The sequence below is a fragment of the Cyphomyrmex costatus genome, unplaced genomic scaffold, assembly GCF_001594065.2.
Source record: "Cyphomyrmex costatus isolate MS0001 unplaced genomic scaffold, Ccosl1.0 scaffold330, whole genome shotgun sequence".
Classification (NCBI taxonomy): Eukaryota; Metazoa; Arthropoda; class Insecta; order Hymenoptera; family Formicidae; genus Cyphomyrmex; species Cyphomyrmex costatus.
In genome coordinates this window covers 562,893-634,981 of record NW_017277451.1, presented here as the reverse complement: position 1 = coordinate 634,981, position 72,089 = coordinate 562,893, and the positions used below count along the sequence as shown (strand labels likewise).

Sequence of the window (72,089 nt, the reverse complement as noted above, 5' to 3'; positions counted from 1 at the left end):
GACCACTCACGTACGCACGTGAGCTCGCACGTACGTATTCACGCACGTGTACACGCGCGAGAGAGAGCAAGAGAAAAAGAGAAAGAGTGAGAAAAAAGAGAGAGAGAAAGAGAGAGAGAGAGAGAGAGAGAAAGAGAGCGAGCGAAGAGCCAGAAACAGCAGCTGATGCCGCAATGAGGCTGGGCCCGATTATCCTGTCGTGGGCCACGGCCACGGCCGGCTGGCTGGGTCCATCGAGCGGAATCACGGCGACGGCGATGATGACGTCACGGGCCCCGCGCTCTCGGGACTACGAGCTTTCGACGGAGTTTTTCCTGGTGCCGTCCGAGATCGGGCACGGGCTGGCGAGCGTGGCGAGCGTTATCAGCGTGCCGGCACCGAACCGGACGATCACCGTCTTCAGGACGCCGCCGGGTGTCAGGAAGAGCCAGGAGGTGGAGATGCGGCCGACTCCGAAGTCTCTGTTGAAGCAACGGCCCTGGGCGCTGCCGCTCGCCGCGCTCAGCGCCGCGGCGATGCTCCTCATGGCCGGTTTCGAGGTCTTCGTATTGTTCAAGGTAGCTCTCTGCTGTTATTTAATAATTAATATAACGTATTATCTCTTTGTTCGCTCGTTATACGCTTTTATTTCTCGCTGGAAGGAAAGTGGATTACGTCCCAGAACGGACAATGAATAATGAGCTTTTGTCTTTGCTTTTCTCTCGCTATCATGAAATATTTCCTGAAATATTTCATGATAGGTTATATGAGTGTATGGAAATTTCATGCGCTAAAATGATCTTTAATTCTATGTATCTTCATAGTCTGCTTTGCAAATTATATCTCTTGGTTTATTAATCGTTTGAAAATCTGATGTTAATCTCTTTTTACTTGCTTTTGAACCATCAAATTATGTCCGTTTTAAACACGCAAATCTATCTTTCGAAACATTCCGCTCATTTATTTCAGTTTATACTCCATGTACTTACCATATAATTATGCTACCAGTCTATTGCATGACTACTTACTATACATTTTTTATAATCACTATGGAAATTTATTCTTAGTTTTATTCTAGAGATGGTAATATTGACACCCGTTCACTCTCTCGATGTCTTAATTTTATTTTTGCTGTATTGATTGTATGAGAAATGTGCGTGTCAAAGTGGTATCGAGGAACAAACTAGTCCCGCGGGTGAAATGGAATCTGTAAATATCAGCATGACTTGTCACTAGTCGACCGCGCGACTGCGGGATTAATAGAGCTCGGAAAGGAACTATCGTGCGTCGGCCTCTCCCCGTCGCGCCGATCCACTAATCGTTTTCGTTTTGACAAGCTCCAGTAACTGGCATCGAGGGAATTTCGCCGAGACCTAGGCCCAGTTTACGCTCACGTTAGATCGGCCCCGGTTTTCTCTCGGTCGCACCCTCCGACACGCTCCATTGGGCACTCTCGACGAGAGAGACCAAGCCAACCATTGCCGGCGGATTAATTGGTATCGGAAATTCGAGATTTAAGAGAAAGTAAATCGAAAAATGAATGAATAAATAAAATTCGAGTTTTATTAATACGATCATGTACAGCAATTTATGAAATCCATCAGGAATTTGGGAAATTTTGAAAAAATTTATTCAAAAGTTTAGCGTTTTATTTTACAAGTTATATTCTAAAAGCACGTTTAAAATCGGGACAGAAAACATATCTTATGTTCCAATTTTTGGACATGCGTGCTGTCTGTATTATTTTCTCTCCTTCTCTTTCTCTACAATTATGAAGATTTATTTAGAAATACATGATTCTCAGTTTTTTATTACCCATTTAGTAATACAAAGTAGTAAAAGGTATGAAAAATAATCTATTAATTTGTAAATAAAAAGTAAGTTAGTGAGAAAAAAAGAATCGATTATTTTAATTAGAGAAATTAATATCCATCCTTTGTGAGCTTCGAGTTTAATCCATGCATAATTATGACGCGCAAACGGTTACGGTCCAATCCACGCGATTCATATTTTGCGTCTCGATCCTCTTTACAGAATTAATAGCGTGAGAGCGATTTAGAGATCGGTACTTCCAGGGCTTTTTAAATGCACTCTTGTATCTTACGGAGAGTACTACGCGTCAAAACATCCGAGCGTATCCAATTTGATGAAAGTGCATTTTGTACTTTTAATGTAAACATTAGTATGATAAAAGTGCATTTTAGGACAGCAGTTATTAGGTTTAAAAATCAATTAATTATAAATAAATTATTCTTTTGTATCAATTAATTATAATATACGATAGCAAAATGAGAAATGTTAGTTTCTTATTCAAATATCTCAATTTAAATATCTTGATTTTAGTATTAATAAGATCAGTCAACATCTAACTTTGATCATAATTGCACTTTTCGTATTTAATTGAAAGTTTTTAAAAAAAATCTTTCTTTGTTTCTTAAAACTTAAATTGTAGAAACTTATTTTTTTAAATATTTAGATGTTTACAAAATTAACGAATTTATAAGCGTGCTCTGACAATTAATTGGTTTGTACTGAAATTGTTCTAGATTGAGAGAAGATCAGAATTAGAAGAAACAAAATTAAAAAAAATTTTTCAAATATAAAAAGATGTTTGATATAAATATTTGAACAGCTAAAATAATGCAGAATATATGGTACACGCAGCTATATAGTATAATTATATACGATCAATGAGATTTTCTTCGCATTGTGTCACTGATATCATTTCGAAACATTATTAAAGAACTGACACACATATAATAAACACAAAAAGCTATAGTTATAATGATTATTTTTGTTTAAATCACAAAATATGTAATTATTTTTACTCTGAAAGAACACTTTTAATATCACTGTTCCAGGCTAGAGCAACGGCACCGAACAGACGACACTTGTTCCTGGGCCAGGCATTGCTTCTGGGCCTCTTCCTCTTGGCGGGTCTCTCAGCTGCGGCCTCTCTCAGCCAAAATCCGCTGTCCTGTGCTGCTTTCCGGTTGGTGGGTCTCCCCGCCGCCCTCGTGTTCGCCGCTCTGCTGGTCAAATGTGTTTTCCTGCTCTCGTTGAACAGCGGGGTGTACTTGCCAGCGCCCTATCAGGTGAGCAATCATATATGTATACGAAGTATTCACCCAAAAAAAAATATTCTGCCGATAAGCGGGGAATTCCTTTTAACATTTTTTCTAAGCAGAAAATCTTAAATGAATCAGGCGCGTGTATTTATAACGCGTATTCGTCTATAAAAATGAGGATACATGAGCTACGATCAAAAATAAATTCCTCTGTAGAAAATTATATTATAATAACCCGAATAGTCTTTTTAAATAAGAGGATATACAAGATACTTCTTGTATTTCCTCTTTATTTCAAAGTTATCATAATAGTTAGGAGGAGATTCTTCTAATATTAAGAGGAATATATTATTAATCCAATTTTAAATCCAATCCGTAATGATTAAACGAAATTCCTCTACTTTGAAGAGTATCCTCTCGAGGTCATATATAAATGGAAAATCCGCTGATATTAACACGGAACCGCTAAATGGCAGAATATCTTTTTCCTGATTCACGAACGATTTATTAATTAATTTAGCAGTTTGCATTTTACAAATTCAGATTATCTATATGATCTCTTTCTCAAAGAATATTAATAACATAAGCCCGATGATACCTTGGCTTTATTTCTCGTGTCAATAATTATTTTGATAGATTATCGTATGGATGCTTATCGAAATAATCAGCATAGAGAATCGAAAGTTAAAAAGATATCGAGGAATTTATATCGGTCAAAAAAGTAGCGAAATCATTTCAAAACTCGTGAGGAAAAGACAAGTATCGATAAGACATGTCACGCGACTAATCAAAGTAGGCGAGATGCACAAAAATCTAATAAATTATAACGTCACTTATTTATTCGTCTCCTTTCATGGAGAAAACTTGGCGCGGACGATTTCCGCCGTATCCGCAACGATCCGGATATTCATCTCGCACAGCCATTAGTATGTCGCAAACGGGTCCGGGATCCTTTCCATCACCCTTCTCCCTTCGACTTCCCTTTTTCATAGCGTTGCGTCATCGTACCGTACGCGCGACGATTAATTACAGACGCGCGCGCGCGAAAAACCACGGAGGCAATTATCGCGGCGGTGTGTTGGTGCGTACGCTGAATGACAGGCGTGGCAGGACGTGCACTTCTCGCCCTGCGGAGGCCTCCTCCCCACAGGATAAACATCCATTTTTCATGTTCGACATGCTCCCGCCTACCCCGGCGCCTCGATCGGTGGATCTGGAGATCCTCGAGTAAGAGATTGCCGGACGCGATACGTTTGGTCCGCCATATTTTTCAGGATCTGCTTTAGACGGAATAAGATAGATTATCCGCATAAGATAGAATGAGACATCCACGCCAATCCATGCGTCTTATTCTATCTTAAACGTTGAAAAAAAATATTACGGACTAATCAGAAGTTGTTTAAACTGTACGTTTAATCGCTTACTTAGAGGATTTCTAAGTGGATCGTTTTTATAAGGAAAACTCATCTAAAAATGCGAGCGAGAACGAAATCAGGACGGTATGTCCGCGCTGCTGACACGATGCGCCGCTCGGTGAAATGTAATTGCATTCGCGTAATTAAGAACGTTGCCGTTGAAATGTTTGATTAGAGGAAAGTGGTAGCTGGCCGATACGCGCGAGTGACATTAATAGGATTTTAACGACGTAATTAAAACCCTTGTACAATTTTCTCGTATCCGTAAGAGGGAGAATATATATGAGAGCAGAGATGAAATTTTAAAGACTGAAGAATACATGCTTAGAAACTTGTAAGTTTTCCAAGTATACGTCCCTCGAGTAGACCGTTCTATTTCTAATATGTCACGAGCGTTTGACGTCACGAGTTAAAAGAATGCACGCCGGCGGTGCCGATGTCACCTTAGGCCGTTCACCTTTAATTAAAGGCGATCGACCAGGGGTAGACGGCCGCGTGAATCTTATAGAGGGGAAGTGTAATCGTGCGAGGGCCTTTCTTGTCTCGGTTCTCGATGCTGCAGGCGCTGGTGCTGGTGTTCGCGGTGTTGGTGCAGGTGGTCATTGTCGGGCAATGGTTTTACGGCGAACCACCTGCGGTGATCCAGGTGCAGCAGCAACAGCAGCAGCAGCAACAAGCGACGGGCCAAAGCTCACCGGCGTCCACCACCTCCTGCAGGACTCCGCTCGGACAGATAGTGGCTTCCCTCGGGTAAACTTTTGCTGTTATAAAACTCTTTTCCTTCTCCGCGAGAAGCGAAGTCGATCATGTTCATCTATATCCTCGCAAAGCTACAATAAAGCGCGTTAATTCACATTATTTAACCTTCCGAAGCCGACACCAAAATCTGTAATATATATACTACATAATATGCAGTTACTGCAGCTTTAGGAAAAATGTTTCGTTTTATAAAACAAAATTTTGCAAATAAAAATTTTATTAAAATATACTATACAAGACTATAATTTTATGCGAACTAAATTATTCAATTGGTATCTATAAATAAATATTTTTATTACTTTCAAAGCAAAAAATGTATTTCGCAGAAACAATTAATTTATTTGTTATAGAAAACATTTATATAAACAAAATATTTGATTAATGTTAAAAATTGTTTTAATTAAATAAAACTTCTGTTGAAAACACTAAATCTTTTTATGATGCTAAATGTGTAAGATCTATTTAATTTATGTTAATTAAAAATGAAAAGACACTAATTAAGTTTAAGGAATCAAAATGATATAATTTGTACAAAAAAGAATGAATACAAGTATACAAGGTAGGGACAACCTGTAGAAATCCTAATATAACTGGACATAGTGTCCTTAGAATACAGAGTCGGGCAATCGGCCTCTAAAAATGGTGGACATATCTGTGCGTTAAAACGAGAGAGAGGAGAGAGGGAATAAACGATTCATAAGTTCTTTCCGACACAGAGGTTATAAAAAGCATAAGTAAGTAATGTGATTGGTGCCGCCATTTTTAGGGGCTATTCCTGATCCAATAAAAAGAGATCTATATTCTAGGAACACTAACCGGACAGAGGATTTTTTGTACAAAGTCGAAAGTATAGAATAAACATTTATCGTCCAAGGCTTTGTTTCTGAGAAAATCAAGTTTGAAAATCGCGTCGAGCGCACTTAATAAAGATACGGTTTGTGGAAAGATATTGTAAAGTCAGAGTCCATAATTCCGTAATTCAACGAGCACAGGTTTGCTTACAGAGAGAGAGCAGTAGGAACGTTTTTTTTTATTAATAATACAATTTCTTTCTTAGATACAAATTAAAATGTAACATTTTCTTTAATATCTTACTACTCAGTGAAGTCAAGTGCACGTTACATAAACACGATAACATTTCCAGTGTAAACCCCAGCCTGTATTTTAATAAAAACAATCCGCGAATGTAATATAAAGAAAATGAAATTTTTTCGCATTTTTTTTTTACAAAGAATTTAATACACTTTCGCTATTATTTTACAACTTTTATGCCTGTTTCCACTAATGCAGATTAACTTTAATCTCGGTTTAACTTACTGTTAATCTTTTTCTAATTTTTAGAATTAGAAAAAGACGAAGAGCAAATTGAACCGAGATCGAGACCGAGATTAAAGTTAATCTGCATTGGTGAAAATGAGCATAAGTCTTTAATATTAAGTGAGTAGTTGAACTTTCCACAATAAAATTATAGAAATTACAAAATAATTTTTAATATGTCATTTATACATAATTATTATATTTGATGCAGTATTAGTACATTGGACTTTCTTTTTTATAGTAACAACTTTTATAATTTTTTTAACCAAATGTAATAAATAAAAACAAAAACACCGTAGGTTCCTACGCGACATGATAGCAAATCATTAAAAATTTTCCTGCCATAGAACATGATGTTATAATGTCTTTCATATCTTGATTAAATTTTTTAAATTATTACTCTGAAGACGCGCGACTTAACGTGATGATTTTTATAACTACTTTCGTAACATCAGATGAACAAAATTCATCCTTTCTATGATCTTCTCCACGTTGCAGGTATCCCGGAGCACTATTAGTAGCAGTAGCATGTTTAGCGATCCGTGCGCGGGGCGTCCGGGACAATAATCGGGAAGCGGCCTTCATCGGCTTGGCAGTCGGCCTCTCGTTGCCGATTTGGATCTCCAGCGGGATCGGTACACTCGCGACCGGCAGCGAGGGTGATCGAGAGGCCTGGCTGGCCTATGGTCTGCTCGCCACGTCGCTCTTCGTCTTCCTCACGATGTTTCTACCGAAGGGACGCCAACTGGCTGCCTTAGGTCGCGAAGGGCCTGCCGCAGTCATTCGCGATCACGATGACGCCCTTAGCTCCCTCCCCGGCAGCGGTTACTCGCCTTCTTTCTTCCACTTCAAACCCGCGGAGGCATCGCTCAAAAGAAAGATGCATTATCATAGTGGCGGTATGTCCTTTTCAAATGAGTCTATTTTTTATTCCAGCATTAGACCGTACTAAAACCCTCTTCCTCGCCTTCACCAAATGTCAAACAAATTATTTCCTAAGTAGAACACAAAAGTCGTAAAATATCAAAAGAATATTTCATTATAAGTTTTTTTTTTAAATAACAAATGACGCCATCGCGACTTAATTATGATTGTTCTATTCTCTTTTCTGAGCTATTTATACTAAATTCCAAAAGTTTATACATATAGCTATACACTGAGAAAAAATATCTTAATTTCATAGAAATTTTTATTAAAAGAAATCTCTCTTTTTTTAAATAGGGGCAAAGAAATATATCTTTGAAATTAAAATATTTTTCTCAGTATGTAAAAAAACAAACCTATAACGGATAACGAGAATAAGTTAGATAAATTTACAATGATATATTGAACAAGAGATGTACAACAATATTATTGCGGCGATCTCTCTCTGTCTTTGCTCATCCGAATATCCAAGTTTCTCTCACCGCGCACACACGTTTCACGATTACACTTCTCTTGCAACGTGTTCCGATTCGTTTGCTCGATGCTTGCAAGATAGATCTTCAGGTCATTGCGCGGTAGCCGCTAAAAGTGCGGACAACGTAATCGCGCGCCAAATAACGGAAATGCGGTCACGACCGGCGGAATCGGCGGCGCGTGAAACGTGAATAATTGGGTAAACGAGAAAGTAAATAAACGGAACGCGTATTTTCATCGTTTAAAAAAATAGAGCGGCAATTCTCGCGATCGATGACGCGAAAACTTTCGCGATTGCGATAATTGCGCGAAAATTGTGGGAATGCATATCGCATGCAAATGTATGCGTGCGCTACTTAAGAATCGCCTCTAGCAATATAATTCATTGGCGATACGTTGGTTAAACATTGGTTATGTTGACATGTATCGAGAATATACTGGATCAATGTTGTTCAATATAAAACCAATTATACATACTAATTTGTTTCATGTCATTTAAACTTTAAATTAAAAATGCGTTGTTAATACAAAGCGCAAAACATTTGTTTTATAAGGTCGAGTAAATATTGGGGGCTAGTCATTAATATTACGCCAATAATCTGTGCGAATAGAGAAGTCGCAAACAGATATGTAATCGAGAATTTGATTTAAAGCCTTTAAACCGTAATGTCAACCCAAGAAATGATGAGCTTAAATCAAGCGTGATTAACTGGCGATTGACTAAGATGGCTGTATCTAGAGTAGACGGTAATGGCATCGCGTAATTCGCGTAATCATTTCCTCCCTTATCTCCCCTCTCTCCTTCTTTCGAAATTATCATAACGTGGAAACTTCTAATTGCAGATCGAGTTGCACTGGTTTCGTCCGGGATACCCGGATGCAGCGCCTGCAGGCACGGAGGAAGTCCCATATACTCGGACGGTAAGCCGTCATTATTTATTTTCAGAATCAGTCGACCGATTATTATTACGTGCCGTATGCAAAACTGCCTCATTGCGTATCGTAACGTATCGCGCAAAGGCTTCGTCGTATGATGCCCTGGGACGTACATTTTTACTAATTACATTGTCGGTGTCCTTCACGTCACGCAACGACACACAGGAATTAAGACCTATCACAGGACATTGACATCAATCCGAATATAATACGTTATAATTAACGTAACAATCTTGGTCCTTTCATGTTTAAAAAAAAAAATGCATGTCCTAGTATATTTAAAAAAATCATATTTCTATATATTAAATACCGAATCGCTAAGATTAAATACAGTGATATTTATAAGGAATTGTTTTTAATTGTAATTAAAAGATTTGTGGTGAAGTTATTACAAAGTACCAACAATTATTTGCTAAAATTGGAGATTTCTCAGATCAATCACAAGTTTTAAAATAGTACACGGTGTTACTTTCGCATAAAAATATAATTATGATAACAGGAATTTCTAACGATACTTATATATTATGTAAAGTATAGTTTATATATCATAGTTTATTAATGCAAATACATGATGAAAACTTTTACACCTTATTACGTAATTCTTATTAATATACATTTTATTATTTTTATTTTTCACTTGATAAATTAAATATATTATACATCTTACAATTCTAAAAATACCTCAACAGAGAAACTTTTATGACAATTTAAAGATATTTTATATTTTGCATTTGCTGTATTATAATATTCATAATTTTGAAATTATACGTTTTCGTATTCAACGACCACAGACTTAAAAAATAATTAAACCAGATATGCTCTCTCTTTTTTTTGTCGAAAAAATTAAATGTAAAAGGGTCAAGCCTTATTATTATCTTGAAGATTAGAATTTCGAAAAAAAAACATTAAAACGAGACAATTTCTTTACGTACGAAAAATATCTGCAAATTTTTCTAATCCATTTTTTTATCTTCGGCTAACAATGAGAGAGATATATATAATTTGCTTGAAATTCTTAAAGATACATATCTTTATTTTCCTTCAACGAGAGTATTCGCTGTACTCGCCGGTCTCGCGTGTATCGTCCGCAGAATCTCGGCACTTCCTGTCCTGCCCGCGTATTTCCTGGCCCGAAACTTTTCCTTCGTCACGCTAACGCCCTCGACGACCTTCACCTCGAGTGGGGGAGACGTCGCGCGGAGAAAAGAGAGGGAGAAAGTCCGAGGCGGAGGTCAATCGCTTCTTGCTTCACGACGTTGGAGACGCGGGGGAGGCAGGATAAATCCCGTTAGATTGGACCATGCCCTCGTGAAACGACGACGCCAATCGCGCGGTGACAAAAATCCGACGCTAAAGTGAAATAGAATGGCCGCGATGGATCTTGTTGTTCGCTCGCGATCGATACTTCACGGAGACGCAGCAGTTATTCCTCATCTTTCAGATCGTCCAAGAAAATCCGAGTTTCCAGATATATTTCCCTTTAGAGAGAATAACAACATTAAGCGGGAGTTTCACACTTTCTAGAGACACATAATGGAAAAGCGCGCGCGCGCGCGCGCGTACGAGTTTCTAGATCCTATTCAACTCTATTCGAAGGGAACGCGCTATTGTAATCAGGTCGTGCCGTTACTCAACGTGTTATATAGATGCGAATCAAGTATAAATGAACAATTAAAAGAACAAATGAAAAGGTAGACGAGAAAGAAAAAGTCTCCCGTCGATGCGAATCGCAATCATTTTCTCAAAATCGCACGAACGTTTGTACAACACGACGACGTAGATCATATATAGCTGGATCATAAATCACAGCTGGATGACTTTCACCTACGCGCGATACGCATTTACGTTAAAGACCCCGAGACGCGTGTCCATTCAGCGAGGAGCGACGTATAGCGCTTTGTAACGAGTGTACTCCGACGGTCGCGGCCGTTAAGCCGATCTTCGCGTCGAATCTACGAGAAATCGAGAAACATGCCACTTTCGCCCGAGGATTCGATAACGGCCCTGCTCTCGTAAAGAGCTAGCGAGCAATTTCTCACGGACGTTATTCCGTCGATAAGCTGCACACACGCATCTCCCGACGCGATACGATTTTTTTTTTTTTTTCTGCGTTTCTTATTGCGAGACTCGTTATTACGAGCAAGGCGTGAAATGTGCAAGAGATTACGAGAGAGGCGAAGGTCGCTAGCCTCTTCAGACTAGGTACACCGAGCTGGTTCACGACCCTCATTACGCGAGAAGCACGACATCTCTCTGACAGAAACTTCCTTTATCATTAGTCCATAGTGCGTAACATAACACACGTAGACGTACGAAGAAAGTATCTTAATAAAAAGAGCAATAAAATTTTCGTCTTTTTGTGGAATAAATCGCGAACATTACTATTAACGACAATTGGAATATTTTTATTTAATATGTCACATTTCGTATTGTGCGGAAAGATTATCGCAATTATTCGAGCTATCGTACAATTTCGAATAATCAGGTTTCACTAAAGCGAGAAAGAGATTTTACAATCTGAGAACATGAAAGTTACGATAGTAATTTTAACAAAAAAAGTTGTCTGATTACAACGTTGTTTATGTATAATATGTTGTAATATATGTTCGCAATTTTTACATGCAGCATAGTTTAAAATACATATCTGATATTTTACAATGCACATCGTAATCTTTTCTAATGTAATAACAAAATTTAGATATATAATTTATTTCAACACTATTATTATATTAATATTAATATAACAGTAATATATGTATATTAATCGCATAGTAAAATGAATAATTATTCTTATATATTCAACAAAGAGAGTATTATAAAAAGAATATATTTATTATACAATTTATAAGTATGTATTTATATTTCTATTACACTTTCTCTCTTCTCTCTGTAATATTTTCTCCATATAGAAAACAATACAAAAGAATGTAACATTAAAAGGTGAGGAAAAAGAAACATGAATTCTCATGAAAGAAACATTGTATCTGCATTTACATTTCTTTTTGTAAAGATAATTTTGTTTAATTGTTTAAGAAATTGTGTTAAGTGCATACCTATTGATAGTAGAATCTAATTACGGACTACACGAGTCAAGGACAAAGACAAACTCGTGTAATCTTGTAACGACAGCTGCGAACGACGAGACCTACTTAAAGCCGACGATTTTAAATTACAGTCGCACTTAACGCGTGCGGCGTAACGGGGGCTTCGTCCCGGTTATGCACAACGTGATTTCGATTCCTGTGTGTATCTCGATATTATAATTCATTTATTATTCGCAAGGCGAAAATGATAGCCACTAGATACACGGCATGGAAAGTTACGACCGGATATTCGCTTCTCCGATTGATACTGAATAATGTTTCCGATGGACATAAACGCGAGGCGATGCCGTAAGGTGATTCGCTCCAATTTCCATCAGTCTTGGATTCTCTCTCTGTTACACTAAATTAATTATTCATATAGCAAAAATTGTCAGAAGAAGGCACTTTTAGGGTAGAGCGAGGATTATCAGAAATTTTCAAATTTTGTATAAAATACTTAGGTCGCAATGCATTTAGTCAAACGAATATTATTGGTGTATGTTTTTTGCTGAATAGAGGATGTTTCAGGAAGGGTCAATATCTTGGGAGATGATAGTATTATATTAAGCAAAAATATTCATATATGAATATATATGTCCTATTTCGAACGGTTTCCGATATAGAGCGAATTTGACATGCAATATTACCACTTCTCTTTTAATTCACTTACGTGTTTTGGCGTCGATGTTTATTTTCACTGTGATCTGTTAAGTGTTTACAATGTTACAATCAACACAACAGTGAGTGTTGATTGTATTGTTGTAGAAGTGAGAACGTCACGTTCTCACGAGAGTTGAAAAATGCATTGATGTTAACGGTGGAATTGAGCGATAAATTATTAAAAAAAAGTATGTAGTCTTTCTTTTTTGCTAACAATTTTGCGCAGCAGGCACATCTCGGAAACCGTTCGAAATAGGACACGTGTTCATATGAACATTTTCGCTTAAAATAATCTATCACTTCCCAAGGCATTGACCCTTTCTCGTGAAACACCCTCATGTATACTAACCTCAATTTTTTATACAATTTGAAAATTTTGTTAACCTACTTAAATTATCCCGCTTTACCTTTGTACTCTTATTTAATTTAATTTAATTATATCTTTTATATACTACATTTTCAGATGTACATGGACCGATGGAGACATTCGTTTTGCCACCCGGTATGTACTTGAGGCCGGAAGATGCCGGGAATCTCTACACGACCTTATCGGCCAATCCCAACGTGTTCTTCCAAAGGGCTGCCCATCCCGGAATGATGTACTGACAGGCGAATTTTATCGTCGATGACAAGACTCATATATGCCTGTCGTGTCTCAAGATTAGATCACGGACAAGCGCGCGATTGTTGATCTCTCGTTATTGTAAATAATCGTCGTTATCAGAATCTTAGTGAACGATTCTACATATAGTACTTCTTTGTAACTCGGACGATCATCACGGCAGTGTTATCCCGCCAGAGACGCGTACGCGATCAATTGCAGATCGCCGCGAGCAATAAATGCGTGCTGCGAATCATCGATGCGAGAGACTCGAATTGGAAGTGTACGTGCCTCCAGAATAACGCAATAAATGTTACGACACACTTTTTTAAATAACGAGAAACATCATTTTCCACTTACCTTTGATGCCTGCGGAATTTTAATCTCTCTGATAACATATTATATGCTTTGAGAACATTCACCCCAACCCCATATCCTTTCAATTAATTGAGAAACAAAGCTCGTTATAAAGTAGTACTTATCGCGAGCGTTAGAATTTTGAACTTTCCGGGGAAAATCGACTCTTCGAGGGTAGCTTTGGCCAAACTTTGATTAATTTAAGCGACGATTAATTCAACCGACAAATGTCTCAATTTCTATCAAGATTTCTATCGATATAAATTGACTGTAATCTCGATTTAATTTCTACCTGCAACCATATTTTTACTCCAATCATTTGCAATCAAAGTTTTTTGTCCAGCTCAAATTTTTCTTATTATTCTAGATTTGAAAAAATTCAGCATTGTACTTTTCAACGACTCTATTATATTATCACATAGCTTTTTAATTCAAAAATGTGAAATCCTTTATTTAATTAATAAAAAATTGAAATTGCGCTTATATTACTTATATTACTTTCAACTTGTTAAGCAACAAGTTAATAACTCTATAAATATATCGACAAAAACAGGTATTGATTAAGTTGATATTAATATTACATTTATAATATGACAAATTTTTCAAGCGTGTTAATTGATTGCAAGACAAGACTGCAAGAAAAAAGGAAGCCATTCTCAAATTTCTCTACTTTATTCAAGTCAGTTAATAGACTTGAAAAATTTGTCATACGATAGAAATATAATACCAGTTTTATTCCGGTCCCACCACTTTAATATCTCGGTTCAACTTTTATTCTTTTCTAATTCCAGGAACTAAATAGAAAAAAATAAATAAACAGTATAATTAATGCCTATTTCTACGAATGTAAATTAACTTTAATCTCGGTTCGACTTGTTCCTTATTTTTTCTCAGTTCTCAGAATTAGAAAAAGATGAAGAAGCGTATGTCGAACCGAGATTAAAGTCAATCTTACATTGCCATTGGTGTGGAATCGGACCTAAATGAAACCGAGATGAAAGTTAATTTTATATTGGTGTAATCGGGCATTCTATACTTGACAAGTTAATCGCCGATTGAATTAATCGAACTTTGGGTATACTTTCCAGCAAGAGACACAGATGACGTACAGTAACACAGTGATCAAGCGATCGTTACATCCTTATTTTTTTTTGTCAATGTTAAACAGAGATGAAATTATCGCGTTAAGGATTATTTATGCATGCCGTAAGGCACGAACTGTTAACTTGTGCCGTAAGCTGTAATAAGCAATTGGCTATTTACAGTCGAATGTTAGGAGAATAATCGACTTTACTCTCCTCGGCATTAAACTATGATTGGTGAATTTCTTACAAATTGACCAATTTCCTATAAATGATTTCTTATACTGTGTTACACTGCGTGTCTCTTTACTGGAAAGCACCGTTTGATTGATGAACAATCATCCCGGATCCGCGAAAGGATTATTATTATTAATTGACACGGTGCCAGCCGGATTTCCTATCTCTTCGCGGCAACAAGGGGGTCAGAGATCGCGATGATGACGAAGGAAAATCGTAGACCACGTAAACCAACTGTATCGGTCAAGGCAGCGCGCGTCAGGCAAAGCTGCAGCTGCAGTGCAGTCGCATAATGACAGATGTCACGTGGAACACGATTAGAGTGGGGGAAAGTAAAGGAGAGCGGGAGGGGGAGCTATCTTCCTTCCCTTCGCACTTGTCAACAATATGGTTGCGTGAACGACGCATCGTCGTGCCGAATCGCGTGACCAGATGTTGCTCGAGACAGCAAACGCAACAAACACGACGAGCCTCGCTGGCGGTATCCTCGCGGCCGACATAGCCGCGGGTGAAAGTATACGAGGAATAGGAGCGCGATGCGCGTGAGTTCCTAACCTGGCGATGAGGTCCCCAGCGTTCTGCGGAGTTACCGCGACGTGAATCCATTTCGGCATCTACGCGAATTACGTAAATTCCTCGTATAATTCCCTTCCCCCCCTCCCTCCCCCCCCTCTGCCGTAGAGAACCTCAGAAATGGCATGTCTAGTGGAACGGCTGAGGTAAGGAATAACCGGATCTGCGTACGTTTCAGTTACCGTAGGTTTTATATATCTCGCAGAGAGTAGGTACAATCTGTACTTTAATACGTTCCTTTTAATGCCGCATAGAATTTACTTCGTCACGTACAATGTGGCTACGAAGTTCCCGGATCCCAGAGAGGATCTTCATCGACTTCTGGGTATTACGCCTTGCGACAAATCGAAGTTCGTGTGGCCGGATCTATATTTCGTCGGGTACGTTCAGAACGCTTCTCCGCATTAGATTCAGTGATAAAGTGTGTGTTCTTTTAGTTTACAGGAAGTTAAATCACAGCCACAAAATTTAGTATTGGACTACATACTATTTGAGGATCCGTGGACTAAGGCTTTTAGGTAAGTCTGTTACGATGATGTAACTTATATCAGGAATATGTAATTATTCACTGTACATATTCATTTAGGATGTGAAAATTAAATGCACTGACATGTTTGCAGAGATGTGCTGAAGGAGTATGATTATGTAAAAGTACGTTCGCAACGGTTACAGGGTCTTGTTCTAAATGCTTTCTGCCTAAGGAAACACTTGACGCATTTAAGATTGATAGAAACTCAGTATACCAAGACAGGATTCGGTGGCATATGGGTAAGAAGGCAATGTAACATATGCAATTACTGTTCCGCTAACAATCTGCTCATCTCGCTTGCTTTCAGGGAAACAAGGGTGCAGTGAGCATAAGAATGAATACTTACGGGGTTAGCATTTGTGTGGTAAACACACATTTGACTCCTCATGATCATTTGCTAGCTGATAGAGTATCAGATTATAATACTATTGTGACAGATCATACTTTCACTGCTCCATTTACATCGAGAATATTATATCATGAGTATGAATATTTTTTTATATCGAAATAGAATTATCTTATTCAAGTAAAAGTAACTACGTCCTCAATAATAATTATGTATTTCCTATTAGCTATATATTTTGGATTGGTGACTTAAATTTTCGGCTCAATGGAGAGGAATTAACTGCCGCTGATATAGAGTTATTGGTGAAAAAGAAGCAATTGGAGGAACTTCTCGAAAGAGATCAATTGACGATGGTAATGAAGGAACAACAGGCTTTTGCTGAACTAAATGAAAGTAGCATCACATTCCCGCCTACCTACAAATACGAGTTTGAGTCTCAAGAATTTGATCTCAAGTAAATTATATTGATTAAATATGAGAAAAATTTATAAATATCTTTTTTAAATGCAAGTAACGTTTGATATGTTCTGTAATTATTTCTCACATAGGCGTAGACCATCTTGGACCGATAGGATTTTGTATAAAGTAAATGCAGCAGATATATACGACGACATAGAAATTCATACTGAACAACATACTTACAAGAGTCATCCAGATTACAGTGTCTCGGATCATAAACCTGTCACTGGAGAATTCGATATTGTGGTAAAAATATAGTCTTGCTATATATTTTTCCTTGTCAAGCTATATGTGAATAATAAAACTGTTTTTTTTAGGTCAGACCTAATGTAGAAGAAAACATTGTGGAATTCCAAGACTGTATAGTGGAGGAAAACTTTATATCTTACAAATTGCAAAGAGATTTTATTCCAAGCAATGGGGACTGGATAGGTCTCTTTCCTAACGAATTCTCCAGTTTAGATGATTACATCATTTACGAATATGTTAGTCGCGGTAAGTTTTTTTTATTCTATTACACATCTTGTTATTTTATGTCACTGTTGGTATTTAGTGTCGCTATTCATTCTGCTAATAATTACCTAATATCCAGGTAAACCGACGTCAGTTTCTGACGAACCTCACGCAAACACGGAACGAATATCGTACAATGATTCGGCGCTTCGTCTGTCGGAAATGTACTGTTTGGTGTATGTAGCTCAACGAGGATACCTTATGGAAGTTTTGGGAGTAAGTCCGGAATTTTCGGGTCCTCATAGATCAGTCGAACAATCATCTACATAAATTTTATAGCGAAGAATCAATTTACTTAAAAAAATTTATGATAAGAATCTTAAAAAAAATTCACTTAAAAAAGATTTATAATCAGTATCGTTTTGCCAAGAGGTTAAATATCAAGCTTTGTGCAATTTTGTAGATGGACGGAAATATTTTTTTATTTGATTGTTATTATCATATTACCAGTTTTTTTTTTTTTTTGAAATTAACATTTTAAGGGTAAAATAGGTTCACTACTCTAAGTTGTGTGATTAGAAAAATTAAATGTATCAAGAGAAATATGGCCTTTTATCAAAGGGTGCTTTTGGTGTGATGTGATAAGTTTACAAATTAAACGCATCACGAAACGATGTTTCGTATAGGAGTTAGTTGTTACTTTTGGTACCTGGTTTTTGCGCTCTCAGGGTGTGTCGCGGCAGTGCCGCTTAGCATGCGTCGCGGCGTATTTAATCGTCCGCTTTAGAGCTTTCAGTGAGTGCACCGTCACGTTTTTCTGCACGCAGATCTTCCGCAATCCATTAACTTGTTGTTAGAGAATAGGATAGATATACAATTATTTTTTCCTGCTTCCCGAGCGTTAATGGGTTACGTGGTACGCGTGCGCTCACGTTGTATATCATGACTATTCCTTGGCATAATTTAGCAGAAAACTTTAATTGTGGCAAGGTACGTTTGTACTATACAAATTCACACGTATTTTTTGTTTTATATACATATATATATATATATAAATATATAGTGCGTCATCAGAACAAATTAAACGAACAAATGTACACTATGGTTTCAAAGGGAACGCAAGAATAAAGAATATTAATATTTGTTATTTATTTTGACTCATTTGCCTCGTCGCTCTATTCTATGCACAATTTCTTCAATAAATTATAATACCTACTACGATAATAAATAATGTGCTAGCTACATACGGAACAACAATACGATACGATAACAATATTATGCAAAACTTGTTTTTCCACCCACAACCTCCTCTTCTCTGAATATACTACGATACGTGTTTAATGAATTTATAATGTATTGAAATTATGTGTATAAACACGTTTTGACGTATTCTATTTAATATTCAATATACTGCGCTTTTGTTTAGATTTAATTTATTTGTAATGTATTAACATAACATGTCATACTGGATTCATGAATTGAAGGCTTCGCACAATAGTGTTATCGTATCGTATTGTTGTTCCGTTTAACAATAAGCAATGTATAAGTACACTAAGTATGATACGTTATCGATGTGAACATCGACTTGCGGCGTGAATTGAAGACCTACAAATACCATCGTTAATACTGCGATGTATAATTATTTAGACGCATTTAATGAACATCAATTTATGATTACAGCCGGTTCTCACACTTATTTAATTGTGCAGATTTCATTCTTATCATTTGAGATCCTTGAGTGAGGTCTATCCGTTGTCTGTTTTCCACAATTATGTAATTAGTGCAATAACATCGCAATATGTACTATGTTTCGCGAAGGTGGGCGAATGCGTTATGTAACATATTACCTTGCAGAAAAAAATTTGTTCACATAACGTCGCGAAATCGACTGCAATTCAACGCGCAAAGTCACGTCGTATATTTCCTTTATTGATATATTTTACTCGAGATTAAAACGCATCGTGCGCGCCTCGATATGCGCCTTGATATTTACAATTAGATTATTGCAAAAAAAGACTAGAACTATTACTTATAAAAATTGTGATTCAATTAAATATTTATAAATAATCTCCTTTAAGGGCGAAAGTTCCGCGTGCGTCGAATCTCGCAGGTTAATTAATTAACTTGAGTAGGTTTCTCAAGTGGTTTGCAACGAAATCACACTAATAAGATTTTATATCTCTTCATAAGCGACATCGTTCGAGAAGGTGACTCTGTTTCGCTGTTGCACACAGCGAAAATAAAATAACTTTCATCACATCGTCATGAGACCACATATCCCGGCTCCTTCCTCGGTCTATCGGTTTATCGATCACTTTAAGTTTACGGCCGATGTCACTTCGGCCTGTATTAAATGCATCTTGTCACGTTAAGAAAAAGATTAGTCTTTTTCTAAGAATTTTTCTAAGAATCATTAAACGATCTCTCTGGAATATCGCCGTTTATCACAGGTAGTAGCGCCAGGTCCATACTTCCGACGTATAGTTCCGTGGTGTTTATTCCCCGTATCTTCTGTATTCTATGCCAAACAAAGTCCCTGATAGGCCTTCTCAGAACGAACAGGCCGAAGATGAGGACACCCTGAAGTGCGTTCACTAAGTCAAACGCTGTCCAGTCGAAAGGATCGCCGCCAACCCCCCAAGAAATTAATTCCATCATCCAATTGAGACCCATCAGAAAGAAAAGTACGAGGCAAACGATAAAGACTCGCTTGAGTCTACGGAAGAGCCTTTGATCTTCCCGATCGGAATGGTGATTCCTCGCTAAACGTCTCAGCGCGATCACTTGCTGGTACCGACTGATTTTGACAGCAGTGATTATAAAGAGAATCGTGTTCGCTAACAGAAGGATACCGACCGGTACGTAGAAATACGGCATGGCTTCTGCATCGGCTATAAAAAGAGCGATAATAATTAACATTTCTTCTAATACTAAACGAAAATGATAAGCAAGGCGAACAAGTTTGATAATTTTATATTACGATGATAAGAGTTGTTGGGACTATAACGATTAGATCGAATCACAAGTATTTATTTTATCTAACTGTGGGAAAATATATTTAACATTCAGTCTTCAATTTAGCTGATCTTTTTTGAAAAAAGTTAAATTTCACTTTTTGAAGAAGAACTCTGAGAGCGATTCCTTTAAGGAATCTGGCTGCTGAGTTATACGTACATTTTTAAACACATTTCCATTTTTCCTCATTTTTACTAAAATTTCAATTTTTATTAAACAAAATTTTTAATATTTTTAGTTAAACATCTATTTGGAATGTAACAGAAATGTTGAAAAGTAATTCTGAATTTTCTCACATTTTTTTGAAAGTTCAGAACAGTAAAAAAACTTGGGCTAGACAAAAAAGACCTAGATTGTAGACGAAGGGAATAAAAATATAATTACAGACAGGAGGACAAAGAAGCTTCTTTGACATGCGTATTCGTGATGGCGATAAGATATGTAATTACAAGTCCTGTAATGGATCGAGGCTTACATTTGAACCAGCAGCTCTCGCTACCAAAAGCGGGCTTGACGTAGGTCATGGGTATTGTAGGACTGAGATCCATCGACATCGAGACGAGAATGAGACCCGCCGGGAAGCCCCAGGCCCATATCGAGTAATAGAAGAACAGCGTTTTAGGCTGGATTCTCCTATACGAGCGCTGGTTTACATGGTGGCGTACCAGTGCCCAAGTTTCGATGCACATCACGTTCAGCCAGAAGAAGCAGGCCACGAACGAGAATTGGATGACGAATGCTGAAAACGCCGATCGCAGTCTCTCAATTAATCTGCTTGTCATTCGTGTGTTGTCATATATACATCCTAAAGTGAACCAGCCGCTCTACTATACACGGCATCGCCGAAATTATATCACTCACTCATTGTCAGTAAAAATGACAATCTATAAAGTCCAATATTCAAATTGTACAAACTTTAAAATTATTAATTACAACTTATTACTGTCTATCTTTAAATTTCTATTATTTAACGATATTCTTGTAATAGATTCTCAATTGAGAAGTGAAATTCGATTAAACGCTCAGGCAGTAGCGCGTAATTAAAAAAGAAAATTATTTAGGTTGAACATTTCTTAGTCGATTTTCACTTATTTAAAAAAAAAAAATCGAAATTTTTTCTATTGGTCATAAATCATAATTTTTTTAAATTATACATTATATGGACGTCTTACAATGTATTTCTCGTCGATAATTAATTATCTTACCTATACTAACGCAGACTTGAGATGATAATTGCGCGCTCGCGAGTTGCGTAATGGCCAAGGTGGTAAAGGCCAGTACCAAGCAGCCGCAATAGTGGCAAAGGGCTTTTCCGTGGACGTCCCTCAACCTTGGCGTTATCGTATATGCCGCAATAGTAAGTATCAGAAAAGGAACTGAGATCAGGAGGCCGCAGGCATAAATGATGACCCGCGTATCCGTGGTCGAAACGACAACATCTGCAATCGTTGCATTCCATTAAAAGACTTGAAGGAGATATAAAAGAAATTACAAGTCAATAAATTATCGATTTGTGATATGATAAATACGTATTTTTTTTGCATAAATAAATAGTTCGTTGTACGAACAAATAATAATTATTTTCTTGGATTGAGAAACAGTCAGAGGGTTCACAGATATACAAGAGAATTATTAATGAAGATTGAATATCTTTTAACACGAAATTGTATATATAGATGTAAATAAGTGATACAGCTAAAAGATAGTAGAAGAATACGAAAATGATCTTTCTGATATATTTCAGTTCCTTTGAAAAAAAAAATCTTACCAAAATTTGTCTATTTTTCATCTAATAAGTATATCACTTGTTTATAACATAATAATTCTTCTGAATTTCTTTATAAATTCTCTGAATGTTTCAACTTAAGAAAATAATAATTAAGTAAAATGTTCAAGAGTACAAACCTTGAAAACAGACAAATGCTCGAAGTCCCAGCTCGGGTACAATCTCCATGCAATAATTCTTACCGGGCATCAACATAATCGGTACATGATCGAGTCGTGGCGCGAAGATAGAACCATTCACCAATAAATAATATTCGTCATCGTTGTTCTCCTCCGGTTGTAGCATATACCTGAAAATTTCTTCGTCAAATATGTGCGCCTATGTATATGCAAACTCGGAGCGCCGACTTAAGAAAGATGCTCGAGACGAGTATTCAAAGTAAATCGGGGTTTAATTTACTTTGAATACTCGCACCAGGATACACACACCGCGACGGAAGATCTTTCCGAGAAACGCGTTTCTGTAATCAATCGCTCATGAGAAACAAGTTTTACTGTAGGGAAATAATTCCTATTTAATTACTACGGAAATCGCAATAATACTGAATTTTACAAACGAATAAAGCATTATATTTATCACAAGGCATCAAATGTCGTTGCTTCTCAATGGCGCATCTGTATATTCAGTGTGCCTAATATTTAAACAAGAAATTAAATTGAATCAATATCCGCTCAAATAAATTTCAAAAATTAAAAAATAATGAACCTTCCAAGTCAAGACAAATTGAGCTATACTGGTTGTTAGATATATATACATATAAATTTATTAATGTAACATTAACACTGATATACGGAACGTTTCGACTTCACAGAGTCCTAATCAGCCGTAAATATTAATTCGAAGTTGATTGGTTTGTTTAATTTATATGGGGTTATTTACGGCTAATGAGGACTGTGAAATCGAAACGTTCCGTATATCAGTGTTAATATTATAATAAATTTATATATGTATCTAACAACCAGTATAGTTCAATTTGTCTTGATCTGGGAGGTTTATTATTTTTTAAACAAGGAATTCGTGAACAAAGAGTCATTTGAAATCTAATACAAAATTAATGTTAGCTGTAAAAAATCCAGTATAAGTTATACAAAGTTGTCTGGAAAAAATCGTGCTGCAGATTATGAAAAATTTCAAAAGCAACTCTTTTTATATACATATATTATTATTTTGCATATTATGGTTTTATTTTGCATTTTTTTACTATTTTATATTTGAAGATTTTATTTTTTCGAATCTTCTCTTATATTTCTCGACGAGGAATAAGGCTTTTCAAGATCCGAATCACCTTATGTTCTTATAAATCAATTTAGATTTGTGTTGCAATCTATTCTTTATTTATGCAAATGTAATTCACGAACTGTTACATTTTATCCATACGTATTTGATTTATCCATTCTTTATGAATAAATCATGTACACTTATGAGCTAAGAGATTGTAGTACTTTTTTCGGTAGGTTTCGAAACTTAGTTTTGCTCATAGAGCAGTTAAACGTAAATGAATAGATTCATAAGTAAGAATCAACCATTGAAAAAGAAGAAACCATTGAAAAAAAGTGTTGCAATCTTTTAGCTAATGAGTGTACAACAACGCGGCGATGTCACACTGTCGTCTATCGTATTACATATCCGGCGAGATTACATGTTCCTTTATAGTGTCATCTTCGCCGATTATCACACGATATCATTTTTTATTTTTATTAAAAAAGGAAAAATACATTGCTGTACACGTTATCTACCTCATGCAGGCAATGAGTGCGCGCGTGGATTCTAACAGCTTGTAAATTATTTTCAATAAGATACCTTTTAAGATACACAATTGTTCCTTCGATATATCATAAGTATCTGAAGAATGTAATGTCGAGAGTGCAGTTATCACCATGGTTATCTACAGGGAGGGAATGGAAAGTTACTTTTTAGAAGTAACAAGTTACAGTTACTCGTTACCTAGTAAAAGAAATAACGAGTTATCGTTATTATTATCGCTTTTTAAAAGTAACTCGTTACAGTCACCGTTACTCGAAAAAGTAACTTTTCGTTACTTTTCCGTAATTTTTTTAAAATTAATCTGAAAATATATTTTTGCAATATTTTTTTTTTTAAACGTTAATGAAAGCAATATATATGTAATACTGACACTGTATATAGTTTTATTTTTTAGTTCTTTTTTAAAACACAATTTTGTAATTCTAAAGTCCAATCTACAATTGCATAAACGTAGTTGTAGTTGTAAGAATTGACCAATCACAGTTGAATATGAGGAGAATATCCAACTGTGATTGGAGGATTCTTACAATTATGATCACTTACAACTACGTTTACGCAATTGTAGATCAGGCTTAAAACCTGTAAAGTATGGTATACAACAAACTGAGATATACATATGTATGTCCGATGTATCGCATAGAAGATAAAAGTGCAAAATAATTTCTGGTACTGTATATATTTTTCAGCTGTCAAAGATCACTTCAGGATCGCTACAGCAGTTGATAGCTAAAATATTTGAAGAATTTTTTTATACTTTGTAGAAAACTAGAAGATTATATAGGATTATACAGGATTATCTGAATATATAAGTTAGAGATTAACAGGAAAATTAAGAAATACACATAATCTCTTTATTATAATACAGCTATATTTTTACTTAATCTATACTTTTAGCTGTAAATTAAATATTTTAATAGAAAGAAAATTATAACGCTATTCAAAATATATATATATAACAGAAGCTTTGCAAAAAGAGGTGTTTTCTAATTGCTCAACATAAATGTACACAGAAATGTATAGAGAAAAGCTTTGTACACAGCTCAATTAAAACAAAATATGTACGATGTTCAGAATAAGTTAAATGCAGCTCATAGGTCTGTATTAAATAAAAATATTCAATGTCCTTCAACCACATTTATAGCTATCGTAATTAATAACATGTAATTGTTATATAACGAAATAACATGTCTAATCGTGCGCAAAGTAACGATAAAAGTAATTGTAAATTTCGTTACAGTTATCCAAAAAATGTGACTACGTTACCGTTACAGTTACCAAAAAAATATAATAACGCAGTTATCAGTAAAGTTACCAAAAAAGTAACTTGTAACTGTAACTTCGTTACAAGTAACGAGTTACCTCCATTCCCTGGTTATCCATATACATATATACAAGGTGTCCCTAAATTTGCAAATCGAAATACCACAACAGATTCTAAAAACGAATTATTGCAAAAATATTTGCCATTTGTCATTTCGAATAGTAGTTTCGAATAGCTTCTAAAATACAAAGATAAAACTGGCTAATTATAAATTATGATTAAACGGTCGTCTATTCCGCATCAGTCGCGTGTTGATAGTGTTAATGATTGCGTACATCACGCGCTCATTAGACAAAAAATTATGTGTGTAGCGTCCGGGTAATACCGCGCGCATACTTTAATAATATTGATAGTGTTGTATAAATTAATAATTTATTAGCAATATAATTTCAATAAGTTATATTTATCTTATTCATTATGTTTATCAACAGCATCAATTAATTTGCAACAATGTTACACGCAATACACGGTATTACGCGGACGTTATACACAATCTATTATCTAATGCCTATGAGCGCATGAAGTTGCGCGACTCACGGACAGTCTACTTAGTCTATAATTAGCCAGTGTTTAACCAGTACATCTCAAAAAACTAACTGCTCGAAACGATAGTAAATATATTTTTACAACATATATTTGTGAAAACTTCCTTGTTGTAGTATTCACAAGCTTTAGATATTCCGTATAATATCAATTGCTATTTTCCTTGATTAAAGATATAAGTAAATTCATCTTATGTGATTTCCAAGTACAATATTTAACTTGCAATTATGTAAAGCCTGCAGTATATGTATTTTCGCGTGAATATTCTTCGTTAAATTTTGCAATCTGCGAGTTTGACTAGAGTCGACAGGTCATTTCGTTACAATACGAAAACAGAGTCTTATCGTAAAGTATGGCCAACCGGTGTGGCATTCCGATCGATAAGAATATCGACAGTATACGAACTGATTTTGTATTATGTAATGAATGACCTTCGGTAAGATGATTTGTAACGTGACTTTCTCAAAAGCAGCTGATTCAATCATTTAAATTTCACAGATTCTTTTTCGTGTTACACGCACCTCTGATTGCAGGGATTTCCGATGAGAGCGGTGAATGTTTTATATTCGTCGCCAGGTACCAGCGCGCCGGTGCGATTGAAGTCGCTGAAGAGAGGCGAAAAATACATCGACGAGTCATTCGAAGAAGCACAAATGGTATTCCCCTGTGCATCTTTTATGAGGACCTCGTCTATGGAGCAACATTTTCCCACTAAAGGTAAGTGCCTGTATTCCTCCGGCATTACGGTCTCATTTTGCTGAAACCAAAATGTTGAATGTATTTTGTGTTTGTTGTCGGAATGACGCTGTCGATATATCTCGGCATTCTCAGAAAACGCAGCTTAAGACGTGTCGTGAGCGTAAATAAGAGAATAATCGCGTGAATAATGATCGAAATTGTTGGCGTTATAGAGCTTGTCACTTATGAAAATTGATTTCAGATCTTTTAAGACAGATTCGAAGTCGGCGGCAAACAGTTTCATGTTTTCTTACAACTTCGGAAGTTCTGTGAAACAATCTTTACAGGTTTACACGAGCATAAATCGATGAAACAACAAACGCGTAATATCGCAATTTGTAAACTAATAAATTAACTGCACATTTTCGAAGAATTTATAGTTTTCATGTCAATTCACATGGCACATCGGCAAGAGTTGCCGATTTGCAGCACGAGGCTCGTTCGCATATCTTCTTTTAGAGATACCTTGTTTTTCTCAACTTCTCGATTTCTTATGCAACCTCGCAATTCAGAAAAGATCAAGTATTTGCGTAAGAGCTTTTACAACCGACGTTATCTGGACAATATCAAGAAACTGGTATCGATATATCAGTTACTCCATCTAAATATACTCCGCGAGAGATGCAAAATACGTGAAACTCAGACAAATAAATACGAAAGCCAAGTTTTGGTAAATCATAAATGTCGAAGATGTACTTACCAATGGGACAGGATATATGGTGGGTATCGCGTCACTCGTGCACTCAATTGGCGCCAATAAATACACGAAAAGGACGTAGACGCAAATGAGTCGCATCCTGGACAGATAGTTGAGGCTTATCAAAGTCTATCGAGTCGATTATATCGAGAACGCACTCGAAATTTATATTGCGTCAACCTTTGAATCAACGCGCGTCAAGTGCTTTGCATTGATCATAATCGAACTTGGAATTTGTCAGTTACTAGACTTCGAAAATGGAAATGGTAATTCGACCTTGCTCCGAATTACACCTACGATTGCAACGTGCGATATTCGTCGCGACATTTAGGCGAGACAGGCGCTTCCGTTCCTCTTTCGTCACTCGATATCATACTAGATCGTGCGCATTTATCTCGTCACACCCTGGTTGCACTCGTCGATAAAGTCTTCCATGTAACGCGAGTGTATTCGCTCGATCGATGCCGGTTTTAATTGAAGATTTCAGTCAGCTTTTTCTCTATTTTCTTCTCTTGTGTTTGGTTATAGCCGGCTTTTGTGGCTTAGTCAGACAGAGAAATCTGAAGCTCTTCAGAATTGTAAAATCAGGACTATTAGCGATGTATTATCGGTTGTTTCTCCGATCACCTATTGTATCATTATCTCGCACTCTCACCATCGCACCGATTTTTTTGAACGACGTCTACGCACCGCGAGTACCTGTGTCATCAATCACATTCAATGTCCGTGAAAGCATTAAGTCATCCGGAAATTCCTACCAGAATCCGTGGTCCGAAACACCTACGGCGTAAACAGTGAAGATAAGGAAAGTTTTTTAATTCATCGATTGATCGATCATTACGCGCAAATGCAACTTTGTACCATAAAAATTGCTTTTGTGCTTGTAATGTAATTGAATTGATTAAAAAAACTCGCCTACGTTATCATACATTTAAAATAATGGATTTCGTCGTGAAACAACGTTGGCTCGTTCGAAATTTAAATCAGTAATGACCTCGAAACACGAAATCCTCGTTCAAATGCTTAATTATTTCGCACAAGATTGAGACAATCTCATCGGCACGACGGAGACGTCACTTTCAAGAATTATAGGAATGTCGTATCAAGATAACGAGCAACCGCCGAATGCGGTCATTCACCTATAATTCCCGCTATTTTATTATTCAAGAAACTCGTAAAGAATGATGAGAAGCGAACCTTAACGTAGTCCTGCGGTAAGAGTTTCCGCTTATTAACTCAACTTCTGTGTATTATTATATTTCCCCTCCGGTACCAAGCCGGTCCTCGAAATTAACGTCTCCACGTGTATACATTGAAAATAAGGTGAACTTACGTAAGACTGTATCAAAAATTCGTAGATCCTCGCTGTTATACAGTGCGCGATCGATTGTTTTTCGCGAATTGGTGAATTATTAAACACAGAGTACTGCGATTAATTGATCATGAAAGATCTATGCACGCACACACACACACACACACACACACACACACACACACACACACACGCTCGCTTGTATTTAATCTTCGTGTCGTTTAATCTTCAAAAAGTACCATTTTCTTCAGTCGCGAAGTGTGATAAGAAGTCTCGGCACTTGGTATCGATTTTTCTACAAGATTTCTCACTCTCTCATCAAACAGATTTCCTCATATATTTCCGCGAGATTATTTTCATTTTTAAGCGAGATTCTTTCGGTTGCTACAATCAGAGATCGGTAAGATCTATACGCGAAACGCGGCTTTACTGCGATCGAAGTCTGAGAACTGACTGGCCGGACACCTCGATCCGCTGGTGCCTTTATCGAGGAAGCCAGAGAAAGAGAAAGAGCGCGATGCACGCACTCTGACGAACGTGCCGATGGCTAAGCTCATACGTATGAACGTGATATATACGAAAAGTATTTCACGGGGTGGGCGTTATCGATCGTTCAGGACAGATATTTGTTCAACCTGGTCAATTCGCTAAATAATGGCGTAACCGGCCATTCTAAGAAAAACTCATCCCTTAAGATGATTATCATCAAACTCTGATTAATTTAATCGCCATTTATTCGTCAAGTAATATAGACGATAATTTGTCAGCATGTAATTTGTTAAAATAATTATAAGTAGAAATTTTAGACCGAAAAAAATTAATCAAATAGAAAAAAAAATTTCTTTTATCAAAGTGAATCTTTTATTTAGATTTATAAATGTATTTTTCAATTTCTTGAACTGTATCGATTCAATTTGTCGGACTTGAAACGCAATTATAAGATGAAGCTAAACATAACATTATAAGTTACAATATTATTTAATTTAATAACGATGTTAATAAGTAAAGAACTTATTGTAAAAAATAAGTATTATAATTTATTAGAATTGTTAAGTTTTGTGTAGGAGAAAAAATAAGATTTCTTCTTTGAGAAATAGATATAAAATCGGGAATATGACGAAGTATATAGAAACTGCATTCGTAAGCAATTCTACCGGTTGAATTAATAGGAATTTAGTTAAAGTTATCTCCTTAAGAGGGCTTAACTAACTTTATCTCTTAAAGCCATTGTGCAATGCTAGCAAATAAATTCGTTGTATATCGTAAATTTTACTTGCTATAAATCATATAATTAATCTACTTTTACGCTAAATACGTAGATTCTCGTTACATCTGAAATATAAATACACTTTAATGTTTACAGAAAGTGTCACGTGTGACTTACATGAGTCATACACGTGCGTCGCGCATTCTATTAAAAGTTTTTTCAATGAAAAATAGCAAGGAATGCTTAAAGGGACGGCTCATTGACATTGCAAAATTGTCTGTTCTTATAATAAGTTAAAACGAACGCAAATCGTCTGTATCCTGGAAAATCTCGACTTATCGTTGGAAAATCTGACGCAACGTATACATTTTTTTAGAGATAACACGAGTACTTATACTCGAGTAATATAACGACAAAATCGCATTAGATCATTACCGAGATTATAAGTACGTAAATATACATACAGACAAAACAATTTTAAGAATTTTTATCATCTCTAGCAATGTAACCGTTTTTCACTCTGCGCAGCAAAGACAAAGTGTTTTTTGCTGGAGCTACTTTTATTTAATTTTTGGTAAGAGAGGAACCACAGGTATTATCCGCCGGTAGACATTCGAGCTATCTTATAGGGAATCGCCACGTCATTTGCCGGTTCGAGCCTCCAGTGTAAACTTATTAATATTTCACAAGTAATTCAATTGGCGCTTCCTCGAACATCTTAATCAATCAAGTCTTCTGCCGCGGGGTGTGTCTGTTCCACATGTTTTAGCTTTATGTACAAAACGCAGCGGGGTGCAACGAACGGAGTGCAAACGAAGGCTGAGTTGGCGTGAGACTCGCAAGGGTGTTACAGCAAGGCATAGAATTAGACTGTGTCTCTATTTTGGTCGATAGGATGCAAACAACTCACGTCTATTCCGAACGTTCTTCAAAGAATCATTATTACTGCTGTATTGTATTATTTAAATTTATTTTATATTTGAACGTTGTTTGCATTCAACGCTTTGCGCTTTTCTCTGTCATTGGGTTGAAGTGACGGGACGCGATAAGGAAATAAATTCGTTCAGAATTTCCAGACGAGAAAACGAGTATCTAAAAATTACGTAAAAACGTAATTTTCTGCAAATAGAACAATTTTTTGTTAATAACGGAAAAATAACATATTGATATTTACACATGCAATCATTATCAAGATACAATCTGACATTATTAATAATGTGAGAAGTAGATTCAAATTATATGATTTGCGTTACCGTCTCTGTTTCTGAACGAAAGAATTTTGCTCTGAATTCGAAGGAAAACTTTTTTAAACCAAAAATTGTTTACACGATCCGAATCCGAATGGACGTACTCATCGTTCGTAAAGTAAATTCGACTTACGGGGCGTGGGTGACTTCTTTATTTTACTTTAGCCGGCCTAAGCCCAGGTTACAGTCCAAAGTTCAAAATACAGAGATATGCCGCGGTGCCGTGACGTCATGTAGATTGTAACTTTGAGTTTAATAGTCTTATCGGTTTTGCGCCACACACGTTTGAATGTGATATCAGGAAGTTTCATACATAGTCGAATATGTCATTATGATGATTGATAAAATCTCTGACTCTGGGACGAGACTATAAATATAACGCTTGACGTAGAATGCACAATCTCGTCTCATGATGTGAGCGTAGGCTCGTCTGGCAAAATGAGAGAGACGAAGGAGCGATGACGTGTTCAGAAAGAGAGAGAGAGTGAGATGCGTTGGTAAAGAAATTTATGTTGTGACGTCTGAGACATCCTACACACATGATAGAAGTGCCGAGTAGACGTCACACGTTAAAAGACCCTATTACACTAATAAAAATTCTCGAAAGAGGATCTCTATATATAGGAAAAAAATGACGATATTCGATTTGAATCTGACGTAAATCATTTGCAGCAATAGTAAATTACCTCTTTTGAAATTTCCAGAAGAGGTTTCTTTTCCTTATACCTATGCCTCTTTTTATGCTAAAGTAAAGCTTATACGAATTTCCTATCGAGAAATCAAAATAACGAGATGAGAATCTTAATATTTAAAAAACGGAAAAACGTCGGCCATTTTTAATTAAGATTTTAGAAGAAAAGTTTTATGTGGATATTTTAACAATGTAAATAAAAATTTAATGATGGATTCAATTTGCCGATTCGATTTGAAATAACTCTTCCTTTTTTAGAATTTTATGATCCTTCCCATTGAGGAATAAAAAGGAAGCAAAATAAAGACTGGGAAAAATTATGTGGACAAAGCGGATAAAATTGATGTTTGCGTGGAGAGCTCAATGCCTCTCTGTCTAATATATATCCGCTTCAAGCTCGCCTCGCGAACTATACTGCTCTCTGTTAAAATATCCCACAGACTCTGAAGTTCACAAGCGGTCGGTAACGCAGCGTATTCACGTGGCACTTAGAATTAATGAGTTTTTCATTAGCAAAATTTGTCATAAGAATCACGCGACCGTAAACGACAATAAGTAAAAACCGTCGTAAGTAACGCGTCGTGGAAGTTGCTCGCTTTAAAAGAACAATGCTTTTTAAGTGCTGAAAAAATTACCAGAAAGATGTTCAAGTAGCCGATCGAAGGCACTCGTTGAACAACAATCTCGTAAAATATTGAACTTTCGATAAAACTTTCAATATACGTAAAACCACCCCGGAATTATTTATGTCGTAAATGTACGTCGCGCGGTCGCAACAGCCCAAGTTTTTCTTGCAAGGCTCGCCAAGTCACACACATACATATACACACGCAGAGGGTCTAGTTCTCGGCGAGTGAAATCTCTCTGGCTTCGGAAACTTCGGAACATAAAACTTCACCATGCCTTTTCCTTCATATATGCACTTCGCATGAATTATTAAAGCGCAGAGTCAGCAGGTTGTCCGCATTTGTATATTTGTGCATTAAGTATACTTCGCTCGGTTTACATTACCTTCGCATTACCAATACCTTTCTTCTCACTATTTCGCTCCGAGGCTGTCTTTCTCGCGTTTTCATTTTTGCCTATAAATCAACTCGCGCCGTCCGTCCCACGTGACCAGCCTGCTCTTTGATCCTATCGAGAACCGATGTGTACGGTGTGCAAATAATTATCTAAATCACTCGATACGCAGAAGTAATTTACATGCATAATAAAATTAAGCGTCAGAGTCGTAAGAGCTAAACAGATCCATGCGGTTTCCGCGAACGTTTATCGCCAGCATTTTCTCTTTTACTTACCTTCAAAGATCAATTTCTAAAGATGATGATGATGATAATTTAATACTTATATCTACGATCGATAGGTATAAAGAATATTTTATTACGAAATAATAATCTCTCTCTTTTTTTTTTTTCTTCTCTAGGATGACTTCGCGCGGGAAATTCGTCGTTTTATCGAGGATTATTCGATGGTGTTCGTGCCGCGATCGCAGACACAATCGCAAGATTTCAAGAACCGGATTCAAGGCAATGCGGGCTTCTTTTCGAGCCGAAGGGCCGAAATGCGACGTCACGCGCGAAATTGTCGCGAGTCTCGCGTGCATCCACGGTCAGTGACGTCGTCGGTTCCTCTGCCTGCGCACTCATCGTGAGCTTCTCGCACGCATCGACATGGTCCACCTGACCTTGGCGAACATATTTCGCCTCGTCTTTTCTTGAAATGCGCAAATAAACGAAACATCAGAAGCTGTTATCAGGCTGGGGACTCAGAATAAGCTCTGATTACGATAAATGAGAAATTATAAAAATACACATTATACAAAGAGGAGGAGGAGGCGATTAATTTTCACAGCAAAATTCATTCTAAACAGAAAATGAAATAATTTTTAAAAAGGTGATTAAAAAGGAGATCCAACGCTATCCTTTGCGACTTTTTTTTCTCGTGTATAAACCATCTTTCCTGAAAGTCACGTAACAATTCTTTTTCGATAAAAGTCCAGTAATTAAATATCAATGAGACTTACCGTTGTGCCTCCTATGAATCTTCTTTTTCATACGTCTTCTCCGAAAAATCTAGTAATTCTTTTTCGATAAAATCTATCCGCAGTAATTAAATAAATACATCCCAAGCGATTCTGGACAGCCTTTGTTTCCTTCTGTCACGAAATTGCATTTCTCACAATCCCTCTATATACGAGATAATGCAATTAATTTTCAGTTCGCGTGCGTCGATTGCAGGTACGGAAATATGGCTTAATGCGGCCTCGTCGGGGGCCGCCATGATCTTTCTCCCTCCTCTCCCTTCCCGCTCCACGCGCCCTTTTTAATAAAAATATTTCCCCCTTCGGCCCCATATCGCGGCCCTTTCCCCTACTCGAGAGAACCCGACTTCATCTCTCTCTCTCTCTCTCTCTCTCTTTCTCATTCTCTCGTTTGCTCTCGCTCGATCGCTCGCGTATCGTGGTGTTGGGGTGAACACGATTCGGGGTCCCCCTTCACTGAAGGCACTTAGCGTGAAGGTATTTGTCTATCGAAAACTATACCCTCGCGCCGAGAAGTCCCCTTTGTATATACGCCCTTTTAGATTCCCTCGCGTTACGCACGAGAATTGTGCCGGTTACTCAGATTTGGAGTGTGCAATAGTTGGCGACACGTGTGCGCGATTTGCGGACAGGATGGAGAGGCCGAGAGAAATCAACTCTGAATTTATCCGAGATCGCGCCTTTTCCCGCCGACATATATAATATATATTATCGCGTTCGCGACGCGCGAATTGCGCCGCGAAAAACGCATGACTGTAAGAATTTACTATATATCAAAAAAACACGGAGATAATTCGCAAACTGCATCTCTGACGAAAATATCCGTGGAAGCCTTAAAGTAATATCATAATTTGTGATAAAAAGATAAATAAAAAAAGGATGATACATTTTTATAAGTTACTTAATCCTCTCTTAGCCTAACATATATTATTATATTACGTTCAAAGGTTAAAATTGCATACTCTCTTATTATCGTCGTATTATCGGTATGCGAACACCATTAATTATCGGCTGAAAATATACGTTTCTTCGGCGTTCGCAATAAATAAAACAAATTTATGTTATTTAAAAAAGAATAAGATAACAAAGGAGTCGACGTCGACGTGTATTATCGCCCGATTTAAATTTTATACACACATTTCCGTGAAATTTCGAGTTCCCATGCAAGCGGATTTTCCACCATAACGCGTTGCCCCCCGCAACCATTCTAGATATCTTCGATCCACACTGCGTAGGCGTGTGCATACACACACGCGTTATGCGTGTCGAGGGTTCGCGGAGCGAGAGGGTAGCGGGAGAGCGAGGGTGGGTTTTGTTTCGCGGAGTGCAACATAATGTCGTCGGGGCGATTAGACGATCGTAAAGCTTGACTTAACTTTTTTCCAATGACCGACCTTCAGCAATCAATCGGCGCTATTGTGACCGGTGTTACCTTCGGTACACTCTGTATACACATGCATATACAGTGCAGACGCTCTCTCCTTCTTTCTCCCTCTCTTTCTCTTTCTCTCTCAATCTATCTCTCGCTGGAACCTTATCTGTCTCCGCCACTCTCTCTGTGTCTGTCTCTCTTCCTCTCTTCGCGGTCGGTACTCGCGAGCCGCTGCCTCGGGGCGAGGGATAAGAGCGTATCAGTGCCGTTACCACTTATAATCGTACCCTGTTCCAAAGTGTAGAAAATTATCATTTCTTACAATTTTACTCTGCATCACGTTTAGGATATAATGAAATTATAACGCATGTTTCATATCGCCGGACAGAGATTTGGAATCATAAATTTTATATGCAGATTGACGTCATAAAAAACTTTATTTAGAAAACAAATGTTTCACAAAAACTTTCAGAATCATTGATTAAAAAGATATCATTGGTTAAATAGAAGCTAATACTCTTGTAAGATATTTTTCTAACATCAGAGGATACGTCACATTTACTACAAAATATACATTTGATCTTCAATATGTGCGCGTATAAAAAATTCAAAGAATATTTTACGATTTTATTAAATATACTTATTTTCATTTTATTAAACCAACCAATGAATGGATGCAAACATTTTACCTCTTAAAAAAGTTCAGATACGATATTTACTGACAAAAGGTATAATTATTCGTTAAGAAAAATGTTTACAATCAAAAGTATCACTTCAAAGAGCGAACGACCGCAATCTCTTCTCGAGTTACACGAAGAACGCGCGTTCGCTCGAGCCGCACCTGCGTTGCGATTCCGCGGAGCGGGGGCGGCGAGGACGACGGCGGTGGCGGCAGCGGTGGCGGCGGCGGCCGCGGCCGCGGCGGCGTAGAGGAAGACAACGAGGAGGCACCACCGCCTGGCCAGTAGCTCCCAGACAGTGACTCCGCGTGTAGCGTGTAACCGGTGGGCGACCTGCAACGCCCGCCACCGTGTGTTATGTCATCAATGACAATCCCAGGACGCGGTGCTCCAAATTCGGCGTGGGTGAACGCGAGTGATCGATAAAGATTAAGTGGATGCATGCTCGGTATATTTCTACCTACAAACGAAACTCACGCTTGCAAACTTGAGCGTTTACCAAAAGGTGCATCCCCCAATTGAATTTCCGTGACTCCCCGAACGTCGTCGCCGCGTCGCGTCGCCCGGCACACGTTTATCTTCCCTCGTGGTATCAGTCCTTCGCGCTAGATAGTAACTAGATAATTAGGCTATATTAGCGAGAGACTGACTCGCGTTGGCCGCCCGATGGGTCAAACTCGGTGCCCAGCAATTGCGAGCTTATGCGAGTAGACGCGCCCGTCGTATTCCCATTTGGCGGCGCGACATCAGCGGTGTCACGGTTCGATAGCCGGACGAACGCCGGCGAGCCCGTCCGCTTCAGCGGCGTCAACGGTGCGATCGAATTCGGGATCGGGAGTGTATGAGCGAATGCCGACGAGCAGCTCTCGCGCAGTCACGGCAAAACGATAGCGACGAAGCGTGGTGGCAGTCACGACATCCGCATGCGACAGGATTTGGTCCCGCGGATCAGCGGCGGAAGCTTCGTTCCGGGTCGACAATGGCGCGGTGGCCTTGAGGATCGATCGCGCGGGAGCGAGTCGGGTGAACGGTCGGGGTTTCGGTCTGGCGCGATTGAATCCGCGCGATCCACACGCCGCGCGATCGTTTCGCCTACCGGGTGTCTACGATGCGCGGAACGGTAATCGAACGAACGCGTCGTCATCGTGTCGAAAAGATACGCCATCGAGACGTGCGGAAACGCGAACGAAAGTATGTGAACTACGAGACATACACGTAGACAGGTTGCGCGCGCGTGCCGAGAAAATCGCGTGTCGCATTACGCGGTGGTTGCAATAATTCGATAACGGTCGCCGGTTGTCGCCCGAGTCATCATCGATCGATCATCGGCAGTCGGAAGAGACCGGAAGCAATCCCGTCGGACGAGAGAGACAGAATAATCACCGTTCGTTGAATGGAGTAATGAGCGGGGCCCCTGCGTGGGGCACAGTGCCCCGTCGTCAAAGACGTCACCATCACCATCACCACCATCACCACCATAATCATCAGAAAGCACATCAGAAGCGCGTCCGCGACGAAGAGTCACGAAACGAGACGCTGGATGAACCCGAGGAGAAACGACCGAAGGTCAATCCGATTTTCCTGTGGGCGTCGCAGCGTGAACAGAAGATCATCGAGGTGAGATGCGAGGACTACGATAAACGTAATCGCATCAAACTCACCAAGACCGCGCAAGGATGGCGTTCGATACCGCGCACTACGTCCAACATGTACGCGGTTGCTTGCAAGAAGACGGGCATGGCCGACACGTCGCTGGCATCCTCGGTCTCGTCCAACGACGAGAAGGAGAACGGCAAACGATGCCTTCAAGAACCGGCGAACACGACGGCGAGCTCTCTTCGATGCTCCCATCCGCTAATATATTCGCCGAACGGCACGACGAACGGTTTGCTTACTGGCGACGGCGTAGGCAAAAAGAGGCAAGGGTACGATGAAGAGACGAATCGTCGAGGATATTCATCTCCCTTGGGAGCTAGCGACAAGGTAATTAACGATAACGAGGACAGAGAAGAAAACGGCGAGGAGGATAAGAATTGCGAGCAGAACAAGCCAAAGGATCTATCTATTCTGAACAGTGTGGATAGTCAAGGCTGGATCAACCTGCAGAGATTGCAGATGGACAAGCTGTTTCAGCCGCGCGTCGTGCTGGAACTGCTGCAACTATCGCAACTTCCCGAGAGCGCGCATCAAAATGTCGTTCACCACGCGAAAAATAAGGACGCGATGGCGAATGAGACGAAGCGGACAGAGGAAAGTAACGAACGGAATGAGAAGAACGCTGTGACAGAAGAGGATGAAGAGAAAAGGGAACAAGAGATGGACAGTGAAGAGACGGTGGAGGAGGAGAGCAGCGAGAAATCGAACAAGGCGGGTATTCAGGACATATTGAACATGATAGATGCTACAGCTTCGCCCGTTCTCGCCACTGATACCCCCAGTGCCGACTTGCCGGTAGACTCCACTAAGACTTACGAGGTCCTCGACGAGAAGCCGTCCGTTGAACAGGTCAAGGACGCCGAGCTCGACGTGAAGGATCGAACGAGTAGCGTATCTAGTTACGAGACTGAAATCGTCGATCAAGACGGCGAGTTTGACGATAAGCTGGAGGTGCACGAAGAGAAAATCTTGAAAGATTGTTGCTTGCAAGAGATGGAAGACACGAAGATCCAAATGGAGAACAATCTCGGGCTTCTTTCAACAGAGAGTAATGCCAAGACGACTCCGAATTCCTGCAAAATCGCCGAGGCCGACGGCGGTTTCATCGTCGGTCAAACGTCGAAATGTAGATCGGAATCTGTCATCACGTGGCAGCCGAGCATACCGGCCGAGGAAGAGGAAGCGCCAGACGAGCCCGGCGATCCGTCGAAGCTCGATTACGACAGCTCGAGAATCCTCAAAGCCCTAAGGAATACGCCAGGGATCTCGGTGTCCATAATGAGAAATGAGGCGAGCACACCCGAGGTCGGCAAGAATCCGATCGTGCCGCCAGCGAGGCCACCTTCAAAGGCATCTTCGTCGAGCAGGTCGCCCGATTCTCAGGCGGAATGCGTCGAGAAGCTATTGAAGAATGCAAACTTGGACGGTTCGCCTCGTAATCTGCCAGGTCTATCGATCATTATACCGAACTACCGCTACAAAAGTGTCTCCGGTCAACTAACAACCTCACCGAGCATAAAGCAGCGTGTCGAATCGCCCGAAAGCACCGTTAGCTTCAACAAGGTCGACGTATATCCGGAAATGAAAATTGACGAGTTTCCTCACGAAGAGGACCGAGACGAGGAAGAAGACGACGACGACGACGATTGCGACTCGCAAGTTATGGAAGACCTTAGACAGCAGAAAGCGGATTCGCTGGCGTACGACGGTATTGACGCGGATTACTACAACGGGCACAGTACCAAGAACAATCAGGAGGATCGCAAAATTCTGCCGGAGAACGTTAAAAGCGATTCTGCCTGGACTGGCTCTGGTAAAAACAGCGAGGCGCAAGCCAAAGGCAAAGGATCAGGATATCGAGATCTCGAGCACTTCGACGAGCAGGTCCTGGAGGAGCTGCGATCCCGTGGCACTGTAGTAGTCTCGCCGCAACCCAGCGGAATTCCTTGTTCTCCTGCGTCCAGAAGACCATCGTCGGCTTATCTCGAGAGATTACTCCCTAGTCCGCCGTGTTCGGTGTCCTGCTCGGAGGATGCCAAGAGCGAAATAACGCTCAAGAACATCCTGGCCTCGTCTAACTGTGCGGATCCGCGAGACTATGAAAGGACAAAGGAGGGAATGATAATCCGATCCGATCAAAGCGCCGATCAGCCCATTTCTCGACCCGTGCACTCGTCGAATGTCGATAGAAATACGAGAAGGACTAATCAGCACAGCTTCCAGGAACGTCTGAACGTTCACAATCAAGAAGTGAGGAATTCTGGCAGGCCAATGTCCAGCGGCGACATTCACAGTACCTTTTTCGCGATGACGGAGCGTGCTGCGCCCAAGAGACCGATGTCTGCCGAGTGGCAGACCGGGCAACGGCAAAGGAACCAAGCCGTTTATTATCAAAAGACCGTCGACAGAACGAGAGGCCGCTCGACCGATCATCAGGAGCAAGATCAAATCATTTGCGCCACCTCCAGCAGCACTGACAAATTTCTGGATCCGGCGAGACAGCTTCGCGAACTGATCGAGACTGTCGGCCATCTGATCCCCGATCCTCTCCTAGTTCCTCGCGACTATTTGCCAGGTCTGGCTGCCGCCCCGGCGACGGAGATACCGAAGTTACTTGCCAGCAGACCCGAACTCAGGCTACCCGAGGCACTCACCAGACCCGACCTCCTTCGGGATCCTGATCTGCTCGTGATATCGCTGGCACACTTACAGCACGTATTGGACCACGGCGAGGGCCCGGTCTCCAGATCGCAACAATCGCGGTCGCAACTACCTAGCGCCGTCGTCAACGGCACCACCGTTATTAAAGGACTGTCTCCTTCGGCGAACGGTAATGGCGCCGTGAGAGACGGCGGGTTCAACGTTTTCGCTAACAGACCCAAACTCAGTTGCAAGCCGATTTGTACGTTGATGCCGTCGTCGCAGCCCATGGACTTATCGAACGGCGGCAGATCGCGCATCAATCACTATTCGCCCTTGCTCAGAGTACGCAGCGGACTGCTTAAGCAGGAGCCGGAAGTGAGCTCTACTGCAAGCTCGCCGGACGAGTCGCAACTATGGCATCCGTTATTTGGCAGGTAAACATTAATCTTTACGTTTGCTTTTCGCTCTTCCACCTCGCACTGCCGTCTCAAATTTCCTTTGTGCTGACCCGAGCTCTGCCGAGCAAGTGAAAAAGGACGAACTGATCGTGCACTGCGCTCGCGCACGCGTCAAATACAATAACATAAAAAATACCTAACTTTCTTAACAGAGACATGGAAATATTGATTGGCATCTAATAGATTTCGGTGTGAAGACTAAAGCTTGCTTGATCGCTTTCGAGAAAGCGTGTTTTATTTAGATATTTTCTTAGAATTAAAATAATAATATAATAAATCTCGAATATATATAAATTTTTCTGTAGAAACACAATTTATTTCGATAAAATACTGAATTAATGAGTTTTAAATCGAATTACATTTCTTTTCCGTCGAAGTAAACAATTCCATTAATGCTGGGACAATTACGAGCGAATGATGAATTCGAGGCTGCTCGAGAATAATCGGAATAAAGTCAATTTTGATAACAGTTACATATATTTCTCCCGCTGGGTTATCTAATCATATAAATTACACTGTAATATTTGATATAATCAAACGTTCATTCAGAGCGCGATACATATCCGATAAAACGCACGGAGGATGCTAGCGAGTGGCCGGCACTTCGGATATATTTAGAGCGAAAGAGGTGAACGGAGAGGAAACATAATAAAAAAAATGAACAAAGTGGCATCGATGCTCCGCGTACTCTCGCGCGCAAATAGGTCGGCCTTAATAACGATCGTGACGATCCGGGTGCACGAAAACAATACTGTTGACTCTATCGAGCGACCACGAAGGCGACAGATGAGCAAAGAAACGATAAAGCACGACGACGTTGGAAGAAAATCGACGTACAGCGCGATCGCGGAAAATACACGTCGACCTCTTCCGTGGCTGTTATTAACACACACACACGCATGCAAACATATCCCTGGTCCGTAAAACGATGAAATTTGTGTCATTTTATATCGACCGTCTAACCCGAGAGATTCGTCACATCTGTATGAATATGAATCGAGGGACGAGAGAGACTGCTGCATGCTCCACGATTCCGTTTGATTCGCCGAACCCAGGTGAAATCGACGATTCGCGACGATGACGGGATTCTCATATATTTGCATCTTAATGACTGACGAACTCTATACCGCGACGTGACTAACAAACTCACCACACCGGGTCTGCCACTCGGGCTTATAACGAGCCGATCGTGCACGTCGTACGTACATCGACACTGTTAAATATTTAAATTAGATCGAACGCCCGTGCGCGACAAGGCGCCCTCGCGCCTCCTACGTCGACAGGTCGAGCATGCATGATCTACTACACCTTTTCCCGCGAAGGCGTCGCGTCGCGGGAAGGATTGATGACCGTCGTTAAACGTAATTAGCAACAGAAATAGCGCTTTGTGGGAAAAAAAAAAAAAAATAAAATAAAATAAGTCGAAACGCGATAGCAAAAGTTTCCACATGAAGCTATATATTTCAGTAAATTTCCACTTGCCTCTCATTTCCGAAGAGAAACGGCCGGTTCTTCGAGTTCCTTTATTCTCACCGTCTACAAAATTTTACGAAGCTTTCGACGTTCTACACGTCGTCTACTTAAAGCTTAGAATAGAATCCTCGAAATTGTGGTATATCGAAGTTTTTGGCAACGCTCGCACGAAATGCGCAGTTTATCTCACGAAGGAAATCTTGTGATCAGGAAGTCGCCAGCTTCTCGATCCTGCGACAAATACTCGCCAGCTAATTGACGATCGAGGCATCTCTAATTAGGATCGCCTCGATCGGCTGTATTGGCACAACGCGAAATTGGGTCGTGGCAACGCTTCTCGTCCTACGTTCGTTTGCCCATGTCCAATTTGCTAGCTCGACGTCGACGACGACGGCGACGACGGAAAAGCGTCGGTATTGCGCAAGTCCGCATATTTAGGATTCATAGGCGCGAGTATAGATTCGAAGGACCGATAAGTATACGTGGGTAGAAAGGATAAGGTTATCCAGTGACTGTATGCTAATTCTTTTCGACGGTCACGTCAGGAAGGACACGTCTGCGACGTCGTTATTCGTGTGAAGGATCGCTTCATTTATTATGTTTAGATCGCTTGGAAGCTGCTTCGATTAATCAGCCTTGGATTAATTTTATTAGTGTAAGACTGCCACTTTCTCGTTTGTCCTTCGAATCACGTTTTATTCTATGTATCAGAGTGACAAGTTTGTTTATCCTTTTCCTTATTCAGGGCAAATATAAGTATACGTCACGCTGTGATAAAATTAATCGTTTTACGTATTCATATTATATATATATTCGTATAACATAAAAACATATTTTTCGACGTGAAAAAAAACAATTTTAATTTATAGAAATTTCTTTCAAAATCTTCCTAATAACCAAATCTGTTTTAACTGAATACAAAATAATTTAAGTCGTGAAATTCATTGATTTTTACCTCGTTAGGTGACCAACGAAAATTTCTTGTTTTTGTCGCGTTTATGGAAATTGTTATTTGTCGATTATCGATTCGCCATACCATCAGAGAAAAGTAGTTTGCATTAACTCTCTTCGTATCTCGTTAATGAAACTCGAGAGACAAGAGGAAACGCAAGAAACTTCGTCGGCAATTAATAGTCGCGGGTCGCTCGAAGGAGACAAAGAAAGACCGACCGGAAAGTCCCGGTCTCTCTCGCGTTTGGGATTACACGGTGCTTGATCGCGCGATCTGCCCGACGTAAACACGAGCACCAGCCAGAGCGCTATACGTGTGCGGTACATGCACGGCCTCGAAAGGCGCGGGTGCCGAACGAACGCCCTTTCGCCACGGCAGAGCACTTGTGTAAATAGCATTAGGATGCTACTCTCCGCCAGCAAGCGGACACGGACGGCTTTAATGAGAGGGAGAGGCATTAGAGGAGGGCCCTCGTCGTCGTCGTCATCGTCGTCGTCGTCGTCGTTGTGTGTGACGTCGACACGAACATTCATCGATCGGGCACGGGGAATTCGAAAGCGCGAAGGGTCCCGGAGAGAGGGAGGGAAATGCTCTGGACAGGAAGCAAAAATTTCACCGGGGTTTAACCCTCTCGCGAGCCGAACATTCGAGGCAGAGAGATGAAATCAATTCGTTATTCCGGTGTCAGCTATCTCGCCGAGAGGATTGTTCCGGGTATTCTTATTATTTTTGAATATTCAGACGTAAATTGCAATTAAATTTTAATTTGCAGTTCGAATATCAAATGTCCGCAGCAGTTCGGTTTGAGCAAATATACGTGTTTTAGTATAAATTATGTGTACACAGAAGGTACGGTTTTGTTGAAATAACTTAATATTTAGCTAGATACATATACATATATATATGTGGAAATAATTTTGTTAAAATATCAAAATAATTATGTAGAAAGTTCAAGCATGTTAACAATAATGCTGGAAAGTTCTCACATTCTAGCAACTTATAGTTCGAGCATTATATATAATTATTTTGATGGTCAAATAAAATTATTTTCAGATCTGTGTATCTAGCGAAATTTTTAAATACTTCAGCAAAATAATGTTTCCTATTTACATAAAAAGTAAAATATGATTTTATATTACAATAAAATAGAGAAAGAGCATACGCGTGTGAGAAATGCCGCTTGAGAAGAACCGCCGCTTTATCTATGTAAGCAAAAGGCGATATCATATGTCTTCGATATGAAGTTACATTAAGCGCATCGTGTAACGACAATATTTTTTCTATTATTTGCCCATACGGCAGCACTTCTTGCATAATTCTCTTGCATAATCCCGTTCATTCTTCACATGGCAACCGTCGCAGAAAGAGTTCAGCTGAAAATATGTCTCGGAGTATCGCTTCGATTAGTATTCGTCGTGCAACTTTGTAAATCAACAGGATGTACATCACCCGTTGATAAGATTTTCTGCGCGTGTTGCAGAAAGCGCGCGGCATCGTGCTACGTCAACTAATCGAGCGATAATTAAAAAAACAGACAGCTCTAGTGTTGTTTTCAATGATGTAACGAATGAATCAATACCGCAGGAAACAGCAGGAAGGGTCGCACATCATCATCCCTGTCCTCGTAATTAATTCACATGCCGGTAGATGCAACAAACCATAAAGCGATCTTGATAAGTGTAACAGCGTATTATATCGACAAGCAAAATTATATAGTAATGGTGAAGTAAGAAGTCTGCGCTGAAATTATGCGAAAAGATGCAATCAAGTATACTTTTACATGCGATAAATCTTAAATTATTGAACGAATATTCCAAATATTTATCTCAAACCCGAATACCATATAATAGCATTATTAAATTTCAAACGATCGATGGTAACCTAATCCCTTGAGTTAAATAACGTTTTGTTAATTTTATATTTCTCATGTGTGTTATAATGTAAATAAATTAATTTATTTCTATGTGGATAGCTTCGAAGTGAACAAGTCCATATCAATGTATGCACTTACAATTAATAAAGTTATTCGGATTTGGATTTAATCGAGATGTATCAAATTTAATCTATTACTCAGTAAACTAAACTTGATTTATTATTTAACAAATCGAATTTATACATTTTCTCAATTTAAGTTGTTTAACTTCATTATGCCAATTAAATTAATGATATATTAAAGAGAAAAACAGTGTGGCGACCTTTAGAAAGTAAAAAGTAACTCAAATTAGGTTATAATTCGACATTGCAAATTTAACAGCTAAAAATTTGCAATTTGAAATTTCTCCGGTTGATTTTTTCATAAATTCACACAGTGTGTTCGATCGTGATCGAATAAATCAAATTCACACGCATCCGCCTGTCCAACTACGATAATAGCCGGCGATATTTTCTCGTGGAATATTGCACACTCCCGTGCCCGATTCTGTCCTACTCTACGATGGAATCCGAGATCTCCCGCCATAGAATTGGATCGGCAGGGACGTAGCTGTCGACGAAAAGTTTCGAGAGCCGGCACGATTTACGAGACGTGCGATCCGGGATCGGCCGACGCTTGCCGGCCCTGAAGATTCACCTCGCCCACGTCCACGCCCACGTTCCCGCCGCAAGGAGAGAAAGAAACTACACGAGAAAGGGAGACAGGATCGGGAAACGAATGGGGAGGGAGAGAGAGAGAGAGAGAGAGAGAGAGGGATCAAGAAGCGCGAGTGAAACCGAAAGAGAGATGAGGAGGACGACTTAAAGTCAAAGGAAGAAAAAGTCGCTGGACGGAGAGTAGCTCATTGCCGTTCTCTTCTTCCCTTTTCTTTCTATTCATCTCTATCCTCCACTCTTTTTCTTTATACCCTTCTCAGTTTCTCGATACGTTTCCATCCTCTTCTCATTCGGCGTTCTTCCTTCCGCCTCTCCTATTTCTGTCCAGTCTCGTCGTTACCTCACTTTCTCCAGCTCGTTTCCTCTATCCACTTCTCTCGTTGCCTTTTGCTCATCGTTTCTCGTGCCTATAGCTTTATATAATTTCGCTTCGAACATTCGCGATCCGGAGCTGTCGAGTTTACGGTATCGCTTATAAAGTCGGCTGTGTCAATGACGAGAGCATCGCGACACAGTGATCAAGCCCGGGGGTCATTGGTCCCCTGGGACTGCCACGGGGAGACCCCTTCTCTATACTGTCTCTTTCCCATCCTGCACTTCCCCGCCAACGTCAGCCGTAAGGTATATCACCAATGTGAACGCCCCTTTAAAAGCGGATCGATGATCAGTAGGAAGTGCGCATACGTCGTTAATTCGCTCCGCGTCCGTACGAAAGGGTGATAACACTAAATTTTCAAACCTATTTTAGGATAGTTCGGGAGAGAAAAATTCAGTTTGCAATAAAAACACAAAATTGTTTTTTCAATTGCATAAAGAGACAAATATGAGAGAAGGTTTAATAACTTGTGCCTATTTCTACTCCAATGTAAATTAAGTTTTAATCTCGGTGTTTAATTTACACTGTTTGAAAAACCTTTTCTAATTCCTTGAAAAAGTAAATTAAATTAAGATTAAAGTTAATTATCTACATCGATAAAAACGGATATTAAGAGCGAAAAAGAACCATACAATTTATATTCCGACGCCGATGTGTGCTCGACAAGAAAGTATCGATCATCCGCGAAGCCGAAATATGTATTATCGAGGAATGTACTAGCAATATGAAGGTTAATACTTCCTAGAAAAGAACTCAACTTATAGCTATCCACAGGAAGTAAAATTACAACAATCGTATAATGTAGATAACTTCGGGAGAAAGTTGGCCGCCAAGTTCCATCGCTTCCGAAGAATAGGACGCGGAACGAGAGAACTCAAAGTGAACGAAAGTAACGACTGTCGGACGGACGGTGAACTCGATGCACGGTAATCTAAATTCGTTCGACGGAATCAAGAATTGTAGTTGAGACTGTGACGAATACGTCACGTCGTCGGACGCATATAGGATAAATGAGTTAAAGATAGGTCAGATAGGCGAAAGAAAATCGATCGAGACGAAGCGTTCCTCGTTTTTACGTCTTGATGACAATTTTTCTCAGAACATTTCATATCATTTTCCAGAATATATTTATGTAAATTTCAGATTTTTTTTCATAATTTATAAATAATTTTATAACCTGTCAGGAAACTTTTTGTACAAATTTCACGACATTTTCAGAAATGCCAAGAAAGTTTGCGTCTCTTCTAAAATTTTACATATACTTACGTGAATTACGAAATATATGTTCCATGATGCTTCTCATTCTATATAATTTTTGATAAAATCTTACAGAGTCTAAAGAAAGTTTAAAATATTTTTTCAGAAATTGTGAGATGTGAGAGATCTTAGAAGTTTTAAAATATTTTAAAATTCATGATCATATATATGGAACAAAATTAAGAAAATATATGTATGTGTATAAACTTCTTCAGTATATTTTTTAAAAAAGTGTTTCAATTCGTGCAAAACTCTGAGAACAATTTTCACCACCTACAATTTCCTCGCTAAAAAGTTCTATTGTTCGCGTTCGTCGTACTATTCATTAACGATGTACTCTCGGAGCCTTTTTCATCTCTTATTTAAGCAGAGGGACACGGCGCCGCGTCCGCTTCTAAGTTTTTATAAAAGGTAGCCATATACATGTTTAATGCGTGTCGGGACTCGGCGTCGGACATTCGCGTGCGGTGCTAAATAATGAAAATAGGAAATCGGACATCGATCGTCGGGAAATCCGCTCATCACCAGGTTGACGACGCGAACGTTGTCACGCGACCTTGAAGTAGAATATTTACGCAATGAGAGAGCCAAAGCGGAACGGGTACACGACGTGCGCACCACGTGCCATCGTTCTTTGCGACGCGACGCGACGCGACGCAGAGATTCGTACTTCTTCATTAGCACACACGGCCGCGCTCTCGCGGATCAATGCACGCACATTCTCACAGCGTGAACAATGGCCTGTGTTCTTTGTGTTCATTCGCCGCTAAATGCGTCCCTCTAATTCCAAGCATACGCGAAAATTGCACGCGCAGTTACGAGAAAATCAGATATACCGGCTATAATTAACGTGAATGCACGATTATCTGTAATTATATCGCCTGTCGTGTTTATTAAATCCATGTAAAACTTCAATTATTCAGATTAAATTTTTGGAGAGATGTGAACCAATACAAACCCAATAAATTTTTATGTCAACAGCTCTGATTCCGTTCAACAATTTGTAAGATGTCTGCTCGATAATCCATAAATGAGATCGGATTGACGTTTACTTTGCGACGAATATATACCTATTCGCGCTTTCTTTTTTTCAGAGATTTTCGCCATAGAACGACCGGCGTGGAATCTTTCGTGGATCGATGTCTATGTTTAGCCGACGCAAAGTATGGTTGTAGATGCGAGATGAGCTATTTCGGCGCATCTAGGCGTACTTTGTGCTTTCGGGTGCGTTTGTTACTGTTACATGCGATTACGATTCATGGCTTTTTTCGAGCAATCGTTTCTTTTCCCAATTGTCCATCGCGAGCAATAAGCTTTTCGCTCGCGGAGATTCGCTCGGAGAGACTTATGTCTGAGGGTCGAGAATTACATGTACTGTATTGTCGCTTGACGTACGCCACGTGGCTTCTCGGATTAACATCGCCCCCGCGCGAAATCTGCGTTTGTGACAACCAAAGACCAATAGAGCATAGACTGTACTCTTCTATTCTTGTATAAAATTGATCGACACGAATGAGAGAAATCGGACGCAAAGACTAGTTTCTATCTCTTTCTATTCAATCTATCACAATATCTTAGAAAGAGAAGAAGATTGATCGTCTTCACGCTCCCCATCTCTTATTTGTGTGTGTGCGTTGGCCACATTTGATATATCTATATACTATTGTATTTAAGACTCGTCTCAAGTACAGTCTTAAGATGTCACGAACCAATCAAAGGGTGGTACTCATAATTAGACCTTACATTTAAGACTGTCTTAAGTATAATCTTTAGGTAGCGTAAATCAGAGAGCAGTATTAACATCTCAAGGTACTTACACTTATTACTTAAAACCGACTATGAATACCGGTCAGAGGGCCGTATTATAGCATGTTAAGACATCACTTAAGAGTTTTAAGATAGTGATAAATAAAAATAAGAACCACGAATTATGAATGGTCACATTTTAGCACTTAAAAATTTTAAGTGCTTATAAGACGGTTTTAAAATATAAGAACCGACTGTGAATATCGACCTGAGATACGAATGGTGCAGTTCATGCTCTATGTCTTCGGTGACAAGGTAATGATGAAGACACTTGACAACGCGTACTCGATCTTACGTACGTATATATATGTGAACGCACGAGCGAACTCGTAGGAAAAATGAAGAAACGTGTCTTATCATCCACCGCTTTTTTTCTCTTTCACTTTGACACTGGCGTCGTCGTTGCGTCAACCGTCGCACGATGTCGGAGACCGCACGATCGATGAAAGTATAATAAAAGAAATGAAATGAGCGAAGAGGGATTGTAAAGCGAGGAAGAATATTTGAAGACAGTGAGCTTGATCGCGGGTGACGCGGATCGTTTCATTAGAAAAAAAAGTGTATCGCCTGATGTAAAACCAAAGGGGATCGCGCGTTCGTCCTTTGTAGGAAATATCGTGCGCTTAAATGCGAAGAGAATTTACGCAGAAATCGAGGCCATATTTCTAAGAAAAGATAGTGTTATAGACGTTGGTAAATCCGTTTAACACGAGATTTTCAGAAATAGCCAGACATTAAAAAAATCCAATAATCCAGCTAGACTCTTGCTTTTATCTCTTTCTCATGATATATTTTCCATGTCACGTACACGCTGAAAATAAATTCAAATTGAATCACAAGAAAGATGATTGACCTTCGCGATTGACATTGAATTATCGAATAATGTGCGAAAGACGATTTGCAAACAAGGGTGACCGGCATATACACGTGTCAGGTTGACGTGGCCACGTGGCTTTTCTTATGCCGTATGCGTACGTATTTCACTACCCTCTTTTGTACTAAAAGATTCGCGAGGCATTCGGCTCCGCCACGTGAAGCCACATCGCCCACCCTCGGATCGATGTATATATCGACACGTACATGAGCGTACACATGCGTATTTATGTGTGTGTGTGGGTGCACGTACGTGAAAACGTAGGCGACTCTATGGAAGGATGGCTTATAGGCTCACTTCGACGAGCTATGACGTGTGGTTGTGGTGGTAGCATAGACACAGAGAGAAGAACAGAGAAGGACAGATAGTAGGAACGTGGGGAAGAAGAGGTAGGGATGAAGAGAAATAGGATAATAAAGGAAAGTAGAAGAAGACAGAGAGAGAGAGAGAGAGAGAGAGAGAGAAGGAGAGAAGTGTAATCTGCGCACGTGCGGACCAAAAGCACCTCGAGGCTCGATCGATCGTCCTCGTCGCTGCAAAGAGTCGTTACGAGCTGAGTACCGGTAGTGTCACGGTTGGTACTAGGATCCGTACTACAGCACGAAAACTAGCGAGCACGTACTCGACGCTTTCAAGTACGCGAAATGTTCGAAAAGGTTCTTTTTGCTTTAAGTCTGCTGTCTCAAGTTTACCGAGCATGACAATACTATCTGACTCTTTTGTAAAAACTTAATTTAAATTCTACGTGCGAATTAACGATGATCGGGAACGATTGGAGAAAAAATATTTTTTTAATTAAATGATAAATGTTATGTGGCTTAGAATATAAAATAAAATCAAAACGAAGAGCATACAGCCATACAACGCTAGTTGTAATGAACGAATAGTCGTAGTTATAATAACGTTTATTTTGGACTATCATCAGTAAAAATTATTACAATTAAAAATATTACAAAGTCATATTATTAATAACGCAAGATTATAATTAATAACGCAGTCTGTTGTCCTCGTATTTTTTATAATAAAATGTTATTACGTGCTTATTCCACTATCGAAATTGGCAATCCTTTTGTATTGTTTAAAACCGTTTTTTTAAACGTCAATGATTTTTAAATGATCATTTGATTAAGATCCTTCATACGATTCACAAATAAAATAAAATACAAAAATAAAATCTATGAGGTCCGTCAATTGCCACTTTTAACAGAAGATTCTAATCAGGTTATCACAGCATTTGGAAATTCTCTACAAACAAAGGAAATAGAACATTCATTAAATTGATAAATGTTAGAAGCACTTGACGTTTAAAAAAATGGTTTTAAACAATACAAAAAGATTGCCAATTTCGATCGACTAATATGGAACAAGCACGTAATAACATTTTATAAAAAATGCGAAGACAACAGATTGCGGAATTATACTCTTGCATTCTTAATAATATGACCTTGTAATATTTTTAATTGTAATAATTTTTACTGATGATGGTCTAAAATAGACCGAAACCTCTAGACAAATTTAACGTATATTTTAAATAAAAGACATATTCGCTTATTATAATTAACGCTGTGGCTGTATGCTCTTTGTTTTGATTTTATTTTTTAAATTGTTATATACGTATAATATATTTATATATTTTTTATACATTTGTATTAATTGTTATAAATTTATTAAAAAATAATATACGTGTACATATTAATATTTATTATATATAATAAATATTCAATATTTCTCTTTATATATAAAGTATAAATGATATTAATAATTGTTTAAATATTTCCTTCAAGTTCATACATATATACATATAAACGCTCCCGGATATTGAAAGCGAACAATATTTAAACAAAATAATTTAGACAATGACACATGGTTTTTTTTTTTAAGAGACCCTTATTTTACTTCACACTATGAACACTTAGCTCGAAAGACGATCAGTGACACGAGAAAAAGTACTTAGCTTATCAACAGATGACCTCAATAATCATCTAATCTCGATTTAATCACAACCGAAAATGGAAAAACGGTGTTCATAGTGAGGTATAATAGATGCAATTTTGGGTGTTGCCTCTTATCGCGTATCTGCATTTAAGATTGAAAAATTACTTGCGTAATTTCTGATGTAATAAACATTGTATTATTACGAAAAAACATAATTATATGACATATTGCAGTCATAAAAAATACAAAATACTTGTTTCTTTCTTTCTCTCGTCTAATAATAGTTATTCAGTGCATGGTTTAAATATGTCACACGTAATTATAATATAATTTGAATTGTATATATACTGGGATATATATATTTGACTTGTGATCTTTATTATCACTGTATTAATAAACAACTCGTTTAATTCAGTATGATAAACGATGGAACACAAAGAGGTACGGAATCGTTCAATATAATACAAACAAAACTTATCTCTCAATCAACAAATGTCCTTGAACTTTGTACCGTATTAACTGATTCGCGGCAAGAAATTTACATTAACGGGGAAAAGTTCCCAGTCGGAAGTCTGCACGGCGACCCAGCTCACTGACGTTTTTAGGGTAAATGGCACAAAAGTTTCGGCCGACATTCGCCCAGTAGGAATGTTCTTACATCCGAGCCTTACCTCCGAGCCCTCATCAAAATTTCAGTGTCAGTCACGCGGCCGCAACCATTCCGTGTACATATTTCTCTCTCACGTGTGCGCACTAACTTCCCCAAATAAAGTTCGGAACTTCTTCCAGGCTGAACGTGATCGCCAGCACGTGTGCAAACTTTCACGAGAATCGGGAGAAGTTATTAGGCACAATCTCTCTCGTTCGTTGCTTTGCTGCGCCTATTTCTTATAAAATTATCGCTCAAAATAGACGTGCAATTGAGGAACAAAGATATGAAAGAGCGAAAATTGTAGGTTTTTTTTTTTTCTGCACTAAAACTCTCTTTCCCATCTTCGCCAAATATTAAACATGTCTGTACCGATCTCACTTTAAGTTCCAAAAGTGTATACAAGTTCAACTATGAAAAAAAAAAAAAAAAACAGTAGTCTTATATTAATTTCAAATTCAGAATTAACGTTATGTTTGAACGATATATCTCGTAATGAATTATGAATTTTAAACAGATTATGTAGACGAATAATTTACAATATGCTTTGTCATGTGTCTCAGAGAGAAAATTCTCAGATATCAAGTAAAATGTAATGTGAAACATGAAGTTATGTTACATTTTCATAATATTTTATCAAATATTGAGAAAATTCAGCTTTTTTCACGTAACTGTATTACATATAACTGTATCATATATCGTAATCACACCTCAAAGGTATAAAAAGTTTTATGCAAATTTATGCAGTGTGAGATATTGAAGTTTCAGATTTATATGAGTGCGATAATTTTTGTTCGTTTATATATTACATATATAATGAATTCTGCAGGTAATAAGCGAAGACCACTATAAACGAGCTAGCTACCAGGGATTATATGAATATTTATATCAATTTTTCGATGCTTCTCACGTAGAATCGATGTTTCCTAATAAAGAGAGTTGTTCGTTTTATAGCTGAGAAATTATAGTTCACACTATCGGTTGGCTTAATATTTCATGAGTGCCGATACGTCTGTATTATCACCGTTGATGCCTATAAAAGGATGAAACAGGTCACTTCGGGTATGCAAAGTTTAATCGGGAGCGCCCGCATTAATAACAAAGCTATCGAATCGTAAAGGCGATATTAAATATTCTCATACCATCTACGCTGTATACTTGCATATTCGACTACCTGACATATTCGATATTCGTTGCACGGCATGTGATTTAAATATATCATTGAGAGGAACAACATCTATACATGCGTATATGTTAGAGTGGAGTAGGATCGATACGGCGCGTAAGAAAACCATAATTTGCAGGGACAAAAAAGGGAAAAAAAAGAGGAAAAACGACCTGTTATCAACATAGCCGTGATGCCTTCTTTAGAAAAGAAGAGGAAGGAAAACCCGCTCAAGATGTTACTCCTCGCATGAGCGAATTTTATTTGTACGAGCCAAGTCCTATTCGACGAACGCGAATAACGTGTTCGCGACAGTAATCCACAATCTAGTCCCGTCGACATCGAACTCATTCACCCCTATCCGTGTATACATTTAGAGGACAGAAACAAAGAGAGGGAGAAAGAGAGAGGGAAAGATAACCAGAGAGTCCCTCCTGCGTGTCGGACATATAAAGTCCGAAGTTCTGGAGCGCCTTCGATCGGGAATTCATATTTCATATGTTAGTCGCCGTACTCATTTCAGAACGAGAAAGAGAGAGAGAGAGAGACGAGACGGGATCGTTCACGGCGCCTCTGAAACTCGGCCATCTATATTTCAAATCGTATAGCGAGCGAGCAGCGGATAGATTATCGTCATTGAATGTACGCGTGAGGAGAGCGTCCTCACCGTTGCGTCTCATTATACAAGGAGAAGTCGCCGACGCGAGTCAGACGTAAAAAAGTTTCGCTCGTTCGCTCGCTCGCTTACTCGCGGAGGGGAGAACAACTCGCGAGAGGCGCTTCACTTTGTGTGCGCGCACAACTTTCAACCGTCCCGTCTATTTTGTGCCCCTTGCGCGTCGTTTAATTCGTCGGGATTACGAACAACCGCAGCGTGACCGTTAATTATGAGAGGCGGCGCATAGAAATAATACCCCAAGCCTTTCTTCTCTCCCCAGAAGCGCGTAAACTTTTCGCGTGAGCCCCAAAATCCCGTCCGAAAAATATGGAGGGTAAGAGGTGAGCACCACCCATCTCCAAGTCTGTTCATGATGTGACCCTATACGATAAACGTTCGTATCGTAGTGCGTTGATAATCCTAGACTACACGAAAAGTATATAATTTTACTAAATATAGTATAGATCTAAAATAATTTTGTTGGATCACCCAAACGATTACAATTAACATTTAGAAAGAAGAGCATTAGGAGTCAATGCGATAAACAATGGGTAAATTATTAGGAGTATAAATAAGTTTCCAATACTTAAAAGACTGAAATCAGAGGAAATTCAAATATTAACAGATTATATTTTTGACTGTAAATTAGATATATAACTGTACATTTGATAAGCAATATTTTCTGTTATAATAGCATTTAAATTAGTAAGTAAGTTAGTATGTAAGCAAATACTGTACTGTTTTGTTATACTCTCTCTCATATCTTCAAATCTTTAAGTCTTATACAACTTTATTTAGTTATAATTCTCCTTAAGTACAAAAGTGTTTGACCTTTGTTTAAGTTAGTTCCATTCTGCGCGGTTTATTTTATCCTATGTATTCTCATTCAAGCGCCATCTACCGTTTTTCTTTTTTCGCACTACTATGTAAAATGGCTGTACACTGCAAGGTTGGCCAATAAACTATATTATCTATCTCTATAAAATTGTCTGCTGTAAAACGTCATATCGTAAGGTTGGACATCTGGTAACAACATAAAGACCATCACACGTACAAAGATTTTAGTAGTAATCGTAAGGTCTTAAGCAAATCGGCCAATCACAGTTTAGCGTATAAAATGTGAGATCGTAATCTTGATTGTGACTGGTCGATTTGCTTAAAACCTTACGATTACTACTAAAATTTTCGTACGTGTGATGGCCTTAACCTTGAAATATTAGCGATTTTGTATTAGCATCATATATCTTTTTTCGCGTGGAAATGTCGAGTTTTGAGCCGAATAAGCGTCATTTGCTTTTGATTTATTTCTTTAATTTGAAGAAAGCTGAGGCGCATCGATTGCTTATAGAAGCATATGGTGGCTGCCTTAAGTGAGAGAAGTTACCGTGAGTGGTTTCAAAAGTTTAAGAACGGTGAATTTGACGTCGAAGACAAAGAACGTAGTTTCGACGTTTTTTTGTTTTTTTTACGTGGAATCCATCAATTACCAGAAAGATGGGAAAAAGTAGTGGCTAGCGATGGAAAATACTTCGAATAAAAACATTAGGTACCGTTCTTTCACAATAAATGCCCAATTTTTGATGAACAAGCTTGGTCAATAAGAAGTCTGTAGCCAAAAGTTGATAAGAATATATATTGTAGTTGCAAAGATGTTCGGTAACAACCGATTCGCTTCGGTGAAACGCATACTCCCTCCTTTTTGTGCCAACCTTCGGTTGGCAGCAGTCGGTCGTAAGAAACGGCGGAAACTTATTTATACACCTAATATTATATAATAAAAGCTCTTTAACGACACATTTCAGTCGCAAATCTCCACTAACCGTATAACATTTTGGCTCCAATAAAATAATTACAGTGCAGCTCTAACAATATTGCAGCAACGTATGCAACAATCGTTTATTGATCAGACCCAGGAAATTCGAAAGCGCGGAGGGTTGCGGATAAAAGGGAAATGCTGGAGGCAAAAATTTCACCGGGGTTTAACCCTCTCGTGAGCGAACGGCTGGGTGATCGGAAACAGACGCGGGGGTGAGAGAGAAATCAATTCGTTATTCCGGTGTAACGATCTCGCTGAGAGGACTGTCTGTTATTTTTGAATATTCCATACCTGAATTACAATTAAATTTCACTTTGCTGTTCGAATTTCAAACCAACAGCTCTGTTAGCAGATACGTGGTTCAGTTCCATTACACAGAAGCTATATGGTTTTACTGAATTAACTAAATATTTAGCTATTAGATACAGATCTGGGAATAGTTTCGTTAGAACATCAAAATAACTGTGTAGGAAGTTACTGATAACAATGTTGGAGAATGTTTTGACATTCTAGCCATCAGATTGTGAGTGCCCTGCATAATTAGTATGATTGTTTAACAAAAATATTCTCAGAGTTGTCATATCATCTTTAAATATTTCAGCAAAGCCGTTTCCTTTCACATACCATACAACACACAATTCGCAGCGATGCATTGCTGCGGGGATTTCCATGATCTGCAGTTGTGGATTTTCATGTAGATATTGCAATTACGAGAAAAATGTATATTGTGTCTCAGCGCAAAACGAAAGACGATGATTAAAGAAAGTAATTGTTTCTCGTCACCGCGTGAGAGATTTGTAGCTCGGGAGGAGAAAACGTTTACGTATCTTATATGTGCGATGCGTCGTCTGTTGGCGGTGTATTACGGAAGGAGGTGAGTCTCTCCCTTATCTTTCTAAGCCGTTCTACTATATTTCTTTCGAGCATTTCTTTTCCACCGTGAGAACACTCCATATGCCGATGGCCAGGGTAACGCGGACGGGCGCGCGACTTCCAGCGTCGAGGTCGCGTGCGAGTAATTGTTCCGATTACCTTTGCTTATTGTTGCATTATGATGTAGGAAAAGTGCTCTTAATTAAGCGGTGCGTCCTAATTGATCTCTCCCGCGTGCACGTAGCGTCCAGCCGCGATAACGTGGTCGCGGCTACTAACACAGGGATATTTGTTGCGATATCAATCGCAAAACGCAACATGTATTCGACCACGGACATCTGCGGCGTGGACGTTGAAATTTAATAGACTTGGACAACTGTTCGAGCTAACTGCGCCAAGAGCCTCGCTTGAAAAAAATCTGTTTCTTAAACTGCTTATAATAATTATAAAGAGCTTTGTGTACGGCTGTCAGCCGTCTCACGACGACAATAATGGCTAGGAAATTTCCATAGGGTCGACAATGAAGTGTACGCAGTTGCCGCGAGGAAAATTATTCCTCGAGAAATTTTAACTCTCCTGAATAATTAGAATCTGAAAAAACGCTACATTGAAAAAAATTAAATTTTAATTAAAAAAATATTTGATATGAAGACAATTAATATTTGATTTTAATATTATTTTGTTTTATTGAATAAACACTATACTCTTATAAGTTTATGTTTATTTAGTGCTGCTTGAAGAAATATGTATTAAAATTTAGTAAATTATTTTTTAGTATATATTTATTTTGAAAACTCTATCTGTGTTTTTTTATCTTATACATGCATACATCGAAGAGAGTGTATTTCGTTACTAAAAATATGAATTAATTGTGTGAATTGTGACGTTCGTACAATAACAAACTTCGTTATCGGTGATGTATTGACGTACATCATCGCGTCGTCAACAAAAATACATCAATCTCTGAATTGCGCAGCTGAATAAATTACGTTGGCGTTAAACCACCGTCACGAATTTTGCATTCCGTTATAATTACTAATCCATGTCTCGTAATCACGCTCACGTGGACATCGTGACGCTCGTACTGAATGATTTATTCGACGATATTATTTCTGTAGCAACACGTGCGTGTCTATTATGCGCAGAGAGATCGATCGAGACGCGACGGTGAAACGTCGCATTTTGCATCTTCCAGAATTATTTTGTCGCTTCCAGCAGGAAAAGTACTACGCCCGCGTTATCCTCGTAAATATCGGGCCTCGCAAAAGTATGCGCATAATTCCGCACATTCGTGATTTCGTAACTGATTTCGTAAAGAAGCAGTGTACCGAACACGTGCGCGTCCGAGGAAAAAAACACGTCGGCAATCCGAAACTTATTCGTTATTTGCGATAAAACTAGTCAAGTTGTTTATGAACAATATATAAATAGTAGTTTGAATGATTAAACATTCAATTGTTTATATTCGTTTTACGTACGTTAAATGTAAGCTTCTGCACCTTTCTTATGTTAAAAAAAAACTAAATTTTAATAAATATTTGTTTGAATATAGTCCTAAATAAATATTTACTAAATGTAAATATGATTGATATAAAAGTCATTATTTTGTATTAACTATTATATTATTTTTTTATCGAATAAATATTTATTTACTGTAAATGAATGTTTACTATTCGAATATGTATTAAGATTTATATTTTTTTCAGTATGTGTTAATTTCATGTTTCCATTGATCATTCTATACTTTAACAATATAATTAATTGATCTTTTATATTTTAATAATAATTATATTCCGTTATGAAAATTACGTAAATACAAGGTGGGAGGAAAAAACTAGTATAATTGGAGAAATGATTTTTTTATACAAAATAAGTTGCAAGTGCGGAACAAACTTTTTTCGCCTGAAGCTTTATTGTAAACAATTTCTCGTTTAATAAAATAAAATGCACTGAATATTTAAACACTAAGATCCGCTTTGACCGAAGATAGGATTTTTTTTCACTAAAAAAACTAAGTATCTATATTACATGTTTTTTAATTCTGTCACTCGTAAAGTCGCGTGGACATTATGTAAACATGATAACGTTTACAGTATTTTTCCATAAACCATATCTTAATTGAAATGTATGTACGTGTATTTCGCGATTTTTCAAACTTTGTGTTCTTGAAAACAATTTCTGACTTAATCTTGTACAAGAAATCACTCCCTTCTTCTGTCCGATTGTACTACGGATTTGTCCCTATATCTCGAATAATATTTTTTTTTGCAACACACATAGTCTAAAATAACGATATCTTCATATACCAATATTCGCATTGTCAACGGAAGTAATAAAATGCAATCCTATTTTTTATTTGCAGTCAAAAGAGGCAGCAGCTGCAGCAACAACAGCAACAGCAATCACTACATTCACAGTTGCTGCAGCAACCACTGCATTCACAGTTGCTGCAGCAACAGCAGCAGCAGCAACAGCAGCAACAGCAACAGCAGCAGCAACATGCCTCCTGGCATAGGACTACTCTCGCCTCCTGACCACCGACCTTGACCTTGACTGCGAGTCCAGCGATTCTGAGAGATTGAAGGAGAAAAGAAAAGAGCCGCGAGATGTACGAGGAACGCCGCGACGCCACTTCTTACGCGGTTTCGGCCACTCGTCGAAGGCTGCTCACGCAGTGAGGCAGAGAAACGCGGATGAAGAAACGTCGGCCGACGAGGGCTTTCGCGGAATAACCGCTGCTCGACACCCGCAGAAGCGTGTGCTCTTCCCCTTTGCGGTGGTGTAGTCCCGAAGCGGTCGAATCGATTCCGTTCGTATATTTTATTTTAACCCGCCGTTAGTCGCCCGTTATTATACTTGTATTTTAAATGATCGCGTGCGTATAAAAAAAAAATTCCTCTTTTGAAAAATAATAATGATAATATATGTATTTCTTATTGAAGTTGAATAATATTTTATTTACATATTTACATATTTAAAGCTACGACACTATTATATATTTTTTTTTACGCATGATAATGAAGAACGAGATAAAAATATGAACGCGAGTGAGACTGACGGCGTTGTTAAAAGATTAATTACGATACGTAATCTTAGTAAACTCGGTGAACATTCGTAAATTATATAAAGACGTAAATCATGTGATAAAGTCATACGCGAATGTAGGCGATAACTGATTAATAGAGTAGATTAGAGGTAATGTGTATTTTGACTGAGGAACTCGGCAAACTCTTCTTAGCGCGGGTTCGAGTCGAAAATATATTTTTCTGTTGGACTTTTTGTACTGACAAAAAGACGTATTCTCATATCTGTGCAGAACTAATGCCAAGCTGTGTATGCACTATATGGACCAGTCACCAGTATCAAAAAATGTACACATCAAACGAGCAATTATAAAGACTTATGCTGCAAGCATATTAATTACAATAAAGTTACAGGCCAGAACGCCAATTAATTTGTCATGATGTGCAATTATAGATGAGGAAACACGGAAAAGACGTGTCTCTTTGATGTGGACTTATTGATGTGATGTTTTATAAGACTACACCACTTGCTTCTACGATAATATAAACTCCGCGGTTTTCTCTCTCATCGTCATAATCCCGTAGAGACCCTTGACACAAGTGCAATGACATGCGAACGCCGTGATGAGGCTCCTCTGTTTCGTATATAATATACTATCTGTTTCAATAAGTAAAGCTAAAGTTTATCTGTTACTAATTATTTAGATATGAGTTAAAAAAAATTGTGTGAGAGGTAGTAATCAAGTAATCAGCTTATTTTTCAGGAAGAGATAGAGATTGTACACAAGAACCTTAGCGAATCTCTCTAAGATTAATGATAATCAAATTATAGATACAGTTTTATATTTCATTGTACACAGTTTTTATATTTAAAGTTGTATACGATATCGTTTTGTATTACTTACTAGTGCAATGTCTTTTACTTGCTGATTGTTATCGTTCTGATTGTTATTTTGTACAGTCTGTTACCAACTTACTGTTAATATGCTACATATATTCATGTAATATTTTTATTTTTGCTCGTCACGGCGATCGTAACTAGTCTCCCAACCTGGCGTAGTAGAAATTAGTGCGCGTCACGATTAAATATTTATATCCATGACTTACGAGCCGAGTTTACACAAGCAGCGATATTTTCCATCCGCGCAATTAACGACGATGCATTTTTAACTCTTCGTTAATTTGATTTGCTCCGATAGTTTGATTCCCCGTATTTAATTTTCGTCGTAAAATCGCGTTGCTCTCTGTTACGTTAAATTTTATAAAACGCCGAATATTACGGCAAATAAGCTATCCTAGAAATCTATCTATGCAACTTTCCATTTCATGGAAAATTAAATTGATATTTATTCTGATCGGCGTTTTTGTTCCTATTTGCTAATTTAATTCGCAAACACTATCTTCTCGTATTGTCTTACGATAAAGCACCCATCAAAGAAAAAAAATTCTTAATCGCTTACGGACAATATTTACTTAGATGTATAAAACAAATATTATGCACACTTTTGTGTAACACTTCACGCGATAGCGTGACGAAATTTACGATTTTAGAAGCAATTACATAAATGTGCACGTCGACCGAATTTATATCGAAGAACTTCAGATAAATTTAAGAACTTTACACGATTCTCTTTATACTTTACCTTATTTTTGTTTCTTTTGTTATATTACTTCTTTACGTATGACGCGCGCGATAAGTGGAAAACAATTATTTTTAATGCTGTTTGTTTAATTTGTTCCGGTTAAAAATATCGCAACATTTAAAAAAAGATCAAACTAGTTACGACTATTCGACTCACTTATCACTTGTATAAGTACATGTATGGTATATGCACACCTTATTTCTATTCGAAGCATCGGAAAACCTCAAAGACAATAATATATCAGAGACATCATTTCGAAAATAGTTATGCTTTAGTATCCTGGCAGAGTCGGTCATTTATTACGTAAACGTACAGTCCTTATTTATTACCGTTGCTCGCATTGTGAAATGAAATTCAATGTAGAAGACGGAAGACTTGCTCGCGGAAAGAACAATTTTATTAAAATATCTAAATATTTAGCCAGATATCACTATTAGAAATATTACAGATCTAAAAATAATTTTGTTGGACCATCAATATAATTATGTAGGAAACTCAAGCATGATGAGGAATAAAAATGCTGCAAAAAATTTTTAACAATCAGTTTGAGCATAATTATTTTGATAGTTCAACAAATAATTTCCATATCTATATCCAGTTAAATTTTTAGATGCTTCAGCAAAACCGATTTTTTCGTGCTGGTGTAAACTCGACTATCATATCGACAGACTGAGCGCATTGATCCTTTGCAATCCGACAGATATACTGTACAACGATTCGTCTTTCACAAAAAAAAATCAATAATTTTTGACAGACCGTATTTAATTTTTATATATTACGAATGTATGTAATGTGCATCTTACAATGTGTGTATGTATTTCCCATGTTATATAATTCCCACAAAAATATCTGAGAAGGCAAGGATTGAAGCGCACGGATCAAAAGAAAAAAAAGTAAAAAAAAAAACACAAAAAAGAAGAAAAACAAAATGCGTAGCGTGAAATACGTGACGAGAATAGGTGCTATTTGGTAGTTAAAAAGCGAACGGGGGAAGATATGGCGAAAAGGGCCCACGACGAAAGCGTGTAGGTAGTTCATTTATAGGTAGAGAAAAGGTATTTTATACGCGATGTATTGTACACGCGTGTCCGCTCGAAACAATGTGCCCATGCGCACGTTGATATGTATTATAAAAACACGTAACACCATTGCGCGCGATACCGATTACCGTTTTGTCGGAGTTGAAACCCGATTATACCCAACATCGTGAGAAGAATTCCTCGCAGCGACTCGTCACAGCATTTGACGCAGTTCTCATGCTGGATTTATGCGTCTCCGACGTAGATTAGTGTTTGTCAACAAAATTCCGTGATTCCTTTCGTGAAGTGTGTATCCCACGAGACACTCTGTAAATACTTAAAATTTCAGATTAATTTAAATCACGCCATATCGAATAATTGAGCCTGGCAGAAACTTATCAAACACGTAAATTGCAAAAATGAACCATTAAGACATCTTTTGCAATACCTTTTTTGTTTTTCAAAATTATATCGTTTCAAATATTTAATACAATTAATGTTCGTGTTATGAAAATATGACTATACATTCGACGTAATGATAAAAAAAATGGCTTTAGAAACTCGAATCTCAGTTCTGAAATGAAACGCATCATCCGGTCTATCTAACATTTAGTACAGCGTGGGATACATGACTCACGATCGTGGAGAAAATTCTCTTTCTCCGACTATATATATCTACTAGAACTACGATCCAGAGAGAGTAGAGAATTGTCAACCATTTAATTATGCGAGTCAATAACTATAAGCATCGGTATGATTGAATTAATTACACAGGCGCACATTCACACACACACACACACACACACACACACACACACACACACACACACACACACACACACACACACACATTTTTTTTTAGAGAGAGAGAGAGAGAGAGAGAGAGAGAGAGAGAGAGAGAGAGAAACCTTCCTTTGTACATTTATAAAGCTGACAACTGCAGCTGCGATATAGAGAAAGAGACGTATATAATATTAGCCATCATGGTTTAATCGGAGCTGAAGTATTGGTAACAGCAACCGTTTGTACGATTTAGAGAAACGATGCAATTTTGTATCCAATTTGCGTCTACGGTCGCAGATAATGTAGAGGCGATCATCCAGCGGTGGCATCGGTCGTTCTAATTCCGACGGAAATGCACGTGGTTATTAGCGTGTCCGCCGCGTGACCCCGTTAAGAAGCCGCAATTTTAACACACCTACAACCGGCCGACGACAACAGACTGCGTGGTATATTACACCGCGGTTAAAAGCGAAGACAACGACTGTTCTGTCCCCGTTTCGCCATCAGTAAGGCGATACCGTGCTGCCATGCAGAGGACTATCAGCGAGAACAGGACTTGGTATAGCAGTAAAAAAAATTGCTTCGAACGCGACGCAGTCGGTTGCAGTATACTCCCTTACCTCTCAATTAGAATGGCAGTTTTAATTGCCTGGGGGCAAGGTTGACTTAATATAAAATCCGATTATATTAACTCATCACCGACTACATACGGCAGCGCGAAACATTTTTATGCATTTGATACAAAAACAATGTTTCTTCTTCACCTTCGTCGAGCGTTCTCAACGGTTTTAGCAAAAATGATATCCTTCAAACCTGAGACACGATTGAAAAGCAATAGAAACAGGGAACTGCAGTCCGTCAAAACAATCGAGAATATACACTATTCTTCGCTGTTGCTATACTGCTTTAACTTAATTGTGTCTCGGGCTCAGCGCTTGAAAATTTATGATGAGGATTTAAGGATTACGCGAATGTTAGCTGTGAGAGAAAATTCTAGCTCTTTAGACATTCTAATCAATTTACGCTTCATTAGTTTTTCCATATCTAAATTCAGGTGCTAATGATATTATAATCTGCGACCATAATTCTTGATTTATAGAGCATGTGTGAAAGGATTATGAGATCATCTCGTTAACTGCGACTGTGGCGATATGATATTAATCATTATTACCCTCACCAGCGCGGTAAAATACGCGCAGAATGTATAAATTTTGTATTTGTTTGTTTATTTATTGTTAGGTAGAGAGCGGATGTGATGGAAGTTCCGCGACTAGGCAGACGTCACTAACTTTAGATGATCGAAACTCTGTGACTGTTTAGTCTTTAGATTTTATTAGTGACGTAAAAATGACTAAAATATTATTTTGTTGATATATACATATTATATATATATATATAGATATATGATTACTATTGATTATGAATTATACAAATAATCTGTAAATATACGAGAACACCGTAATGTCGTGTCTCTCCTCTAAAATTATCTCGAGAATTGTCTCTCTTCATCCCGAGGTTTTTCCTAATCAATTTTTGCGAACGTATTCTTTACTGAGTATCAACCAGAAGCAACGATAATTAGAGTGATTATCGCTGTCACTTATTTTAATTTATCTCTACTTTCTGCGTTTTTGTTAAAGATCGCAAAGATAATACGCATCCGATGTCTTCAGCTATTATTATTATATATTATTCTTTCAATTCAAAACATGGATATCTGATACAATGTTTCTACAAATGTAGTCGTTCTATAAAAAAATCTCAAATTTATTATCATTTTTTAAAATTAAGTTTCATATTTGATTTCATCTGGATGGATCACAAAATTATAATAAAATCAAAATGACATTACGTAAAAATAATGTTAAGGAAAAATCATAATATCATTTGATGCACTTTTAATAATGATTTCAAGTGATTTTTTAAGTAAAAGAATCATTGTTGACAAATACACTTTTGACGACGATTTTGATAACTTTTTGACATGATAATAATTTAAAGTGATCTTTTAACTAAGAATCTTTATAGAAATTTAATATTAGCCAATTAAACATTTATCTTGAATATTATAATACAAAATCATTTATTTTGAGTATTACAAGTATTATGGACAGTACCTGTAATACTCAAAATAAATGATCAATTGAATAGTATTATATATTAAATTAATATTATATAATAGTACTATATAATATAGATACACATATATAATAGTATAATATTAAACTAATATTAAATTTCTGAAAGATATAACTGATGTCATTATGATTTCTTCTAAAATAACAGTACTTACTTGATATTATTATAATTTTGTGTTCTACTTGCATAAGTTCCGACTTACCGGTAAATTTATAAAATATATGCAGCAAGAATTTTATAATAACCAATATCTTGCCGTCATCTTATTATCTAATCGACGATCTCAAACACGAAATGGAACACGGACAATATTTTATATAAACTCGCGTGAATTCGTGTTATACGATAGTTTCATCGATCCCGAAAGCGAATATTATTATATTAGTATATACTATAGAATATTATTATATATTAGTTAGTATATAATATTATTATATTAGTATATACTATATATAGAATATATAGCGATATTTACATAAATTCATAAAAATTTACAGCAATGGGGATCGAATTTACATTACGCGATTATTTCAAGCGTTGATGATTTTTCTGACAACAATGAAAGTTAAGTCGAGAGTATACGAAAAGTAGAAGCATAAATGAAAGTTCTAGGAAATTAAAATAGAGACGATAAAATGTAAAAGAAGCGTAAACACAGTTTTGTTACATTTCGTTGTCTCTATTTCTGTTTCCTTATAAATCAAGCCATTTATAATACTAATCTTTATTTTTTTTTACTCTTCTCTTACATTCCGATTTTCATTTTCGCCAAAGTACACTCGGAATTGGAAGGGCTATCGAATTCAAATGAAAAACTATTATGACAATAGTACAATCGTCATGTCGGCGAATTATTATCAATCAAGCGCGCTGCGAAAGTGAGACATCGAATGCGGATGATATTTCATGAAACATTTCACGAAATGATTGTGTGAATCCATAGATGATTATCACGAATGCTACAACGAAAACTACTACACAGTAGCAATTCTGTAGACAAATAAATTTAACTATACGATCATTTCATTAGTAATTTCATTCAATAAGCTTCGTTAGAGTATTGGAAGTTACAGAAAATAAACTTTATTAAAAAAAAAAAGTAAACGCTGTTCGTGCTCCATTTTCGGTAAGTCTTTCTCGTCCCTTACAGAAATTTAATACTGGCCACTTTATTACATTGAAAGACAGTAATTAATTAATTCTTTTTAGTACTAAAAGCATTGGATAACAATGGTTTTAATACTTACAATTAGATAATATGTAAATAATTATAATTACTGTATAATAATAATTAATATGTAAATAACAAGGCTCAATAAATTTAAAAAATAATTAATACAAAACAGGACTACGAGCCAACATTAGTTAAAATATAAAGGTCTTAGTAATAAACTGTCATTAATTAAAAATAAATAAATATAAAGTTTAATAAAACATAAAAACAAACGTTTCGACCTTAATTAGGTCATTTTCAATGTGTCGCAACTATCGTTAACGATGTACAAAAAATGATATTATAAAAGTTCAAACAAATACATATGTAAAAATATCAATCAAATACAAAAAATATGTATATAAATTCTGTGATATGGGTATTTTTAATCTCACTCGCTATTGAAGACATAATCATATCGGCGTGAAATGGCAAGAGTCCATCAACAAAGCAAGACATTAAATAATGTAAATTATAAAAAACTCCACATTTTTAAATCAAAAAGTAATAAAACAATGTCATAATAATAATTATTTTATTCGATACTCAGGATACTCTTTTTATTTATGTGATACATTAAATATTGGCAATAACAACCAGCTTTAGTCCTTTATGATTTCAATTGAATTTTTATTCTGACGAGCATCTTTTATATCTGAATTAAATTATGATTACTTTTACTGTTAAGTTGATCAATATATTGGATTTCTCTGTAAAGATTTCAGTCCGGGTTCACAAGTCGAGAAATGAAAGTATTAAAAATATATACCATATAATGCTATGTTATATTCCACAAAATAGTATTGAATGCTACTTTATGCAGAAAGGCATTAAAAAATAAATAAACATATTATATTTCATCACTTATTTCAAATTATTATAAACAACATGCACTACAAATGTCTTCTGCTGAAATTTTTTAAAATATTCTTATTTATAAAATATTATATAATTTTCTTTGTTCTCTTGTTTTTGGCGTGTTTTATATTTCTGTGGATGATTGAAAATTTGTTATGTAAGTATTTTGCTACTTCCAATTTCCTCTTATCTCTTTGTGTTCTATATCAGGAAGTACTTTCTCCATATCCATTCTCTTATCAAGGAGAGCTATAGCAATTATTATAAATATATTATATACAGTTTAAGAGATATATATTATTATTCAATTATTCATAATATGTGAGATTTAAAGACTATATCGCAAAATAGAGATAAGAAAATATTTTAGCTACTGTAAGAAATTTCACGACATATAGCATTTATTTTACAATAAAATATAAAACATTCATAGGATTCATACATATAAAATTGACATATAGAAAGTACACAAAATTTACACACTTTTTAAATAATTCACCTTTTTAGGAATACACATTGGCAAAGTATTGCAGCTTTTTAAAATTTTTTTAGCAGTTTGTTTTTCTATTTTACTTTTTGGTCCACTCTAATTCGCTCATTGTTTTTATAAATCGAGGATCATGATTTTTTCCGTCAGTTAAATTTTTATTAGTTGCCAGAGAAATTGCTCTTTAGAGATTATTTTACCTGTAAGAATAGAGATGGCAATGTGAAACGATTTTGGAAAAATAAAGAATATCCAAAACTATTTCACTATACGAGGTCATATAAAAAACTAAAAGAGTTAAACTAAATAAAAAAAAAATCATGCACTATATTTTGTTAATTTCGCAATAGTTAATTTTACAGAAAGTACGGTATCGGTAATGCATTATTTTTATAATGTTTCCAACCTTGAATATACCTTATCCGGATATGAGCACTTATTGGACGATAGTCAGCGTTGACTTCGTCAATTATGTTTGAAGGTCCTTGCTACTCTTTAATGTCTTCTGCAACTATTGAAAGAAAACTATCAGCTTTGATTAACTAATTTTATTATTTAAAAGTTATTGTTATCAATAAGTTCACATTAACACGTTATAGTATGATATCTGAAACAAATATAACAGAATCCAAAACAATATAATAAATATAAAACTTTTAAGAAAATAAAAATGAGAAAGATTCCTTACAATAATAAGGAAGTAATTCTAAATAATCTCGAATATTGAAAAGTTAGCTGTCTTCTAAAAAAAAAAGTATAGTATAACCAAAGTTTGGTATATATCTGATAGATCACTACCTTTAATGTTTTTCATTGTATCTGTAGAGAGAGAGGAAATCTCTTTTTTCAAACTTAATTGTACCTGGAGTTCGACATTCAGATGAAAGTTTGACTATTTTTTATTAATTCTTCATTTTGTGCTGCTGAACATCATTATATTTCTTTTTCCATTGCTTCTTACTTTGCAATGCATCTTATTTTAATACTTCTATAATTATTTGCTCATAATTCATTTTTTTTTTATGTAGTTTCGTAAATTCTTTTTTTAATGTTTGTCGTAATATTACTGCGGTAGTTTATTAGTAGTGTTATACGTTTGAAGTCTGAGAAAAATTCGGCACACAATTAAAAATCTACAAACATACTACATAAATTACACGTAATTATATAGAAGCACCCGAGATCCAGCTTAACCGTTACGGCATGTTCTCATCGGTATTCATTAGTATAAATACTCACGGTCCAATAAGATTTGATATCATTTGGATAACGTTTCCAAACACAGCCTAGTCTATTTTAGGGTGCAAACCCATGCAGCGGAATAACGTAACGCGGAACGAGAGCAGAATCAATAACGAGCATTCCGTGTTTCTAGAGAAACTCATGATTGGTTCTGCTCTCGTTTCGCGTTACGCTATTCCGCTGCATGGGTTTGCACCATGGTGGAATAAAAAATTCCACCATGGTTTGCACCCTTATGTGTCGGTCGATGAGGCTGTTCAAGCCTGTTGATTGGTTGCAGAACAGAGAGAAGTTCTCAGATCTCTATCCTGCAGCCAATCACATGCTTAAAAAATTTGTCTATACCGACACATGAATTATTAGGCTAAGTATGTATTTAAAATAGTTAAACGAGAAATAATCTCTCTCGAAATTTTACTTAATACAAAATTACTTTGCAAATGACACTCATGGTGCTGATCGTGACATAAACATTTGAATGAAATAATGCCCAAGAGACCAAAAGAGTACAAGCAATGATTAAAAGATCTTAATCCAAAAGAGCCAAAACAAACGAAACATTCAAGAAACAAACGACAACGGGAAATTGCCGAACAGGTATGTGCACAGCGAAATATTTCTACAACAAATAATTTAGAAGTTATATATTTATTGAACATCAATACTTGTATTTCCTCTCAAGAGATTTTATAAATATATGATGAATTTTAATAAAGATCATCTAGCTGCATACAGTACCTATTGAGTATTTAATAAACAAATAAGACTTTATACATGGCACTTGTACATAATAATATGTATTATATTATAATTATAATATATAATTATACTTAAGTACAGATAAAGTTATAGACAATTTTAATATTTTATTTTGTATTGATAGGAGCAAAATGCAACTGTATTTCCACAAATAGGAGCTCAACTTGTAAATGTTGATTGTACTTCTGAAAATATACATTTATTGGAGGAAACGCCTCTCTATTTGTGATGACTCTAAAAAAATAATGAAGATTCTCAGTGAGGTAAAATTTTGGAAAAATCTTCACAAATTTTATAATATATGTGTATATATAGAAATTTTCATATGTAGATTTTTATAACAAAACAGTAATTATTATTAGCTATTAAAATATATGTAGAGACAATTTTAACAAAAAAAAGTTATCCAAAATATCTTAACAAGGTATTGTTTTCTCTTTTTAGGAAATTGACACAGATTCTATATTTGATATTGATGTTGAATTCTGCAATCATGTTCTTAATTGAAAATACCGGGTGGTCCACTTAAATCCTACACATCTTGAATATTTCGTTTATTTTTGACAATACGAAAAAATGTTTCAAATAAAAATATGCTTTAAAAAAAAATATGTATACAAAATGGATAATTTTTTAAATACGCAACTATGTGTTTCCTTTACACCATTTGATTTATCTCATTATTCTGTTCACAAAAGTATTAAGGTACGATAATCAAAAAGTCAACAGTTTACGAGTTATTTAACATTTTGTGTCAATATAGGTATATCAAAATAAAGTGTAAAATATCTCGAAAACTATTGGTTTTTTGGTATCTCTACCTTAATACTTTTATATGCAAAATAATTAGAGGAATCACGTTATCTAAAAATAATTACATAATTCCATTTAAAAAAGTGGAGGTGACCTTCAATCTTTTTAGCGCCTCTACTTAGAAAAAAAACAATGTGACTAAAACGTGTCCCCCTCGACACCGTTCCATTTTTATTTGAAACATTTTTTCGTATTGTCAAAAATAAACGAAATATTCAAGATGTAGGATTTAAGTGGACCACCTGGTATATGGAACGAGGTAAATGAATAAGAGAATTCATAATCGATTCTTATATTCAAGATCGTCTTACAGTATTGAGATACCATAAACTAATTACAGAGCCGCATTAGCATTTTATATTATTTTTCACATACAATATTTCAATTTATTTGTCTTGTATGTTGTAATAAGTTCAATATCTTTCTCTTTGCAGGATCAAAGTGATGCTCATATACTTACTGACAAAAAAGATACTATGAAAATGAGTGAAACTGCGTTCATCATAAGATCCGTTCAAATTTAAATATGCTGTATGTGGTGAAGTCAGTACTACAAAATTTGAAGTTTTACTTATAGCGCGTTTCACTGGCAGAGCTATAGTGCGCACTCAGTGTACTTTAATGCCTTTGTACACAAATCGATATAGAAATATATGTTTAATATAAAAATAAAAAAATTATTAAAACCATAAAATCTTCAATATATTTTATTGTGTTATTTGACAAAGTACACAATAAGCATTTTATTATTTGAGATATCTCAGATATCTTACTTTAATATCAGATTAGAGTAGTGTATAACGACTTTAATGTGCACTGAGTGCGCACTAGCTCTGCCAGTGAAATGCGCTATTATAATCCTTCATTTTACGTTGAGATATGAAATTACAAATGTAATTGTACAAGATGTTTTGAAACTCATTAATTCTATTTTCCAAGAGAAAAAAGTTGTTGAAACTGAATATTCGTTTTGAAGTATATTTAAAACTAAACTACACAGCTAGATTTTTATTTTTACTGTAGTAACTGTAACACTTATTTAGGAGAACATTCCATTCCTAAAGAGAATAAGAGATGCAAACAAAACATTAAATGTTCTATATGTAATACAGATTGTGACATTTCCAAAATGAATATATATAATAGATATTTTTTTATAACTTTTTCAATGGATAACATAAATAAGGACATTATTAGAGACAACCGAAAATGTAAAAATGGATCAATCTTGAGCAATAGAAATAACTTGAGCATAACTTTTGAT

The 72,089-nt window shown here is 37.3% G+C and overlaps 4 protein-coding genes across 5 annotated transcripts in view; 3 read left to right on the top strand and 1 right to left on the bottom strand.

Moving 5' to 3' along the window:
- The window catches only part of LOC108775924 (uncharacterized), a 23,374-nt gene extending 9,741 nt beyond the window's left edge, over positions 1-13,633 (top strand). For both annotated transcript variants that reach the window (XM_018542389.1, XM_018542388.1), the window contains 6 exons: positions 1-557; positions 2,841-3,074; positions 5,025-5,212; positions 7,037-7,437; positions 8,780-8,857; positions 13,079-13,633. The exon at positions 1-557 is cut by the window's left edge and continues 124 nt beyond it. In XM_018542389.1, the coding sequence (XP_018397891.1) occupies positions 174-557; positions 2,841-3,074; positions 5,025-5,212; positions 7,037-7,437; positions 8,780-8,857; positions 13,079-13,221 (1,428 nt within the window). In that variant the 5' untranslated portion in view covers positions 1-173 and the 3' untranslated portion in view covers positions 13,222-13,633. The remainder of the gene's footprint in view (positions 558-2,840; positions 3,075-5,024; positions 5,213-7,036; positions 7,438-8,779; positions 8,858-13,078) is intronic.
- Positions 13,634-15,579: 1,946 nt separating this feature from the next.
- LOC108775925 (inositol polyphosphate 5-phosphatase K) lies at positions 15,580-17,717 on the top strand. The gene is made up of 9 exons (XM_018542390.1): positions 15,580-15,611; positions 15,720-15,845; positions 15,903-15,983; positions 16,086-16,233; positions 16,302-16,477; positions 16,567-16,794; positions 16,889-17,045; positions 17,117-17,294; positions 17,392-17,717. Exons 1-9 carry the CDS (start codon positions 15,586-15,588, stop codon positions 17,580-17,582), a joined length of 1,311 nt encoding a protein of 436 aa, XP_018397892.1. The 5' UTR covers positions 15,580-15,585; the 3' UTR covers positions 17,583-17,717.
- A 1,253-nt stretch (positions 17,718-18,970) lies between these two features.
- Positions 18,971-27,824, bottom strand: LOC108775912 (G-protein coupled receptor Mth2). Its single transcript, XM_018542374.1, has 7 exons — positions 27,816-27,824; positions 27,120-27,245; positions 26,203-26,438; positions 22,173-22,342; positions 21,473-21,706; positions 20,743-21,006; positions 18,971-20,143 (listed from the first exon to the last, which is right to left on the bottom strand). Exons 1-7 carry the CDS (start codon positions 27,822-27,824, stop codon positions 19,656-19,658), a joined length of 1,527 nt encoding a protein of 508 aa, XP_018397876.1. The 3' UTR covers positions 18,971-19,655.
- A 9,138-nt stretch (positions 27,825-36,962) lies between these two features.
- On the top strand, positions 36,963-59,714 carry LOC108775911 (uncharacterized). The gene is made up of 5 exons (XM_018542373.1): positions 36,963-38,141; positions 38,187-38,344; positions 38,456-39,472; positions 39,539-40,399; positions 59,209-59,714. The coding sequence occupies exons 1-5, from the start codon at positions 37,068-37,070 to the stop codon at positions 59,378-59,380; spliced, it is 3,282 nt and encodes a 1,093-aa protein (XP_018397875.1). The 5' UTR covers positions 36,963-37,067; the 3' UTR covers positions 59,381-59,714.
- The last annotated feature ends 12,375 nt before the right edge of the window (positions 59,715-72,089 follow it).

Bases quoted from the DNA above. Each gene is read 5' to 3' on its own strand.
- LOC108775911 (XM_018542373.1), top strand. From the start codon at position 37,068: ATGAGCGGGGCCCCTGCGTGGGGCACAGTGCCCCGTCGTCAAAGACGT. The intron at 38,142-38,186 runs GTCCTCGACGAG...AAGGACGCCGAG, and splicing joins ACTCCACTAAGACTTACGAG to CTCGACGTGAAGGATCGAAC. The intron at 39,473-39,538 runs GCCCATTTCTCG...TAATCAGCACAG, and splicing joins TCCGATCAAAGCGCCGATCA to CTTCCAGGAACGTCTGAACG.
- LOC108775912 (XM_018542374.1), bottom strand. The intron at 21,707-22,172 runs GTTTGTACTCTT...CAACGATTGCAG, and splicing joins AGCATTTGTCTGTTTTCAAG to ATGTTGTCGTTTCGACCACG. The intron at 20,144-20,742 runs GTAAGCCTCGAT...CTCTTTTTATAG, and splicing joins CGAGAGCTGCTGGTTCAAAT to CCGATGCAGAAGCCATGCCG.
- LOC108775925 (XM_018542390.1), top strand. From the start codon at position 15,586: ATGGCATGTCTAGTGGAACGGCTGAG. The intron at 15,612-15,719 runs GTAAGGAATAAC...AATGCCGCATAG, and splicing joins TGTCTAGTGGAACGGCTGAG to AATTTACTTCGTCACGTACA. The intron at 16,795-16,888 runs GTAAATTATATT...TTTCTCACATAG, and splicing joins TCTCAAGAATTTGATCTCAA to GCGTAGACCATCTTGGACCG.